This window comes from Enhydra lutris, unplaced genomic scaffold (genome assembly GCF_002288905.1).
Source record: "Enhydra lutris kenyoni isolate GAN:26980312 unplaced genomic scaffold, ASM228890v2 scaffoldscaffold71, whole genome shotgun sequence".
NCBI classification, from domain to species: Eukaryota; Metazoa; Chordata; class Mammalia; order Carnivora; family Mustelidae; genus Enhydra; species Enhydra lutris.
In genome coordinates this window covers 4,665,540-4,737,628 of record NW_019154155.1, presented here as the reverse complement: position 1 = coordinate 4,737,628, position 72,089 = coordinate 4,665,540, and the positions used below count along the sequence as shown (strand labels likewise).

Genomic DNA, 72,089 nt, shown 5'->3' with positions numbered 1-72,089 from the left:
CTCGTAAAATGTAATTTCACTAGAAGATGATACTTTATCCAGTTAGAATGAGGAGACAGTGCTGAGTTCAGCTCACAAGTGACCAATTTGACTTAACATTATTTGCGAATGAAAATAATTGCAGGTGCAAACAGGGAGGGAATCTTTTGAGCAACTGGCCTTAGGTGTGCTGGCATCATAATGCCTGGTCAAGTTGAGTCCTGTAATATTCGTTCTCTGCTTTGGCTTGAGTCATTCCAGTTACTTGTAGGGTTTTTTGTTTGTTTGTTTGTTTGTTTGTTTGTTTTTGGTGGAGGAGCACAAGGAAAAATCTCAGACTTCATCTAATTTAAAATAAGTTTCCTATTGACTGATTTTACTCTTCTCATTGCAGAATTTAGAGAAAGCAATAAGTTCACAAAGCACCTATTTCTGGTTTGCAAGGCAGGTTATGGTTTCCCACTCATGATACACTGGCTGTATTTTTGAGACACTTTGCCTAAGAGTTTTTTTTTTTTTAAAGACTTTATTTATTTGACAGACAGAGATCACAAGTAGGCAGGGAGGCAGGCAGAGGTGGGGCGGGGGGCAAAGCAGGCTCCCTGCTGAGCAGAGAGCTCCCCATGTGGGGCTTGATCGTAGGACCCTGAGATCATGATCTGAGCGGAAGGCAGAGGCTTAACCCACTGAGCCTCTCAGGTGCCCCTGCCTAAGAGTTGATAAAGTGCTTGTAAAGTCATGATTGTTTCCAACATCTGAAAAATCCTCCAGGAATGAAATTGTTGTTGTTTTTATTCTCCAACTAGAATGGGAGTTTGGCCAAGATGTCAGTGATTTCCTGCAGTGATTTCTGAATCAGAAGTAGATGTAAGGTATGAAGTCACTTTTTTGCGTGATCTCTGGGTTGGGAAGCAAATTCCTCACTTTGAGGGCTCAAACAGATGTTTATCTTTGGAGAAACAGGAAAAAGAAATCCAGTGGGCTTGGTAAACCTGTTTGTCCCATATTCATTCCATTGTAGAATGGAACTTGGCCCATAACGAAGTGGTATCAGCATGAGGTGGTGGAGTTAGGCCCCGTCCTTGGGCCACAGACACCTCAAGGGTGAGTGGAATGGTGATGGTCGGCAGCCATCAGGCCGTGAAAACAACATGCCAATTACCGGGGAAAACAAACAGCCAGATATTTCACCCATCTGGGAGATATGAATAACAGAATGCATGCATTTTTAAATTTAGTGCATTTCTGCTGTTCAATAAATGCATAATAATAATCATCATCACATTTTTATTAGACACTGCATTTATGAGCAAGCTTGGTGGTCTCTTTGGGCCTCTGCCAAGGTCTAATGGAGCCTTCATAGCTGTTCAGATTCCTCTTTTGGGGCTTCCCCTCCCTTCTGCATAATCTAGGGAACAATAGCAAACCTACCTGGAGTAAAGGGAAAGTGAAGGAAGTAACTTTTACTTTTTCTGAAAGTCAATCTACCCTGGTTTCTCCAAGCCAAAGATGTTCTTCTAGAAACCACTGTGCTCTGTAACAAAAGTTGAGCAGAAGATAATCATTCACAAAGGAAAAGAAAAATGTTAGCATTAGATTTTTGTTCAAAATTTGGTTTCTGATCCAAGTCTCAACATTCATTAACCTATAATGACAGATACTATGCTTACTTACCAATAATGGCAAAGGTGGGGCTTGGCACAAAGCCATCACCTTGCTTTTTTAGAAACCAGAAATGAAATACAGTTGAAGGCAAAGTTAATACTGTAACATCCTTTTTATCAGATATTATCTGACTTGGAACACAGAAAGATGAGACAGGGACATTCATTCAGTCAGTCAACAAATCTTTATTGAACACCTAAGATGGAATGACCCCTCTTTCTGGGACTGGGATATATTGCTGAATGGGGCAAAGACCCCTGACTTCGCAGAATTTACAGCTAGGTGATGTTGGAGCTCATGTGCTACTGAATAAAAAGTGCAGAGAAAATCCACACCTAAAGGAGAAGTTTGGAAGGGGAGGAAAATCATAGCAAAATGTTAGGCAGCTTGGGAAGATGCAGTTGAATTTAGACTTTTTAGTGTGATTCAAGTACATGAAGAATTGGTGTCTTGGAGAGGATGGGGGCCATCTCCATGGAGGGTGATACAGAAGGAGCCAAGCCAACTGCTAGGAAGGAAATCTAAACTAGAAGATATGGAAGAATGGCAATGAGAACCAGAGTGCAGTGACAATGAAAGGAAAAACAATGAGGTAAATTTTGTGTAGTCTTCCCAGAACTGGGCATGAATTATCTTTAAGCTTTATCTATTCTACATTTAAAACTTGAAATAGCTATAAATTTATTGAACATGAATAAGCAATAGATTGTCTAAAGGTGATAAACACAGATTAATGCACCATGCATAGACCCATATGTTTAGAGAACCAATGTATTTTGTGTCTAACTTGTAGGTAGAGGAGTGGGTTTACACAGAACAAACATTTTTCTTCCATCTGAGGTAACATCCATGGAGGAGGCTCGTTCACTACTTCTAGACACTACACCCCGACACAATACGTCTGTGTGAGATACATATTTATAGGCTTTTTTGTTGTTTGGATTGTGGTTTTTTTTTTTTCTTTCTAAGATATATAGTCAACATATCTCCCAGAGAAGAACTATTTGAGATGTGCTTGGAGTACGTTCATCTCTTGAATGTTAGAGAGGTACTAGGAGAGCAAGCAGGTAGGTTTGTCTAGGAGACATAATTAGTAAATGTTTAGAGCAGGTAAGAGCAGAGCCAATGCGGTCATTATACCCACTTCCATTCTTCCTTTGCCTTTTGTTGCTGTTACTAGATTGACACCTGACGCAGTGTATCGTGAGATCCTTGAGGGCGGGGACCATGTGTTGTGTGGCATTGAATTCCTAGCATCTAGCACAGGGCTGTGCACTTAGTAGGGGCTCAGTGCATGTTTACTGGCTAGAATTGAATATTATAAACAGGTAAGGAAAGCCTCATCAGGGAGACTGGAATACCAAGAACTAAGTTAAAGAAGAGCTTTGTGTAGGTCTTGTTGCCCAACACTAGGGCAAAGCGCTTAGCATCTTGAACACCACTCCTGCATTTGGGCAAGGAGGGGCATGGGCTTCAGGATGAACTGGGTCTAGTTTAAAGGATGGTCACCGTGGCATTGTGGGTGAGAAACTGTTCACAAGTGAAATATCCATTGACAGGAGAAAATCGTTGAATTGTGGTGTATTGATGCTATGGAAAGTGAAATGGCTTTTAAAAAGGAATGAGGTAAGTCTGCATGTTCTGACTGAGGAGGCTATCAATGGTAGAGTACTGGTTTTTGAAAAACAAAATATGTGTAATTTGTTCCCATTTAACGAAACACCCCTATACCTATGTAGGTACTTAGAAAAAGGTCTGGAAGGATGCACATCAAGTTCTAGTGAGTGCCTGTGAGAGAATGGGAGAGATTTTGAAATTTTACATCATGAGCTGTCTGGATGTTTTATAGTAAGCTTGTATTACTTATGCAATAACATATAAATATATTATATATATGTGTGTGTGTTCTTCATGAGAATTGTTTTTAGTAGCCTCAAATAAATACATAAATAAGGCTATATTAAATATTTGTTACTTACTAATTTACCATTTATTTATTGATTTAGTCTTGGCTAGAGAAAGCAGAAAAATTCTCATGAGGGAGAGAGACCATCCTTTACTTGTAAGAGAATCTTATTTTTCATGACTGAAAACCCTATCATTTGGTTGAGCTTGCATTTCTTTAAGTAAGGGACAGTGTCCCCAAAGGCCCTCTCTAGGATTGTGTCCAGGATGGGTAGGCTTTGGTTTAGGACTTCTTTCTACTTGGCATGGATGTTTAATTGCCATGACCTAGTCATCATCTGGATTTGGGGTCCTGGTCATGGGGCCTGGAACAGGCAGTTCCCTCAGATGCTCATAACTTGGTGATGAGACTGGATGGGTGGGCCAGTCGGTTTGAAGATCAGCGACCATATCCTCAAACTGGACCATCACCTGGGAGCTTTATAAAAATGTACCCAGGTTGACCAAACCACCCCCCCACCTCCTCCCACCCCCGACAAGGACCTGACTCTCAGCAGATTCCAGTGCTCCAGTTGAGCTGGAGAACCTCTGAATAAAATTAGATAAGGGAATGAGGATCATTAGCAAAACTCAAGGCGGGGGGGGCTTCAAAATAAGCCAAAGGCTACTCAGTATTACAGAGTTCCTCCAAGCGCAGGTTCCCTGGTCACCACCCAAACTCACTTGGGGTATGCATTAAAAATGTGAATGCTTTGGTACCATCCCAGACATACTGAATTGGAGTTTCTATGGGTTGATCATAGGGATGTGCAGTAGTTAAGGATCCCCAGGGATTTCCAGGAAAAGTTCTGGAACCCCTGGTGCATAGACTCGCTTCAGTAGCAGCATTTGCATTTGGCAGCCAGTGATAGGAAGCCTCTTCCTATGGGAAGGAGGGTCCTTTGACAAATTATTCAGTTATGTTTAAGAAAAATCAATTTATCGACTCTCCTGAGGTAATGCATCTCAGTAACTTGTTTTGCACAATGAAAGAGAAAATTTCTGATTATGTTGATTATGTTGCTATGCTACAATAATACTATAGCTTCAGAGTTTGTGTCTATGTGGCACTATTTATGTAAGGATCTTAATGTTTTTTATAGGCGTTCTTCTAATAATGGTTTTGGCAGAGTTTGTAAAGTTACTGTTCTCACTTTTCAGTTCAAGAACAACAGATTCATAATGAAAAGTCACAACTTGAAAATAAAAACCAGTGTTTCTCTAGACTTCCTTGCAGTTTACAGACATCAAATGGTACAAGAGGAATATTTTTGTCATTAATATCAGAGCATTAAACTCTAATGGGGTGGCATTCAGATGTTTAAATATTTTTAACAGATATATGTCTCATAAATTTATAACTGAATTCAGAAAAGCTGGCCCTAGATACTTACCATGTTAAATTCACCAATACTCTATATTTTTACTTTTTGTGTGTGTGATTAACTTCAGAAATGACTGTAGTAAGACTTTCTCTGATACAGAACTTTATTTTAGAGGTGGGAGAGTAGTAATGAAAATACTGTTTCTCAAATTGTGGGTTTTAAGGAAAAATAATAATTTGCATGCCTACGACTCCTTTCTGTTTTTTGCTCTGGGCATGTCTAAATATCGTAAGTCAAAAGTTTAAGTAAAACTCTAGATTAGCATTCTCACCAGAAGAGGAGGGGAATCCTGACAACAAGTCTGAGATGGGTTCCAAGCAACTGTATTTCTATATCACTCCACACATAATACTGAGCAGAGCCAGGACTGAGACCTACTCCTGCAGTTTCTTTTGATTGTAACCATTCTCTGTAGCATAAAAAGCAACCTGTCCAATGTAATCTTGACATGAACAAAAAATAGGAATAGTGACACATTACCTTGCCAACACAGGTTTGTACTTTTCCCATTTGTTTGCATGGTCAACAAATCCTAATCTGATATTTAAATGCTTATTATTTTAAAGTGTTCAAAATCAAGGCTCTGTCCGTAATTTAAGAAAAATCTAAATCACCATCTTGTTTTCTTTGTCACTATTGGGGGGACTTGGAGATTACCACAAAGTTTCCTTCATTATATGATTCCATTTAATGGCTCTTATAAGTGAGTACATGAGTGTATTAAATAGGTTTACATTTTTAGAGTTGGATGAGTTGTATTCTCAAGGCATTGTAAGAATTCATGTTTATAATGCCTGAGCCTGGTCAATGGTATTCAAGAAACTTTTCCATGACTCAAAACAGTTTTCTACCACACTAGAAAAATAATGGTTTTATTGGGGGACTGAATTCATCTATTTAACTGATTCAGTACTATTGAACATTAAGTTATTTCTAATTTAAAAAAATTTTGAGTATAGTTGACACACAGTGTTATGTTAGTTTCAGGCTTACAACAATGATTCAACATCTTAATCATTATGCTATGCCCACAAGTGGAGCTCCCATGTGTCGCCATACAACTCTATTACAATATCATTGACTTTATTGCTATGCTCTACCTTTTATTCTAGTGACTTATTCATTCCATAACTGGAAGCCTGTATATCCCACTCCCCATTCACACTCTTTGCCCATCCCTCTACTCTCTTCCCTCCGGCCACCATCAGTTTGTTCTCTGTATTTATAGGTCTGATTCTGCTTTTTATTTATTCACTTGTTTTGTTTTTTGGATTCCATACATGAGTGAAATAATACAGGATTTTTCTTTCTCTGACTTATTTCACTTGGCATAATAACTTCTAGTTCCATCCATACTGTTGCAAATAGCAAGGTCTCATCCTTTTTTATGGCAGAGTAATATTCCAGTGTGTATAGAGATATCTTGGCTATTGTAAGTCATTTCTAATTTTTCCTCTTTTACATATGTCTTTTTCTTTCTGAGTGGGTGTGATGATTAATTTTATGTGTCAATTTAGGCGCTAGATATTTGGTGAAACATTATTCCAGGTGTTTCTGTGAGGGTATTTTCGGATGTGGTTAACATTTATATCAGCAGACTGAATTGAAGACTGCCCTCCACATATTTGGGGGTGGGCCTCACCCACTCAGTTTATGGCCTGCATAGAACAAAAGGCTGACCCTTTTCTCTGAGTGAGAAACAATCTTTCTGCCTGATGGTCTTTGAACTAGGCATTGACTCTTCCACTTGGCAACTTCCAGCCTTCAGACTTGAACTGGGACATCAGCTCTGTAGATCTCAGACTTACCAGCCTCTGTAATCACATAAACCAGTTCCTTGTAATAAATCTCTTCATACAATCACTCCCTATATAATAATCTTTATACATATATAATCTTTATATATAAAGTCTAATAAATTTATCTGTAATAAATATGTATATATGCATATTTACACACATATATATATCAGATTGACTGTTTCTCTGGAGAACCCTAATACAATGGATGATGAAAATACATGATTTCAGTGTATTTTCAACCTTTTGTTTTTCCAGTGAGAAATACATTGGATTCTTGGCAGAAAAATATATGTTGTGCTACTTGTGTTGCACATTCATTGGGCGTGAGGGTGCTACAGTTATGATTTAAAAAACCTCCTCTTATTTTACTTTTAAGATGAAATCGATTTTGCAAAGTGCAAATAATGTTTAATATAATTTCAATGAAAGAATAAATGAAAATTGAATAAATCACTTGAGATATGTTATTTAAAAACTTAATAATGTAAATGATATCTCATGAGTTATGTTTCAGCAGTGTGGTTGACATGTCATATGTGCTATTATATTTAAAGTTTTAATAGTTTAGATATTTTTATTTTTAAGTAATCTCTACATCCAACGTGTAGCTCGAATCAAGAGTCACATGCTCCATTGACTGAGCCAGTAAGGTGCCCTGAACATTTTAATAGTCTAATTACAATGAATAGCTTTTGCTGATGCAGAACATTAGTATTTTCAGCCATTTAAAAAATGAACATATTTTCATTTTACCTTCCCAAATCACTGAACACTCTAACATAATTTTAAAGAATGATTTCAATGAAGTCTGAAAACTGAAGGTTAAGAAGATTTAACAAGCTTATTTTCTCCATAGATCTTGTTTTTGAGGAACTTAATCGGAATTTGTGGCGGAACTCATACTAATATGGTCTAGACAAGAGTTTCTCAACCTTGGCCCTATTGACATTTTGGGTTGGATAATTTGTTGTGGAATCCTGTCTTGTACATCGTAAAATGTTCAGCAGCACCCTGGCCTCTACCGTGTGCCCCCAACTGTAGCAACCTAAAATGTGACTGGACATTGCCTCAAAGTCACCCCAATTGAGGACCAAGGGTATAGATACATATGGCATGAGTAAGGCTAGTTGCATAAATAAGTAAGGGACCACAGCCTAAAATAAATTTAAATAAGAGATTGTCTAATAAAAATAAAGTTTAATAAAGAACAATAGTCAAAACACCTTTGGAACCTACAGTGTGAGATCATAGCTGTTTCTCCTATTCTCCACCTTTTGTCTCTTCACATTTGACACTCTGGTTAATAGGGAGTGGACTGAACCTTTTGCTGACTTTTATAATGCCTCTCTGCCTTGGTTTTTACCAAATTTAAAGCAACAGCCTACCCAGAATAAGAATACTGTCCTAATTTGTTAAGGCATTCTCTAGTGAGAGAGCTTTTAAACCTGACGATTTTGTGTTTGATTTAGTGATGGTTCAGTGAAATAATCAAGTTCCCAATCCAGCAAGCATTGTGTTAAGTTGGCCTTGGAGGGACAACAGGGGTGTAGCAAGGGCATTAATCCCTGAGAGTTCTGTTTTTGGTGAGGTCTGAAATGAGCTGAGAAACTAGTGGCTTTAACTAAATTAGGAAGTAGGAGAAAATAGGAGAAATGTTGGGTGACTATGAAGGTCAGTTTGATGTGTTTTGGCAAGGCTGAGTCCCCTGTTATTTAACCACTCATCCAGGGGTCACTCTGAGGTATTTCATACATGTGGGTGCCATGTACAGTCAACTGACTTTAAGTAAAGGAGATTACCCTGGATAATATGGGTGGGCCTGATCCAATCAGTTGAAAGAACTTCAGAGCTTAACTGAAGTTTTCTTGAGGTAAAAAAAAAAACATTTCTTGCTTGCCCCAGCAGCTTCAGGTTCTGCCCCAGAGTTTCTGGCTTGCAGACCTGCCCCAAAGATTTTGAATTTGCCTGGCCAGCCCTCACAATTCTTTGCAATAAATCTCTCCCTCCCCTCCCTCTCCTACTCTCCCCTTTTCTGTTTTGCCTCAAGCCTTAATGCTTAAGCTGGTTTACAACAGAACTACCAGCATTGTTATCATCAAGGGACAAAATGAGGACAGGCCCCTATCTCATTTATTATGTTTCCTTCTGGAGTCTGGAACATGGCTCTCAATAAATGATGAATTGAATGAAGCGTGTTATTAGCAATTACAGCAAACAGCTCTGGAGTATCTAAAACAATATTTTTAAACATCTCTGCTAGGAAGTTGGTGATTTCTATGGAAAAAGGCATCATATTCCTTTCAAAATTCAAAAAGAAAAGTATTTTCATTATATAAGCAACACTAAGCACACCATTGAAAATCTGGAAAATAGAGGGCAAAATGCCTTATTTCATGATCATAACATAACTAGTGTTAGTATTTTCGTACATTTCCTTGAGGCTTTCCTACTGAACCTCCACCCTGAGCAAATGTCATTTTTGATAGAGGCAGTCATGCTGTATTTGAAATTTCCCCTGCTTTCTCCTTTGTTATTACTTAATCCTCATAAATCACATTTTCCCCTTTATTTATCTAGTTTTCTATTGAAAATAGCTTTACCATTCAAGCAAAATTGATTTACACTCATTAATAAGGTGTACCTTCAGTAAGCCCTTTTTAGTTGTGCAGCATTTTACGTCAGCTGTATACCCTCCAAACAAGCATATGGCAAGTATTAGCTTCCCCATTGTACAGATGGGGAAACTGTTCAAGTCGCTGAAGAGCTTGTCTGCCAGGTGGCAGAGCTTCCTAAAAATACACTCTACACTAAAGTTTGCCATGTTGTCTTGTCTGCTTGTTTTACACCATCTTCTCTATTTGGAGAAAGGGAAATATGGATGGGAGAGCACCCCTTTTCACCCTGTTCTGTGAGAAAGTATATGTGCAAAGACTCAATATCTGGTTTGATCTTGTATCAGATAGTGTCGCTGTTTTTCTAAAATTTGAGAAAATGAAGCATGCCTTTTTTTTCTTTTAAGGGCATGACTATTCATGTTTTACTTCAATTTACATTTTCAAATTTAGTTCACGTTCCAATAAGTTTTACCGAGGAAAAGTTAACTACGGAAAACCATAGTTTTAGGCTTTGGGTTAGTTACTGGTAACCACCCCATTCGAAATCCACACAATCAGATACATGCTGAAGATTGACAGAGAAAAGTGCTGCATCATCATTCAACTCAATTGGAAGGATGTAAAGTAAAATGAATAAATAAATAAAAATAAGTAAAATTCAGCTATGATTAAAGAAATGTTCAAAGATTAAGAGTGAGCCCTGTCAGCTGAATCTCCTTTTCATGTGAAGGAGTAACTCAAAATACAATATTCTTCCCATATTGGGTATAGTTAGAAATACTAAGAAACTTTTGTTGTTTTATCATGTGTTCAACACACTGAAGTCAATAATGTCACATTAAAATGAACAATCACAAATATGGCTGACCAATTAAAATTAAGTGCACATAATCAAATTATAGCATGAAAACATGGCTTCACTTCCTTTGCCCTCAAGTAGCTCCTGTATATTGCAAATAAGAATGCCTCCCCAGCACTGTCTATAGTGATGTTGTATGATGAGTGTGGTTATATTTTTTACTTTTCTTTGAACCCATGTTATTTATTCTTGCATAAAATACACAAGTTGATATTAACAGTGTGTCTTTCAGGTCTGGCCAATTTTTACGAATAAGACTTGCTCTCCTCCCCACTCTGATTTCTAAAAAAAATTGCAGTAATGCTGGGGGAGAATTTCTGACTGTAGGGACTTTCTGGATCTCCTTCAGACAATACCAGTTAAGTATTTGCTGGCCATAATGCCAAACACCAGCTCAGCTGAGCAGCAACTACTCTGCTACAGTGAAAGGGACTGTGTTGAATTGCAAAAGCTATCTAGAAGGTACTTAAAGACGTTGCACATTCCATTTCTTTGAAAGGTCAGCTTGGTAAATCTATCTAGAGAGATACTAAGGATAAACATATCCTCCCAGCTCTACAATATTGAGAGGCAAGCATGGTTATCTAGAGGTAAGTTTACATACCAGCATAATTCATGAAATTTATGTGCCAGGAGGTTCATATAGGGTACAATTTTACTGCTATATATATCCTTAGAGGATTTTGGAATGTTATTTTTTATTTTGTATTTTCTCCAATCAGTAACTGAGTGGACAATGATGTCTGAAGTGATTGTTTCATAAATGCTATAAACCCGCATTTATGAACATTTACCCTGAATCTGTCTGCATTAAAGCATTCTTATAAATGAAGACTAATGAGTATGAGTCAGTTGTTGAAGACTATGCTTTTTTGCCTGGTCAAAATCTCCCATTTATTTTTATATCCTTAATTTGGAGAGACAATAGATAAGCTAGGTCTCAGAAGAACTGAGAAGAGCCCACCTCCCTTTTCCCTTGGGCAGTTGTGCCCATGTGGTATGGCTTCAGAGATTTCCTGCCAAGGCAGGTATCTTAGTTTACCTAAGCCACAGACTTGGTAAGAGTCTTGAACCAATTGAGGTAGTGGGTGTACAAGACCCTAACCTACCTAACCCTATCAAACACCATGACATATAAAGTAGAATCCTCGTAATAAACACCTGCTCATCTTCAAGAATAAAATGTGAACCTTCTACTTTTGGATAGAATATAGTTAGTTGAAGCACTAGGAAGAACAGAAGAAATTACAAAAATGAGATTTTGGAAGGCACCAGAGAGTCATGGAAGAAATGAGTACTGGATGAACTAAAATTACAGAGAGGGGAGGAGTGTTCCCAGGTGAGCTGAACAGGTGGGCCTAGTGGCCTTTGTTGATTTTGGGCACAAGGTGAGGATCAGATGTGGCTCAGGCAGATGGTCCTTGTGAAGGGAAGAGAGACCAGCAAAACTCTAAACAACACGGTGCCTACTGTGACAAATTGGAAACTTGGGAGGTTTCACATTCAGAGCTGGTTTTCACCACAAAATATTTGCTGAGTTCTCGGGATTCATAGGATGCTGGGGAATGGGGCTGAAAGTTTCTAAAGGGCAAATGAAGCCTTCCATGAGCTTATGTTCTTAAAAAAACAAGAAATCTTTGGAGAATAGGGCCTGCATATGGCTGTTTCCTCTTGGCCTTAAGACTTTTGCCAGACTTTGACACTTTGTGGGGTCGTGGGGTAATGAACTTGAAGAACTGGTTTGAAAATGTCTGAAATCTTCCAGAGCTGAGGAAACTGACACCCACCAGGCTCTCCATCAGAAGCAGGGGAGGGCTATGCCCAAGGAGCAGGGTGAACCAAAGGTCTATAGAATCTTCCTAAAACTTCAATCCAGCCCCAACCCAGTTCAATTCCTCATTGGATTCATGTGATCAAGCACTCATATCTAAGAAGAAAAAGCATACACTCTCCAGTGGAAAATAGCATCATCAGGAACCTCCCACTTTCCTATATGCAATATCTGGCATATAATCAACAATATCTAGACATGCATGGATATAAATGAATATAGGCTGTACAAAAATAAACATTTTCTAAATGTTTTGTCCCATTGTAAAGAGATTCTGATCGAATTGGAAAGGCAATTCTTTAATAAAAGTAGGAAGTTTATGTTGGCTGATAGGTAATAGGAATCAGATGCCTACTCTTCATTCATTCTTCAGCACATTTGAAATATGGCTTCTAAAAATGTAAGTCACACCTCTGGTATTATTTTATTCTTCCTAATATAATTTATGCTTTTATGTTTTTTTCTATTCTTCCCGTGTCTATGTTTTTAGGTACTTATTAAAAAATAGTAACTTGGTAATATCCATTGAATCGCTGAAAAACATTGAACTATAAGAAGTGAAGCAGATAGATGTTTTATTAAATTTAAATTAAATTTGTTAATGATAATTAAGGGCAGATTTAGAAAAAATGGAGAAGAGAATATAGACAGATAACTTATTGGGAGTCTGATAGCAAATTAAGCTTAAACTGGGAGGACGTAGGAGCAGAGAACCCAAGCTTTTGTGTTGGAAGGTCTGCGTTAGAATCCTGCTCCATTCATTGCTCCCTTGCTGTGTGACTCTGGTCAAGTGTCTTAACCCCGCTAAGCCTTAGTTTTCTCAACCTGAACAAGTAGAGGTAATAATGTCAATTTGTAGTGTAATCGGTTCAAATGGAATAGTATATGTGAAGTTCTTTGCATGTACTGAGTGATAAATATTATCGGTTTTGTTATTTATACACAATCTATATTCTAAAAGTAGGGAAATGGAAGAGAAAAAAAAGTTAAAATGGGTTATGCTGGAGTGACAAAAAGGAAAGTGGAAAGAAACAGGACTGGAGAGGCAAACAAGGAGGGGAAAGGTCATATTAGGAACTTGGGCTGCTTCACTGGCTATGAGAATGAACTTGGAGTGGAAGGTAGTGCATTTTTGAATCAGCAATGTGATCCAACATTAGAACAATTATAAGTGAAGAAAGTCCCAGGACTTTATCAGCCATGTTTTAAGCAGGAGAAACAAGGAGAGGCAGAAAGGTAAAAGGAACAGGAAAAATGCTGAACACTGCTAAGGAAACACAAGAAGAATGCTGAAAGAGAAGGAAAGGATTTGATTCAATTACAGAGATGTGTTAATTCATGCACCTAGATTGTGTGGAGGAAAGTGGTCCCTGATCACATTTTCTGCAGTTCCCTTCAAGACCTTTGCATTAGGCACTGCATGTCCATTCCTTACAAAGAAGAAGAGGTAATGCCTTTAAAAAGTTAAACTGTGCTTATGTTTTTGTAAATAAACACTATATTCATGTGGTTCGAAATGGTAAGAAAGTGTATATAGTGAAAATACTCCCTCCTATCCATTGTCCTCTAACTATACAATTCCTTTTCTTGAAGACATTCAAAGCTACTGTCCTTGTTTCTTGTATGTATTTCCAGAGATATTACTTACATTTATAAATACGAAAGTTTTCCCTTTAGGACATGAGTGATACCATAACATATAAACTGTTCTGGATTGTATTTTTTCTGCTTAACAATATCCTTTGAGATTAGTCCTTAGGAGTATACAAACAGCTGCCTAACTTACGAAGCTGCTTAAGATTCTATTTTGTGAATTTATTTAAATTCATGTAACCATGAGGGTTGCTAGAGTGGAGGATGGTGGGAGGATTGGGGTGTTGTGTGATGGACAGGGGAGAAGGTATGTGCTATAGTGAGTGCTGTGAATTGTGTAAAACTGATAAATCACAGACCTGTGTACCCCTGAAACAAATAATTCATTATATGTTAATAAAATAAAGATAAATAAAAATAAAAAAACATGAGGGAAAAATTTTACATAACCAGTCGTTCTTGATGGACACATGGGCTATTTCTACTCTTTTGGCTCTACAAAGAGTGCTACAGTAAGGAATCTTCTGCACACATGATTTTGTACATGGGTACATAGATAGTGAAGAAAAATTTCCAGAAGGGAGATGGTTGAATCAAAGGATCTGTGTATTTGTGATTTATAAGTAGGTATTACCAAAAGTGCCCTTCTTAAAGGCTGTGTCAGTTTCATCTCCACAGTAATGTATGAGAGCATCCGAATTCTCCAAACTCTAACAGTGTTTTATATTATTTTTTAAAATTTGTCAAATTCATAGGTAGAAAATGGTATATCTGCAGTTTTTTGCATTTCTTTTATTACAAATGGAGTTGAACATATTTATTAATATTTAAAAACCATTCATATTTTCTGTAAACGATTTTATTCTATTGTTAGTATTTTTGTTTTTTTCCCCCAGCACTTTAAATATCTTATTCCACTTTCTTCTTGCTTGCATGATTTCTGAAGAGAAGTCCAATGTAGTTCTTACCCTTGTTCCTCTACAGGAGAGATTTCCTCCCCCTCTGTAGGCTTTTTCAAGATTTTCTCTTTGTCTTTGTTTACACTGCAGACATGGAATATATATTGAATATGAGATACACTGTAGATTTTTTTGTATTTACCCTACTTGGTATTCTCTGACCTTCCCAGATCTGTGGCTTAGAGTCTGTCATTAATTTTGGAAAATTCTTCAATGTTATCAAGTATTTCTTCTGTTTTTTTTTTTTTTCTCTCTTTTCTTCTCCTTCTCTTATTCCCATAAGTGTATGCTACTTTTGTAATTTTCTCATAGTTCTTGGATATTCTGTCCCATTTTTTTCTTTCTTTTATTTATCTTTGCATTTTAATTTGAGAAATTTCTATTGACATATGTTCCAAGCTCACTGGTTCTTTCCTTGGCTATATTCCATCCACTGATGACCCATCAAAGGCCTTCTTCATTTCTTTTGTTGTGTTTTGGATTTATCATATTTCCTTTAGATTCTTTCCTTTAGTCTTTTTCTCTCTGCTTACATTACCTATCTGTTCTTGCATGTTATCCTCTTTGTTCACTAGAGCCCTTAACTTATTAATCATAGTTATTTCAAATTCCTGGTGTGATAATTCCAAAACCTTTAATTGTTTTTTCATACTCTGCTTTTTTTTTTTTTTTTAAACCTATGGTATGTCATGTAATTTTTTGTTGAAAGCTGGATATCGTGTACCCAGTAAAATTTACTTAGGTAGACAAGCCTTTAGAGGAGATTTTATATTTATCTGGTGTGGAGTTAGGGTGTTGTTATTGTTTGCAGTAGCTCTGGGTCAGAGGCTAAAATTTCTTTTGGTGTCCCTGTTTTGTTTCCCTTGTTGTCTTCGGGTTTCCCTAGAGATTTCTAAAATAGGGTCTGAGTCTTGCAGTTCTTTTAGCTCTAATCCCTCTTATTATACTGGAGCCTTTTGGATGTCCTGGTAAGATGCAGGGGTGGGGGAAGTGTTCTATACTCCAATGACTAGGTCTCTGTCTTTTAGAAAGCCCCAGCTGGGTATTTCCTTTTCCCCACAGTGAAGTCTGGAGGGGGTTGGAGTGGATATTTCCCTTCGTCAAGTTTTGTTAGGTGCTGGCAAAATATCTTCCTTTGAGAGCAGGATTTGTTAAGGAGAACAGAGAACTCCAGACATATTTTAAAATGGCTATTTTTTCCCTTCCCCTGAAAGAAGCAGGAAGGAATATTTTTCAGATCTGTGAGAATGTAGTAGAACTCCTGGAGGTACAACTCAGGAAAGCATAGGGGCCCTTCTAACATTAGGCCTTTTCTGAATTTTTAACTCTCATACTTGTCCAAACTGAGTCCCCAGGAATTAATTCATGAACTATAGTTTAGTGTTCCTACTGATACTGGTTCCAGATATGGGCTTCTGCTCCAGTAAGGGGTGATTCTCTATCTCTATCTGTCTCTTCAGTTTTCACAGCAGCAGCTTGTCCTGTGACCTGAATTCTTTGAGGGATTTAAGAATAGTTGTTAGCCTTAATTTGTCTAACTTTCTTCTTGTTGTGTGGAGTGACTTCCAAGTTTTTACATGTCAGACTGGAAAACAGAAGTCATAGTTTTCTTATTGATTTATATGAGCTCTTTATATATTATGGAAATGAGTTATTTATCTTGATACGAGATGCACACTTTTCCCATTTTGTCATTTATCTTATGAATTTGTGTTTTCCCTCCATGCAATTAAACAAGTGTTTTGTTTTGTATGTGGTAGAATTTGTCATTATTCTCTTTTAGGCATTTGGGTTCTGTGATACAATTAGTAAGAACTTCACAACTGAGATTATAAAGGAATTCTTCCTTGTTTCTTTTAGTACTTGTTATTTTTTTTAAAATATTGAAATATTTGCTTCATTTAGGTTTTATCCTCATGTAAAGTATGAGGAACAGATACCACTTATTTTTTTCCCAGTTGTCTATTCAGTTGTTGCAAAACCATTCACTTAGTAGTTCACTCCCTGCCCACTGCCCCCCCAACCCCCCATCCTCCCGCCCATGATCGCTTATCATGTATTAAATTATACTATGAATTTAGGTCTATTTCTGTGATTTCTAGTCTATGTTATTGCTTTATCTCCTTATTCATATGCTAATTTGAATAATTCATATGAAAACACTTCTTTGAGTATTATAGCTTAAAAATATTTAAAAATATTATGTGGCTAGTTACTCTCCAATTTTTCTTGTCAATTTCAAACATTTATCTGTCATTTTAAATTTAATTTTCTATATTAACTTTAACATCAGGGTTAAGTATTCAGATTAATTTAGGAATGATTACATATTTAGGAAATCGAGGTTTTTTTTTTTTTTAAATCTAAGAGCACTGTATGCCTTTGTTTGTTCAAGTCTACTTTTGTGTCCCTAGAGAACTTTAAATGTATTTCTTCATCTAGATCTTGCCCATTTTTGTTAATTATATTTCTAGGAATTTTTTTTTCTTTCCCTCACCCCTATTGTAACTAAGGTCTTTAGTCTTTCATTATGTCTTTTAACTGGTTGTTCATATATGTATATAAGCTATTTGCTTCTATATATTTATTTTATGGAAACATGCCATTTATAAAAATTTAAAAGTATATGTCTATTATAATAGAAGGCAGTGTGCATAATGGGGGTCTGAAGTATGTGAACTTGATTCCATCATTTATTGACACTGTAGCAAAAAGCATGCTACTTAATATATATATACATATTTTTTTTTAGAGCGGGAGGGAGAAAGAGAGAGCGAGTGAGTGTGAGTGTGGTGGGAAAGGGCAGAGGGAGAGGGAAAGAGAGAATCTCAAGCAGCCTCCACTCTCAGCATGGAACCGGACTCGGGCTTTAGTCTCATGACCCTGAGATCATGACAGGAGCTGAAATCAAGAGTTGGACACTTAACCAACTGAGCCACCCAGTCAGTTTTCTCATGCGTAAAATGGGATAATAGTACCAATTTCATAAGGCAGTTTTGAAAATTAAAAAGATAAGGCACAAAAACACTTAGTAGATTGTCTGGAACATAGCAAAGGAGTCAATAAATGTTGACTACAATAGTTCTGTCCTCTTACCAGAATTCTTAACCATTGAAGCTTAGATGTAGTCCATGGGATCAGATTAGGAGCAGACTTCAACCTTCCCAAACACTCCTCTTCACTCCACACTCACCACAGTTCCCAAACCAAAGGGCTGTAGAGTGGGGTGAGGAGAATGGGGAAATGGAGATGGAAGGGTGGAGGCCCAGTTATACCTTTATTGTTGTAGGAAAGGAATGAAAGTATTCCTTGGTGATGTGCATTTGGGGGGGTCCAAAGAAATCAAAGGAGGAGACACATGTTAATGAACAAAGCAGTAGAAGTGGACAGAGAACTTTTGTCCAGTGGTCACCTTAAATTTGTAGGTACTTCATAGCTTACCGGCCATTTTTACATACATGTATCATGAACCCATATTTACAGCCACTCACCCGGGGCCCGTGAAGGGGTATTGGTAATCATAGGGAGCAGACTGTGGTGATGTGGGGGAGGGTTGGAGAAGCTGGTTCCGGATGTGCTGACCCCTATTCTAGAGCTCATTCCTCTTCATATCTCTCTTCATTTACCTCATAATGATGCCTATTTGGGTCTAAGCACTAAATTATCAGCAGAAAAGACAGAAGACAAACTGGAAGAGGAGAAAGCCAGAGGGATTAAAATATTTTAAGGAGAGAGACTGAGAGAGCATAGGGATTGAAATGAGTATTAGTGTTTGCTGAATATCTCATGGGCAGAATTCTAGGGGGAACTACGTTAGGATCAGCGTAATAATAGCTACTATGTCTAAAGTGGCTATTGTGTGCTGCCTGTTTTATGTGCATTTTTCCTTTTATTCCTAACAACAATCTTCCAAGGCAGGTGTTATTAAGCCAATTACACCACGTGTCTAGAAAGCAAGGCCTCATTCCTCTTGGAGCTTAACATCTATGTACTAATTGGAGAAGACTTGTAAAACATACATACAGGCGTGGACATAGGAGCTCACGATCATGGCAGATCAGGAAGGGAATCTTGAGGAAATCAGCCAGACAGAGCCAGTGGAGAGAGTTCTGGAGAAAACGGGATGTGATCAATGAAAGGAGGGACATTGTTTGCATTTCTGTAATAGGAAAACAGGACCAAACAGAAGAAGGGAGAAACCTGCGGGGCAAGTTCAGGGGGCAAGGAAGCAGCAAAAGCTTCCTGCAGGTAGAGTTAGGGATGCGGATGAAATGTGGATTAAATTCACTGCAGTAGAAAAGAGATGCTTGAGTAGGCAGGCTGCTTCTAACTGGGAAAGTGCGGTATCAGCTACTTAACCCGCTCTCCCACTGCTGCATCCTTTTTAAAGTGACAGTCACGAGGCTGCGGGATTCGGAAGCGGAAATGGTCTTTGCTCATTGGCTCACAATCTAAATTCAGACCGAAAGAATGTGGTTGGAGACAGCTGGTGGAAATTGTCCCAGTCCTGTCTTCAGTGGAAATGTCCACGTGCTGCTCGTGTCTTCCCTTACCTAGCGTCTCCCTCTCTCCATCCCTCCAGGTCCGCCTGTTTCTCGTTATCAGGTTTTATAAAAAAGTAATCCACCCGGCACTCTGTACTGGAGTGGTCCAGGGACACCCATGCTTAACTCAGCGCTACTGGCTGCCTCCGTGATTAATGCCAGCTACTCGGGTGGTTTATGAGCAGTGACACTTCCTCCCGGGCTTCTTGTATCTGCCACTCAGCAGTTAACGTTAAAGCCCACCGTCGATGTGACTGCTGTAAATACCACAGGGCAGGGCTCTGGTGCTTCATAAACACGTAAGCACGACGCACGGAGTCAGCCCGCGGACACCCAATGACCTGGGACTGCGGCAAAGGGGTGTGGGAATGGCAAGAAGGGAGGACCACCTCGCCCCTCTCCTTCCTCTTTGCTGGGGTCCAAGCACGCCTTCCGCCCCGGGGGCAGCGGAAGGTCGTCGCTCCAGGTCGCCGGCACGTCCTGTGCCCGAGATATCTGCAAATTCATGACTCCCTTTCGTCTTCCGGCGAAACCCTTTCTTCCCTTGTGGGGCCAACCCCTGTTCTTCACCTCCAGCCTTTAGCCGACTACTGAGGCTCTCCCTCTCCCACTCCCCCAAAAGGCTGGTTCCCTTTCCCACCACAGGGGTCCTGTCTCTGCTTCCACTTTGCTTCCCACTCGCATGTCCTGCAGTCTGGAGATGTGCTCAAGTCTCGGCAACTTTCACCATTTTGACCCGAGAGTCGGGCCATTTCTAAGACAATGTGAACAAAGAGGAGCCAGGAAGAGAGGGGCCCGCGGGCGGGCTGCGGGGCTAATGTGTGCGCGCCTGGGTGTTGGGGACCCGGGGCGATGAGGGCGCCGCTCATGGGATCCCGGAGCCTGCGGGCTGTCCCGGACACAGAGCGCACAGCCTCCGGGCTTTTGCGCCGGCCTGGCCCGGTGGGGCGCCTGGAGGCCCGGGGTGGCGGATTTCTTTGTCCCGGCCTGTGGCTGGGCGCGAAGGCAGCCGGCCGCGAGGAGAAAGCCGAGCCTGGTCTTCTGAGCTCAGGCTTCCACTTGCGGCCCCGCGCGGCAGAGCAGGAAGGAGCGGCGGCGGGCCCCAGGGCGCCCCCCCGCCCCGCCCCGCGCCCACTCTCCTGCTCTGCGGCGGGCTTCAGACCATGGTGGGGGAGACACTGGAACTCCTCTTTCGCTTCCCCAACAGCGAAACAGGCTGAAACAGCGAGGAGTGGCACAGCTCTCCCTAATTAGCCTGGTTGGGGGAAAGAGAGAGCCCACTGGCGCACTCTTCTCCACCCCGACTCTCCAAAGATGCGCGCGCTAGTCGAACTCGGGGACAGTAGCGGTTCTCTGGCGCCCCCCCTGCAGACTGCACCGCGGCGGCCGGGACCCAGGCGGCGGGGCTGGACCTAAGCATAGCCCCAACGGATGCCATCAGGAAGCTCGGAACAAAACGGTGGCAACATCTGCCTCTGGGTTTGCGTGCGTGCGTGCGCGCGTGAGTGTGTGTGTGTGTGTGTGAGAGAGAGAGAGAGATGCAGAGAAAGAGAGAGAGATGCAGACACACACACACACACACACACACACACACACACACACACAGGACACACACACACGCACACACGCTGGTTCACATCCACCCGGCTTACCTGCAGTACAGTTTGCGCTTCTGTGTGTGTCTGGCAGAAGAATGAAAGAGAAACTGCCGTATCCATTCAAGCTCACTGAATCAAGCCCACTTCCCTCCAACTCTTTCAACTAAGTTTTATTTTATAATGCACTTCAAATTACAGAGTCCTTGTGAAAACTAGTTTGCCAATTGTAGTCTGAACCTCCATCAATGTATCGAGCAAGATTTTAGGTTACCAGATTCAGTTCCGCGGGACACTCAGGGCTTCTGCCTCCTGCCTCTCTCCATGCATCTTTGTAAAGCAAGTGTATCGCGGCTGTCCCCCAGAAGTCTCGTGCTCTGGCACGCTGCGCAGGGCCTGCGGCAGAGCGGCGCGGCTGGTGAAGGCGGGCGCTAGGACCGCGGGGAGCCCGGGCGGCCGCGGCGCTACCTTAAACCCAACCCAATGCCGCTGCCTGCGCCACTCTGCGCGCCGGCGGGGGCTGCGCAGGAGGAGCGCTCCGCCCGGCTACAACGCTCCGCGAGCCGGCGCGGCAACACCTGTTCGCGGCAGCCAGGGCGGCACGCGAGCTCCCGGTCGTGGCTCTCCTCGCTCGCCGCTCGCCACTCGTTCTAAGCCAATGGACATCTGCCGAGCCTCTGGAGAATTCTGGATACTAGCTTTGGACGCCTAAAGTTTTTTCTTCTTTTTGTTTTTTTAAAATAATTATTATTTTTGGAGGGGGAACCAGAAGGGGAGATTTTGTCGCCGCCGCCAACGTGAGATTTTTTTTTTTTTTTTTTTTTTTCTCCCCTTGAAGGATTCGTGCTGATGTCTGCAGAGTCGGTTAGAGTAAAAACAGCGCATGCCTTCCTGGAGTCGGGATCCGTAAATTCTGACGTAGCCCGTGCATCTTAAAAATCCCTATAATAACGCCTAGGCATTTAAGTTGCTATGGTCATTCTGATCTCAAACCAAATGGAGAAACTACGGATTTTTTTTCCTTATTACGGTCGGATGGGATGAAGACCTTCCTGCCTGCTAAGAGCTGGGGATCTATCTATAGAGATGCATAGATATGTTTATCAATATGTCAGTGTGTGAGTATAAAGTGGTGGTTTCTTAGACTATCAGTGGTTTGACCTTGAACCTGTGCCAGTGAAACAGCAGATTACTTTTATTTATGCATTTAATGGATTGAAGAAAAGAACCCCCCTTTTTTTTCTCTCTCTCTCTGCAACTGCAGTAAGGGAGGGGAGTTGGATATACCTCGCCTAATATCTTCTGGGTTGATACCGTCATTATTGTTTATTCCTGTGCTCCAAAAGCCGAGTCCTCTGATGGCTCCCTTAGGTGAAGTTGGGAACTATTTCGGTGTGCAGGACGCGGTACCGTTTGGGAATGTACCGGTGTTGCCGGTGGACAGTCCGGTTTTGTTAAGTGACCACCTGGGTCAGTCCGAAGCAGGGGGGCTTCCCAGGGGACCCGCAGTCACGGACTTGGATCATTTAAAGGGGATTCTCAGGCGGAGGCAGCTATACTGCAGGACTGGATTTCACTTAGAAATCTTCCCCAATGGTACTATCCAGGGAACCAGGAAAGACCACAGCCGATTTGGTAGGTATACCATTAACCCTTTAGTGTCCGTGCGATGACATGTTCGGGTTATAACTACCAAGAAGGTGGTGGCCGGGCGGGGGATGTGGGAAGGGAACCTGTCCCTCTGTCTCTGTCTTGCTAGCTAAAAAAAAAAAAAAAAGAAAAAAGAAAAAAAAGGAAAGAAAAGGAAAAGATTTAAAAAAAGAAAGAAAAAAGAAAAAGCCTCGGTAATTGCAGATCTGCCGCTGGCACTGATGCAAGTCTACATTGAAAGCCCCCCCCCCGCGACTTTTTTGAAAAGAGGGCATGATTTATAAATATAACAAAAGTCTCTAGTACTTTTGCATCAGATACTCGGGAAGATCGGGTTTAGGAAGTTTCTTTTGAATGGACTGATTCCACGAGTTTAAAGCTTTAATCATTAACTACTGAGAACTTGAAAATGCATTTTGCTGAAAGCAGTGGTTATCATCTTGTGCCCCAATGAAGTTTTTGCTCCTACTCTTTTTCTTCTAATAAGTATACTGCCTGAATTGTAAATTAAGCGTATTGTTTATTCCCACAGCGAGGGTCTGAAAACCCCGTAGGCGAAGGTGGCTGACTGATTGTTCTGTTGGGAGGACTAAAGTAAAATTTTAGACTCCTAGAGCAGCAGAGGCAGAGGCGCTGGGGGAAAATGACTTAGGAAAGGGCAGAACGCTCACCAGGGGCGTTTGTCCTTGCAGCTATCAAGTTATTACCGATGCTCCATATTTCTATATTGTGCAGCCCTGTGTGGGTTTCCTGGGTGGCTCTTTGGTGTGAGTGTGCACGCGCGTGCAAAAGCTGTGAGCTAATTTTAAAGAGCATCCCGAGGATTTCATTTCCCAAGGAGGGTACTTGTGACTCAGCATTGAGGACTGCAGACCCGAGTGCTGGTGACTCTGCTCACTTTAGTGCCTGCACACACGTGCCTGCGGGGGCCATCCTGAGCCCAGCAGCACAGTGTCAGCGAGCACAATACCGATCGAGGGACTTTCGGGGGTTTTCCTTACTTACCAAAAGGAAAGCGCCAGTTGGACAACCAGACTGTTGGAAGGAGTTAACTTCTCAGTGAACCCACCTGACAACACTTAAACTAGGTCGTAAAAAATAAAGTCCTGTGGTGATTTTTCTTCCTCATGCTTTAATGCCAGATGTTGAACACAGCCTAAACTATCTGTTTAGGCTCGTGGGGCTGTATATGATGCCAGAAGGTGAGGAAGATTCAGGCCTGGAATGGGGATGGTCCCAGATACACGAGGCCCAGGATTTTCTTCCTTTGCTTACCACGAGCCCAAGCCCCAGGCTGAACCTACTAGTGTAAATTTCTGGCAGTCTCCGCTCTGCTTAAAAAAAAAAAAAAAAAAAAAAAAAAAAAGAAAAGGCAAAGCTGTCAATTTGCTTTGCAATTATTGAGTTGAAATATAACGGCACTCCCCACCTCCCCGAAATAAACTCAGCTCTGGTTGTTGCAAAGCGAGGACTAAACTTTACTAGAAGTGCTGTTCTATCTGGCCGCTTTAAGGGCTGCTACAGTGCCTAGCGTTCAGTATCCGAACAACAGGCAGTGGGCGGCCGTGGGTGGGACAGCCGAGTGTGCACCGGGCCGCAGCGGGCACCCGCTGGACGTCTGCACCGCTCAGGCACCGAGGGTTAGTGGCGTGGGCTGGCGGCCTAGGTGCGCGTGGCAGCGGGAGCCCCAATCCTCCCGCGCTCCCAGCCGGCAGGTGCGGAGTCGGCAGCTCGGGCCCCCCGGCGCACTGCGCGGCCGCCGGGCCAGCTCCGCGCGGTCCTAAACACGCTCTGTTTGCGTCCCCCTTTCTAACCGGCTGGAGTGCGCCCTTTGGTGCTGCAGGGACTCCTTGTGTCCGGGGGCGACGGGCTGGGGCTGACACACTTCTGGCCGTGTTTAGGGAATGAGATTTTTTTTGCCCAAGTTTAGTCCCTTCGCTTCCTCTTTGTGTGAGTGTGGGTCCGGCGGGGCTGACAGCCGCCGCCCCAGGCAGCGCGGTTGTTTGTGGTGTGGGAACCGCCGGAGGCGCGCACAGCGGCGGGAGAGTTGGTGGCGGGGACGGAGGACAGGCTGGAGGTCGTACCCCTGACCTCCCCAGTGCTATCTCGGACCCATCTCCCTCTTCTGAAGCACGCAGCCAGGTCTCGGAGAGTCGATGGCTCCGCTGTGCCCGGGAGGTGGGTCGGGGGGCCCCCGCCGACAAGGCCGGAGCCACAGGGGAAGGGGTGGGGGGGGGGACAAAGGGCCGCGGAGGCGGGCGGAGGGGGCGGTGAGCTATTGTTAACGGCGTTCGGGGAGCAGAGCTCGCGGCCCGTGGGCCTGCGTTTCAGCGCCCGGGCTTGGGCCCCGGCCTCTGGGCCAGGGGGTGTGGAGGAGGGAGCGTAGCGGGGTAGACCGCTACAAGGCCGGGGCAGCTTCATTGTGTGCGTTTAGTCGAGCCCTGCCTTGGAGAGAGCGCCTCCGAACCCCGGCGCAGCCCGACTGGGCCCCGGCGTGGAGAGATTATGGGATGTTCCAGTTGGGGTTCCTACACGTTCCCCGCCCCCTACGGGCTTTTTTCCCCCTTTCCTTTTCTTCTTCTTCTTCTTCTTCTTCTTCTTCTTCTTCTTCTTCTTCTTCTTCTTTTTAAATGCAGTCACCTTTAGGGTAAGATGTTTGCTGAATGCAGTCATTAGAAATCCAGTAAGTGCCACTGGGGAGAGTGAGGATTCAAGGGTGGTATTATGGGAACCACGAGGGTGGAGAGAACCCAAGAGGCGAGTTCTGGGGTCAGCGGACAAGGACTGCTGGTCAGCAGCTGAATAGAGATCATAAAACAAAAACTAGACGTCGTCAACCCCTACCCCACCCCCAATCCTGGAGGTTGGAGAAAGGTGTCGCCAAGGAAGTGACATGTCTACTCCTTAGACTCGCTAGGCACTGTTGGCTGGGTTGGTAGGGGCAGTGCGGGTGGGAGGGGAGGAGAGCCCTGGCCCGGGTTGGGGGGAAGGGTCAACGAACAGGCGAGCTCGGGGGTCGGCCGGGAACTGGCTGCGGGGGGGATGGGCGCGCCTGGCGCTCCGCTGTGCCACTCACCCTCGTTTGGATGGAGCTGAGTGGGTGGCTGTGCGCAGTGGGGGTGGGGAAGGAGGGTGAGGCAGGAGGGTTATTTAAGTCTTTCATCCGGTTGCAGAGAGAAGCGGCCCCCGGGGTGACAGCAGTGCCGCGGTCTCCCGCTGCTACCGCTGCGGCAGGTCCCAATATTAGCAACCTCTGCAGCGAGGTGCGAGTGCTGGGAGCCTCCTACTCCTGCTTTCTCAGCCCCGCCCGGAAGGAGGGCTGGGCTCGTCGGCGCTAGGACCCGGCGGGGAGTGCGAGGGGAGGGCCGGGGAGCCAGCGGGCTCCGGGTGGGGGCCGTGGGGCTGCGGCAGCTCGCCACACCTGGCGCTCCAGCTAGCTCCCTGCAGCCTTTCCTTCTGCCCTCCTCCCTCCCTTGTCTGCAGCCTCCCTCTCTTCATCCCGGCTCCCTTCAGGGGACTTTGTTTTCACCTTTTTCTCTTAGATTCTCTAGAAAAGAGTAGCTGTAGGTAGGGAATGGGGGTAGGTTTGCACCTTGATTAAAATAGAAGGTGCATTTCTACGTGCAGTGACCCGGCAGAAGGAAACGTGCTGGAAAATGATTTTTGCCACCCCCATGCAGCCGCAGGTGACTGCAGCTGCTGGCAAGCTTGGCGGTGACACAGCAGCGGCAGTGCAGAGGACATGGGGGCTGGGGAAATATTACTGTTGTCCCAGCAGGAGCTGCGGCAGTGACAACTTAGGTGGGACCTTGAGAGAGCCCTTTGTTTTTTCCTTTGGGGGTGGTGGTGTGGCGATAAGGTTGAGCATGGAGAAAAGGAACGAGGAATTGTATGTCTGGGTAATAGTCTGGGGGAGTGAGAGGTTTCATTTCATATATATATATATATAATTTTTTTTCTCTTTAAAGAGAAACTTGTTAGAAACAAGTGAGCAGAAAATCAATGGAGGAAATGGTAATGCAGAATAATAAAAAAGTGAGCGTTGGTCCTGATCCGCTATTTTACTTGGCACAAGGAAACCTGAGTGGACTGACCACTTGACTTTGTGGAAAGATGGCTTGCTTCTCTGTTGCTATGCCTTTTGGCCTGGAGTGGTGGTGGCTCTGAAAGGCCAAACTCATCAGGACCCTAGATAAGTATGACCTGGGGTTTCCTCTTCAATATCTCACTAAGGGAAAGACTTCCTATGTAAGGTGTTATTTTCTGGATGGGTTTAGATTCTTGAAAAACTGGAGTTGTAAACTCCCCTTTAGTCAGTCATTTCCTAAGGAAACTCTGAGATCTGCTCAAGTTGCCACAGACTCAGACCTACTCTGTCCCTAGCTTTGAGATGATTGATTTGGCAGCCCTGGTGTGGGATTCTCTGGGTGAGCGGGGAGCTCTGTAGGGAGGGGGGTTAATCTATTTTCGAAAGCTTCATGTCATGCCTCTCTCCACAGCTTGCATACATTCTTGTCCTCTAAAGAATGCAGCTCTGTTAAGTGTTGGGGGCTTTTAGGCTAGAGGGTTGTTTAGCATGGGCCAGAGTGGAGCAGCTTCTGCCTGTCCTCCCATTTGCCATGGCTGGCCTTATTATGGAGGCTCACTTGGAGGTGAGGCTCAGTGCAGAGGGGCTTTTGGGAGCTGGCCAGCTTTGGGTTAATGGTCCATTTGAACAGAGCTCTGGGCTGACCACTAATACCTAGCAAGTCCGGAGCAAGGATGAAGTCTGGTGTGGTCATTTTCCTAAAGGGGTCCCAGAAACTGTCCTGGCCTCTTGTGGACCAGAGATGACCTCAGACCCCATCAGACCCCCTCGAGCCCAGTGAACACATCCTCAAAGGAACTCTTGGTTGCTATGAAAGAGAAGAGGCAAATGCCACTAGCCACTGACCCTGTGCTTCCCCTGTCACTTCGTCACTACCCATGACTATGGCCCTTTTGAACTGAGGATGTCTTGGTTATGTCTGCAGAAGAGGAGAGACAGCCCACCATGGCACGCATGTGAGGGTCACAGTTTTAACATTAGGCACAATTCCACCATTCTCTCCCTCCCTCTCTTCCAGTTGTCTTTCTTTTCTTCCTTGCTCTTCCCTTCTTAATATTCCTCTCCTGTTGCTCATTAAACATTGAAATGTTTCTACACAGATGCCTCCTCCTGGGTTGCTATGGCTCCATCAGGCCTCTGTACTGCACATTCACGCAAACAGATAACCTGGGGAGTGGGCTGTACTCAAGTGAGTATGGTTGGAAGCACTTGCTTGGCTTAGGCCCAGAGAGAGGTTGGTTGACTTGGTGGAGGTTATGGAGTTTCTTGTGGGCAAGATGGTACCAGGAATGTTAAGGATTCCAACCTGGGCGTTGGGGATCTTGTTGCCAGGCTTGCCAGGTCTTTCTGACCTTACAACATTGGTGTTCTCCCTGTGTGTGCGGGAATGCTGTGACTCACACATTCAAGTGTTCTGCTTGCCCTTGGATCACTGAGGTGACCTCAAAAAGGCTGGGCTGTTCTTTTGAGGTCTCTGATTTCCAAGGAGCTACAGAGATATGGATGGTGGTGAGAGATGATGAAATCTTTTCCACCTGGGGTCACTACATAGGTAGTTCCTTTTCATAGGGAGAGCCCCTCAGAAACTTGTTTCACTTTCAGGAGGCCCCCTCTGACTCCTCTTCCTAAGCCTATGTCACCGTACCCTAAGCATCTCTTCTCACTGCCTTTATCACATTGTTTTATTTATCTATTTGTCTTTCCTTCCACTAGATGGTAAGTACTTTGAGGATATAGGGCTTTGGCTATATCTTATTCATCTTTGTATATTTAACAAATGGCATGTTTCTTGGCTTATAATGGTCACGCAATAATAGTTTGTTGTTCAAATAAGTCAGTGCATATGAATTAACAGCTATCTTGTTGTTGCCAGAAAAAGAAACAAGACAGGTATTTAATACTTTCATTTCTGAAATATATAATAACAATTTCAGTACTTAGATGTTAACTCTGTGCACATAAACAATTTGGTAAATAGTCCACATACATAACAGATGCCCACCTTCCCAAACTCGGCATGATGAGAGAGCACAGTCCCAGGAACGTACCTGCTCTTTGTTTTCTCTGCCTGCTCACTGGGTCTGTGGAGTCTGATCTGGGTAACATCTAGTCACTAGTAAAGGAATGAACATATAAACATGGTACAGAAATCACAGACACAGTGAAAAAAAGGTAAAAACAATGATAAAAGTACATAATCAGTAAGGATCCAGGCTTTGGTGTCTCATTGCTTGGGGGCAAGTTGTTTAACGTTTTAAAACCTCAGTGTCCCCATTTGTGAGCTGGAGATGGACATATTGTAATGCTGAGCGTTGTTCTGAGGATTGAGTGAAAGAAGGCCTCTCGTTTGGCACAGACTAAATGCTCAAGTGTTCAAGCTATTAGGATTGTCATTGTTGTGGTTTATTGATAGTCTTCTTGCTGTTCTGAAGACAAGCTAGTCAGATGGTTTTGTAGGATCACAGGCCCCTGTTGTTTTGGGGCCTGATGGGCGATGATGATGATGAATATTCATGATTAGTTCTTCAAGCTGCCTTCTGGTTAGGGAAAACCAAGAGGTCATCAAAGACCGTGTCCGGAGATGCAAGTGTCTTTTAGTTTTGTGATTAAACTCTTCCCCCTTGACATGGGATATTAAAGTGGTCAGACCTCAATGGGGGCAAAATATGTCCTGTCATTCATTTTATAAGGAAAATTGGACATTGATGAATTCCTTACACTGATTTCAGGATCACTATGACTTATATTGTGGTGTGTTTTCAGGTAGCTAAGAAGAGGTTCATATGCATATGGCTCCTAATGGTAATAAAATGCCACAATGTAAGTTATTTTTTAATTGTAAGAATTGGAAATAGTACAGTGAAATGAAATAATTGCATCAATAAGGGAGGGCATCTCATGTGAAATGATTCTCATGGAGATATCTCCTTATCTATCTTTCCATTTGCTTTGTGAGGTAGGGAAGGCTAGTAATAAACTAGCTGCTTTTATTTTTTTTAATTTTTACTTTTTAAAAAGATTTTATTTATTTATTTAGAGAGGGAGAGCGTGCATGTGCAAGAGAGCATGAACAGAAGGGAGGGGCAGAGGGAGAGGGAGAAGCAGACTCCCCGCTGAGCTGGGATCCTAACCTGGGGCTGGATCCCAAGACCCTGGGATCATGCCCCAAGCCAAAGGCAGATGCTCAACCAACTGAGCCACCCAGGTGCCCCAAACTAGCTGCTTTTAGATACATCTTCCAATACAGAGTCACAGATTATCAGATCCAAAATGCAATTTGTAATTTCTCTTTATATTTTTTCCATATGCTATTTCCCATTTTATGAAAATAGTTTCACATGTGAATATATGTGATATTCTATAAAATGTAAACATAAGATATTTGTTACATTTTGTGCTTACCAAAGAATTAAGAATACCCCTTTATAAGAAATCTCTCTTTTTTTACGTCACCTTGAAACCCTTTGCTTCATCAGATTTATGTAGTGCATGTCTTCTTCCGATTGCTACAGAGTATTTTGTGAAAGTTGCAAAATTAATTGTTTAAAAATCCATGTAAGTGCTTTTTTATTAGTCACATGAGACTGCCTATAGCATACTGTTATCCTTAATTTTTTTTTTCTTTCTAAACTCTTAAATATAAGTGAATTTTTCAATATTTGAAAGTATTTTTAAAACAAGAAGTTAGTATTTGGTACATGTTAACTCAAGGTCTACGTAAAGTGTAGCACTTTACAACAAACTTGAGCAAATGGCTAAGTGCAAGAAATGCTAGCATCATCCCAAATATACAGTGGGGTAATCATCTTAAAATGACACTATGGTTAGGGAAATTTAAACTGCTGTTAAATGGCCATAAAATTCTGGATTTATACCCAGCTTAGGTGCTATTATTCTTAGTGAGGTAAGCAAGGGGAAAGAAGAGGGGGAAAAAGAAAATCATTGTGTTAGTTTGATTTTAAGATATAGTCTTCCATGCCTATTTTAAATCAAGAGCACTTTTGGTATCAGTATTCCCCGCCCCCCCCCCGAATATTATGTTATCTTAATTGCTTAACTAGCTCTTTGAGGTTAGATAAGTACAGCAAAAATCAATACTTTGTTCAAGCAGAAATATTTGGGATGTGTGTAAGCTATTTTCATTTTCCAGATGGAGCTTAATAAAGTTATATGATAAATTTATCTTGGTTTATTTTTCCATATAAACCAATCAGGTCTTTGGTTAATACCTGGCATTCTTGTTTTAAGGGACAGAAGACCATTCTCTCATTAGAATATTTTCCAATATATGCCCATACACAAATACTTGTTTTTTTTCCTTAAGTTGTACTCTTATTAGGTTAATTAGAAATGCATTTTAGTTTATCTGTCATATTGCTTCTTAGGGTATCTGTAAATCCTAGCTTTTTCATTTTTAAAATGTTTTGTTATATGTTGTGTTGGTAAGTACTTTTGTATCATTATTATAGAGTTTAGCTGAAAAATCAGTTCTTTTAGGAAGTGGTTTTAAGAGGAGAAACTTCTTTAATGAGTGTGAGATTATCCAAGTTGGGAATTGGGCTCAGTGTCCTCTCAAAAAGTCCTAGGGATGCTGAGACTAAAGAATTGCTCTGTGCTCTGACCTGTCTTTTGCCCTCTGCCATTTGTCTCACAGGCATTCTGGAATTTATCAGTATAGCAGTGGGCCTGGTCAGCATTCGAGGCGTGGACAGTGGACTCTACCTCGGGATGAATGAGAAGGGGGAGCTATATGGATCAGTAAGTACCGGGAGAGTCTTTGCCAATCTTTAGCCTCACATTTGATTTGAACTGCATTTTCTCTAGATTATAAATATCTAGAAATGAAACTGAGTTTGTTTGGAGAGAGTTTAAGTTTTTGCTTTTTGAGAAAAACCATTTTGTTTTTATTTATAGATATCAGCCCTGGATCTTCACTAGATCAGAGTTTCTGAAAAAATGCTTTATTTATGTGCCAAACAATTTTCATTATCAAGTAAATAAAAAACTCACAAGTGTGAAAAATCCCATCTTCTTGTATTAAATGGAAGTTATTTTTGAAATGAATTGAAATTATCTTCTAAGCTTTGTAAAGCAGTGTAATTAAAACTAGAAATAGACCACCATGCAGTGAGTATAAACCCTTTCTCTGAGCTACATAAGACCTTGATTATGTAGAGAGAAGAGGGAGATGGAAATTATTGTCAGATATTCTTGTATGTGAATAAGAATATAAAAATATTATAATTATTTGCAAGTATTGTGTCTTTCTTTCTTTCTTTTTCTTTTGCGTGTCTCACTTCCCATCTCTATTGGGTTGTAAGCAACTTGAAGGAGGCAGTGAAGAAGTGTTTATTATAGCCTAGCAGGTGCCAGGTGCTTTTCCATGTGCTCAGGGAGAGCAGTGAATGAGACAGAGTTCCTTCTTCTGCTTTGAGAGAAGGGTACTGACTTTACATCTTTGTTATCTCTACTTGTGCTGGGTTTCTAAAACACAGTGCATGTTAGACAGTAGGAACTTGATACATTTTTGCTAAATGTATGCCTATGAATCATAGATTATTAGTTACTATAGACTAACTTGAGTTTTCAACAAAAGGCTCCTAGTGAAATCAAACTTTAGTTTTTCCTTGCCAATATTGGTAGCCAAATGAGAATTTAATCCATGTTCTCTCTACATAGAGAACTTTGATAGAATCTATAAAAAATTGAATATTAAAAGAAAATGCAGACTTGGAGACAGAAATAAAGGGCATTTCATATATAGTTAGGAGAGACATTTTCTAGATCTACTCCTTTGCTATCCACATGTTAGTAAATATATATATGTGTGTACACACACACACACACAAGGGTTGGAATAGTATAAAATTTTTACTCAAACACTCCATATGACAAAAAATGGCCTATGTAATTTGAATATAAAACACACCATTTTTAATGGTGTAAGAATGGTTTTTCTGCCTTGGTAAAATTTGAATCTAGATTGGTTGATTTGTTAGTCTTTTTAGAAAAAGTGTTTCATTGAGATAATAGATTATTTTAAAATATGTTTTTAAGTGTAAGATTTGGTTTAGCATTTTAAACACAGTTTGTGGTTTATAAAAGTTATTTATTGCCTAAATTATCTTTGTCAGAACTTTTAAGTGCAAAGATAGAAGCTATATTATTATTATTATTAAAGAGGGAGGAGGAAGAGGTAGAGGGAGAGGGAGAGATCTTTTTTTTTTTTTTTTAAAGATTTTATTTATTTATTTGCCAGAGAGAGAGAGCACAAACAGAGGAAATGACAGGCAGAGGGAGAGAAAGAAGCAGGCTCCCGCCGAGCAGAGAGCCAGATGCGGGACTCAATCCCAGGACCCCGGGACCACGACCTTAGCCGAAGGCAGAGGCTCAACCCTCTGAGCCACCCAGGCTCCCTGAGAGGGAGAGATCTTAAGCAGGCTCCACACCTAGCACGGAGCCCAACCTCACGACCCTGAGATCATGACCTGAGCTGAAATCATGAGTCAGATGCTTAACTGTCAGTTAAGGGCACCCCCTAGGTGCCCTGGCTTTCACACTTTGAAAACATTAAATGTTCTCCTTTTGTCACCCCCTCAATTTTTTTCAGTTTTAGGTATATGGAGATTTAATTTATGGATTAAATTAAGTTGGTCACAGTTGAATTTGATAAACTGCTTCTAGTATGTAGGGTACAATCCAACCTTTAGTGGCTGGAAAGTTCCATGGTTTCTCATCATGGTCTGCAGACTCTTTTGATCACATGCCACCACCAAAACAATTTTTTTGAGTATGAATCTCAACACTGTATATTAAATTACTTAAAGATTCTACATATAAAATATAGTTCATAGAAATTATTTTACTTTATAAAACTCATATTAGGGTAAACATTTTAAAAGGTAACAAATGAGTAAACACAGAGGCCATTTTTATTCCCCACCCCATGGGCCACCTTGTATGTCCCTGCAGAGTACTCTCCCCCCAGAGAGAGAGGACCAGGCTTTCAGATAAAATTGCCAACATGACAGCCTCCCGCAGTTTATTGGTTGACAGGGAGAGCAGTGGAACTTTTATTCAGCACAGTGGCGTCTATGTTTGTTGTCCAGCCAAGCCTCATCTCCCTGTCTGGACTCTTCCCATGGCTTCTTGCTCATCTCTTCTCTCCTCTGGCTGCCCTCCTGCCTTTGTGTGCCCCCGTCTGCAGCACAGGCTGAGGAAAGAGTGCAGGCTCTAGAAGGTAACCTGAATGTAGACCCAGTGAATATCAGTGAGGGTACTGCCTGAAGTGATGGCCAGGTGGCAGAGTTGGGAGAACATCTTGGCATGTTTTCTGGGAAGCCCAACTGCCTCATGTAGGGCTTTTTGAGCACACACAGAGTGTGTGGCTGGGAGGACGTGTCCCTCCTCCACTGCTACATGTCTGCAAACCCACATGGCTCGCTGATGACCTGATCATGGAACCCCAGCTAGGCAAAGGGACGAGTCTAAGAAAAGTCCTCCATTTCTTCCTGTGCTTGAGAAATACTCTTTACTCATGTAAAGAGTATATTCAGGCTTGGAAACTGCTCGGAAGAAAGTGTAATAAGGAGGGCTTTTGCAAATTGTGATTTCCTTTGTGGAAGAGTTATCTCCGCATATGGCTTCTCTGCATCCAGCTTCTCCCTTCTCCAGTCCATTCTCCACACTCATGGGAGAATTACCTTTCCAAACTCACATATGAGTGTCACTTCTCAGTGCAGATCCCTTCAAGTGCTTGCCTTTGAGGGCGAATGCCTGAGAACTTTAGCCTAGCATTCAGTACTTTTCACCAGCCACTTTGCCTGCTTCTGCACATGATAGGTGCTCAATAAACACTTGTTGGATTAAAATGAGCTAAGCATTGTGACTTTTTCTGATGCTTCATGAAACACATGGATGTGGATCTCACTGGATCTGCTTGTGTCTTCAGGGGTACTGAGAACTCCGCTGGAAGGGAGAATCTGCCTCTTCCATTCCCATGCTGAGTTGGACTGTGATTATGCCATTGGTGGTGTGTCCCACCCAAGGGGGCTGGGGCTGGGTCTGGGGCTGGAAAGAGATAGTGTAGGGGCGGATGCATGACTACAGGTCAGGAGACTTGAGCTCTTGCTCTGTCTCTGCCACTAGTGAGGTGCTGGGCCCTGATTCTCCTCATCTCTGAGATGAGTAGCTTGACTTCGAGGTCTGGAGTGTCTTTTCCTACTCTGGATCTCAGGAATTCATGCTTTGGATTTTTTAGGCTTTCCTCCTGAGTCTTGTCTGCCTCATGCATGATATTTTCTATGTACACAAAATGTTTACGGAGGAAGATCTTTTTGCTTCTTGTGTACAGAGCTGGGAAGAAAGCTTTCCGGGCAGCCAGATGGTTTTCCTTTTGCATGTACCTAAGGCAGGAAAGGGGATTGAAGGTGAGATCTGTGCTCCCCTATGGCTAAAAATCACATTTTCCATCCGGTTTGTGGTTATCGTATTTGGTGTGGCAGTAGACATGAGGAGTGACCAAAACATTATATTTTCAATGTGATGAGACTGGGAGGAGGAAAGAAAAGAAACAGGTGACGATTCTGTTATTAATTACAACTGACCCTCTAACAACATGTATTTGAATTGTGTGGGCCCACTTCCAGGCAGGGTTTTTCTTTTTTTCCAATAAATACAGTACAGTACTGTAAGTGTATTTTCTATTCCTTGTGATTTTCTTAACATTGTTTTTTCTCTTAGCTAGCTTTATTGTTAAGACTATAGTATGTAACCCATATAGCATACACAATATGTGTTAATCATCTATGTTGTTGGGAAGGTTTCTAGGTAACAGTAGACTATTAATAGCTCAGTTTGGGGGCAGTCAAAAGTTCTATACAGATTTTTGACTGTGCAAGGGGTCAGTGCCCCTAATCCCTGTGCTGTTCAAGGGTCAACTGTACACTAAAAATTGTAGCTTAAAGAATTTTTATCTATATGAAGTTGCATAAAGCTCAATAAACTAAAGTGGAGAAGTTTCTAAACATTGGGAAAACCTTGAGAAAAACTTATCTTACTATGAAAGAAGGTAAATAGGAGATCTGGGGAAATAGCAAATTTCCCCTCAAAAGGTAAAGCAAAATATAGCAAATATTAATTTAAAATGTATTCTGGGATAAATTTTCTCTTTTCATGTACGTAATTTTTTGTTTACAAGTTTATGTTAGGAATGTATCTAAAAGGCCAGAGGTGAATGGGGTCATATTTCTTCAGAAAAATGCATGGAATTCTGGTACCCTGTTAGAATGCGGCAATAGGAAAAACATTATTGCTAACGCGTATCATGATACGGTTGAAGGACAACCTGAAAAATTGTGGCTCTGGATGGGGTTCAGTTCTCACATTCATGTGTTAATTCACCCATGCATCAATTCCTTCATTTGCTCATTCATTCACAAACATTTATACCCACTATGTGCCTAGCACTGTGCTGAGTGCTTAACAGTGCAACAAAGATCTCGAAATTTGGTAGGAGAAATATATTTATAAATAATTCAGTGCAATGTGAAGTGTACTACATTAGAGAAACACACAAATATCTTGGGGTCAAAACTGTGTTTAAATAACTGCTCGAGGAAATTGGGTGGTAATATTTAAGCTGGATCTTGAGGGATGAGTAGGAGTCTCAGAAAAGGTAGGGCAGACAAGTTCAGGCTCATGAGCTTTCAAATGTAAAGATTAGAATATCCTGCCTGAGTCATAGAGAGGGTATTAGACTGTACGCACACACACACACATACTTGGCCAGAGAACTCGAATTTATTAGAGTATTAGTTTACCTTTGTCACTTTTGTTCTTACCAAGGAGACTGGAAGTAAGGCTTGGATAGTTACTTTTAGCGTCTTCATCTAACTTACCTGAATGTTACCAAGATATTGTGTTTATTTTTTAAAAAAAGATTTTATTGATTTGTCAGAGAGAGAGAGCATACAAGCAGGGGGAGCAGCAGGCAGAGGGAGAAGCAGGCTCCCCACTGAGCTGGGAGCCCGATGCGGGACTCAACCCCAGGACCCTGGGATCTTGACCTGAGCTGAAGGCAGACACTTAACCAACTGAGCCACCCAGGTGCTCCTGTTATCAAGATACATTAAAGCATCAAGAGTAATTGACTATAATAAATATCTCTTTCAAAAAGAGTGTCATGAAAACAATCTCCTTCAAGAAGCTTGCCATTTAGTGAAAGCTATTTTACCTTTTCATTAAAAGAAGGTAGCATAATCATTAAAATCATAATGATACAGGAAAGCAGAGCATAGAATCTATAAAAGTGATACAAAAAGATGACGTGCAGATTTCGGGTTTGTATCCCTTTTATAGCACTTACTTTTTTTCTGTCTAGAATTTTAATTCCTGTTGGTCTTTTCCACTAGATTAAATTTCCAGGCATCAGATTTTCTGTCTTTATAATCTTTCTGTTTTTTAAAGGCCCAGCAATACACGTTCTGTGCAGTTGGCATATGGTCAGTGTTTGCCGAGCCAGCTCTCCGGCCTGTCACGACCCGCTTGGATGCAGAGCCTTGCTGTATCTGGGCACCGTGTGTCAACAGCACTACCTAGGATGTGGTTGCCTACTGACAGAGTCCTCTTCTTCCTTATTTAAAGACCCAGGCCTTGTAGATGGCAGAGTGTGACTCATGCCTGGTTCTTGTAGCCCTCAGACTAGTGCTTTGGAACTTGACCATCATTCTGGTGGAGATGCTTATAAAACATGTGTTTCCTAGTAGATTTGGTTATTATGTTTCCAGAGACACAACTGGGCCCTGGTTTATATGAATCCATGTAATAACAAGGTGTGATGGATTTTTGACCGTGTTTCCTATGCACATCAACTTTAAAAAAAAATACAGTGGTCTCAGCAGTTGTCTCTACTGGGTTAGAGGTATGCGAGTCAAAGAATTTCCCTTGCAAGGTGTCTCCATGTTGTGGGGTAGAGATGGGGAGATACCTGTCACAGAGTAAAGGAATGTATCAGTCTCTTTAAGAGGAAACAATGAAGTATCTAAGAGCCTTAGAAACTCATACTAATTTAAATGATTGTGACTATGTCATTTGAATAGGAATTGACACGAACTTCTTATACTTCTTTAGCAACTTCAATTCAAAACATATTAATGTTAAAATTTGCACTAAACTCTAAGACCAATAGAATCCAGATTGGCACAATTGATTTAGTATGACAGAAGATGTTGTCCGTCTGAGGCTAAGACACTGCTTCACTGTCAGTGTGGTCCTGAAGCTTTTTTGAGCTGAGCCCACCTGTTCCTTGGAGCACCTCGGGAGGATAGTTATACCCCTACCACCACCCCCACCTCCCAGCCCAGCCTTCCTATTCTAATTCTTGGGAAACTAGATGATGGGCTAGGTATGTTTTTTTCTTTTCCTATTAACTCTGATGGTGAAAGTAGCACAGGTTAGCACTACTCAGCACAATTGCATTCTTGGGCACCACTGTCTGGTTACAGGTGGTCATCTGGAGTGTCCAGAACAGCCTTAAAACAGTCCCTTTACTTTCTCATGAGGTGGAATGACCAAGTGAAAACATTTATATAGAAAACTTGCAGTTCTCCAAATTAAAGTCCTATGTCTTTCAGGGTCTGCAGATGCCAGTTTTGAAAATATCCCATCCCAGTAGGTGTGAAGTCCAGCAAGGAGGCTTAGTGGTATGCTGGAGAGGCAGCTTGAGGCCGACAGTGGAGTGGAGGCCTTCTTGTCTCCATTGGGCATTCTGCATCGGCACTTGTGAGAGCTTTTGAGCAAGCATGATAAACTAGTGTGTTTGTGGAATGGAATACTGTACCACATGGCAAGGCACCGCTAGACTTAGCAATTTGTCACTGGGGTTTGTCAGTTTCAGATTACTTTGGTTGTAGATGTTTAGGCATGTCCTGTAGATAGTCTCCAAAGCATGTAATTCATATAAAGGAAATGAAAAGGGACATTTGTTTAGTAATCCACTTGATAGCAGCATGTTCTAGAAATAGGTGGTTTTTAAACTGATGTTTTGGGAAATAGAGCATCATTTTCTACTGCATATGTACATTGCCAATTTTCAAAGGATTGAGTAATAACTCTTCAGTGATAAAGAGGGCAGCACCTCAGAGGAACATCTTCTATATTATTTGATTTAGTTCATACACTGTCCTTGTTTTAGAGATGGGAGAGTGACGGTTTAGTGGCTTAGTGGCTTTTTCAAGGTCACCTAGTGTAATTTGAATGTAGGTGAATTTGGATTTGAGCATAGGTGAATGAATAAACTTTGTCTGATGTATATGCATAAGAGTTGCCATCCATTTTTGTGAATACAAAATAATTTTACCAGAATTAACCATGTGTCAGAGAAGGATTTAGTATTTCCTTTACAGATACGATTTTTGGAACTTTTTTCCCCTTTCTAATAGCCTAGTTTTTATTTTGTGGTTGCCTTGTTTCCTTAACATCTGTACCAATGGCCATAAGTTCATGGAAAAATCATCTTTTAACAAATATATCTATTTGTTTATTTAATTTTAGTTAAGTATAAGTTTAATTTTAGTTGTTTCGTGGATTAGCTTTACTGATTTATTGAGACATGTTTAAGACTTCCCACCTCAGTAATGATCAAAGTCACAGAACACGGGTCTGGAGACTTTAAAGGCCTTGGAAAGGATTTGGTGTTAGTCATTAATAGCTCAGGAGATGGCTCTCCTTTCTTCTGGAGGAGGAGGTTCTGGGTACCAGGCAACATGCTCAGTCATGGTCTTTGTTCAGGCTCAGGAGTCTCGGAGTAGAATTTTCCTCATGACAGGTGTAGACTTCACACAAGATCTCTTCTGTCTTCCTGACCTTGGTTTTACTCTTATTCCTCGCTCTACACTGCTGTCTCAGGGTCTGCTGGAGGAGTCTGGCGAAGAAAGCTTCAGAGTGTGACTGTTTCTTGGGGCAGAGCCTCCACTGGCTCTGGTTCTTCCGTGTCCCTACTGGAATTTCATTTCCTAAAGGGTAGCTCTGTGGAGACAGGGATGTGGTTACCTTTGTTTCCTGTGGAACTGTCGGTACTTAAAACAGTGCCATGCATGCAGATGGCACTTACTACATGTTGAAAGTATGAATATATTGTCAGTGGGATCCCAGATCACCTGTTTCTTTCTCTCTCCATCTTTCTTTCTCTCTCTCCCTCTTTCCTCTCTCTCCTTCTTCCTTCCTTCCTTCCTTCCTTCCTTCCTTCCTTCCTTCCTTCATTCCTTCCTTCTTTCTTTCTTTTCCTGAGGATCCTGGCTCCTAAGCACCTAATTTCTGAAGGTTAGAGGACAGACCAGAGTGGTTCCTGATCATTTTGTGTGTAAGGTTCCCTTTTTGATAGAAAGTGTTAGGGAGTCACACAGGATGGTAATTGTGCTTGTGCCTTTTTTTCTTTTTTAAAGATTTTATTTATTTATTTGTCAGAGTATGAGAGAGAAGAAGCAGGGGGAGCAGCAGAGAGAGATGGAGAACCAGGCTCTCCACTTAGCAAAGAGCTGGATGCGGGACTCGATCCCAGAACCCTGAGATCATGACCTGAGCTGAAGGCAGACACTTAGCCAAAGGAGCCACCCAGGAATACCCCCCAACCATTTTTATTTTTTTTTAATAAATTTATTTATTTGAGAGAGAGAGAGGGCACATGAAATGGTGGGTGGTACTGGCAGAGGGAGAGGGAGAGAGAGAGATAATCTCAAGCAGGGAGGCCTAGGTGGGGCTCGATCTCATAATGCTGAGATCAAGACCTGAGCTGAAATCAGGAGTCAGAGGGCTTAACCAACTGAGCCACCCAGGGGCCCCTATGCTTGTGTCTTTTGATTGAAAAAAAAAAAATTATGACAAAACGTAGGTGAATTCATTAACATTGAAAAATGCATTTGTTACAGAGCAGTTCATATATACATTTGAAAAGAACAGCATATCTGTGCAATGGATATCTCACTTAAGTAGTTGACTGGCAATGCTGACTAATGGTTTTTTTGTCCTGAGCCTCCCTGCACACATGAAATCTGTTTAATTTGTAAACTGGGCAGTGTGAGGACCACCAAGAGAAAATAAACACTGGGGACGACAGGCACGAGCTGACCCCCTCCAGGCACCCCCTGCTTCTTCCACGCCTCACTAAGCTGCTACTTTCCCTCGCAGCATCCTCCATCTCACCTCTCCAACATCACCTCTCGCGTCAGAATGGATTGTTGGTCACGGGACCTGAGCTCCTCCTCACTGGAGCCTGTTGCACAGACAGGTTCTGAATCGTAGAGCCTCCTGCTTCTCTTTTAAGTGTATCAGTCTCCTCCGGTTCCTTGAATTAGTGATGCCAGACAGGCTGATCAGAGTTGGGTCAGTCTCACTCATTCACGTGTTCACTCCCACATTTTGCTTACTCACTCAGACACATACTCACACCCTCACTGGCTCACGCCCTCACACCTTCACTCACTCACATCCTTACTCACTTACACACTCAGACCCTCACACCTTCACCAGCTCATGCTTCACTCACTCACACACTCACTCATATCCTCACTTATAGACTCACTTATAGACTCACTCCCTCACACCTTCGCTGGCTCTGCCTTCACTCACACACTCACTTGCTCATACTTTTACTTGCTTACATCCTCACTTGCTCACATACTCAGTCACTTGCTTACACCTGTACTCACTCATCCTCACCCACTTGCCTATACAGTCACTTACTCACTCACACCCTCACTCTGCCACACCTTCACTGTCTCACACCTTCAGTCACATACGCACACACATCCGCACTCAGACTCACTTGTTCATACACTCACTTGCTCACAACTTCCTTTGCTCAAACCTTCACTCGCTTACACCCTTGCTCACATACTCACGTCTTCACTTACTTGTCCACATCTGTGCTCACTCACATCCTTACCGACTTGCCTACACACTCACTGACACACTCACCGACACCCTTACTCTGCCACATCTTCACTGGCTTACACCTTCACTCACACACTCACATATATTCTCACTCAGGCTCACTTGTTCACACACTCACTTGCTGACACCTTCCTTCACTCAAACCTCACTTATACCCTCACTCACATACTTGCTCACATCCTCATTCACATACTCACATACTCACACTCTCACTCGTTCATATCCTCACTTGTTCGCCACTGACTCACTCCTCCATTTACTTGCACATACCTTCACTCACTCACTCACACCCTCACTTGCTCACACCCTCACTTACTCCCTCAGTCTTCCCTGCTGGCTTTTGTAGAGCCAACAAACACCACTGGCACCACCCACTACTAATACATACTGGTCCTGAAATTCACTTGCTCCTCATTATTTGCAGATTGTATATTTGCAAATTCGTGTCCTTACAAATTTGCTTGTGACTCTAAGTCATTAATAGTGACACTTGCGCGGTCGGTCATCTGCAGACATTCAAGGGAAAGCAGAAGGGAATGGCCTGATGGGCACTTTCCAGCAGAGGTCTTGCCAGGTGATGCTCTCTGTTCTCTTTCTTCAGCTCACACTATAAACAAATGTCCTTTGGGGGATCTATTTAGTGCCACGTTTTCCCTTTTTGTGCTTTTTGTTTGTGCTTTTTGTTTAAAATGCCCCCCAGGCATAGCGCTGAAGTGCTATCTGGTGTTTCCAAACGCAAGATGGCTGTGATGGGTCTTATGGAGCACACTAGATTAGTGAGAGAGTCTTTTGTGAGCGTGAGCCACAGTGCTGTTGGCTATGAGTTCACTGTTAATGAATCTACAACATTAACTTAAATAGAAACCCACAAAAAACAAGCTTATTTCTTGATGGTTTGATGAAAGTGTTATGACTGACTTGCATGGAACCTGACCCGGTGTTTCTGTTATGAGCAGTGCATCCATATTCTCGACTTCAATGTTCATGGTGACTTTAGAGAACAGAACTATCGCAAATAATGAGATCAATTCTACATACAAATGCAAATGATGCTTCCTCTTCCCAGCTTAGAATTGGTCCCAGAACTTGCAATTTTATTGGGGGTGGCAGATATACAAACCAAGAATTATACTTTGGTATAATAGAATTATGTACAAAAAGGGTTCAGAGAAGTTAGAGGAGAGAGCTTAATTCCAAGGCAGGAGAGAACTCCAGGATTATTCACAGAGGAGATGGAGAAAAATAGGCAGGTGTCTTGAGGAGAGGAAGTCTTGCGTGAAGGCAGCTTTGCAGCTGGGCTCAGAAACATGGTGGCTGCTGGATATATCCTGATTTGTTATCTTTAATTCTGGTCCCCCTGCTGTGGTCCTGTCTCTGCTTCTGTTTCTCCCACCTGCTGCCCGAAGCTACACTGCTGACATTGGAAGGTCTTTTCTGGTCACTGTCTTCAGCCATGGCATGGGAGGTGCCCTTGAGCCCTACAAAGAAAGCTGGCCCTGCTGGAGGCAAGGAGGAGCCACTACCCTGAAGGCAGCTACAGTGGTGGCCGGGCCACCTCCTCCCTCTTGCCTCCCCCATGCCGGGGACTGACGTGTACTTATGCAGAGACATCATTTTTCAGTTTTGACCGGTACACCTCAGTGGTGTACAAACAGGTGGCCGAGAAAAATGTCTGTTTTCCTGACACCCTTTCTGCCGAGGCCTCCCCCTCAGGATTAAAAGGTTATGGCATTAAGTGGGAGAGACATACACAGAGCTGTCTTTGTCCTCTTTATAAATGCTTAAAATCCTGACATGAGTTGATCCCCTCTTTTCTTACTCCTTTTTTGGTGTGTACTAGAATTCATGGAAATCTCCATCATTTGCTTTTTCCCTTGTAATGAAGCTCTCAAAGCTCAATGCAGTATTCCAAGAACAAACTTGCCAAGGTCATACCAAAGGCATCCCTTTCCCTGGGGTGCATGATGTGATTGCTTTACATTGAATGATTTTTACCCGTTTAGCTGCCATGCTGCATTGTATGTTCTCAACATAATTCTGTCCACACTTGGCCCTAGATTTCATCCCTCCTTCCTTTTTTCCACACGAATTGCTGTGTTTCATATAGTTTTTCTCTTGGTTGTGTCAATGTGGCCTGTATTCTTTTTCATTATCTTTCAAGTTGATTTCCAGTTTGCAGTGTTTTGGTGAAATACCGAAGCCTATACTTGCACTTGGAAAGGTTTGAAGCTGGAGGCAAAGCACAGAGTAGTGGAAACACAAGGCTTATTTGCATCCCAGCTCTGTGGCTCACTCGCTGTGCGACCTTGGGCAGGCTACTCAGACTTGCTGAGCCGTAATTGTGAAACAGGGCTAATGACAGCCACATCACAGCATTGCTGCGAGGATTAGAGGAGACGAAGCCCATAAAACAGCCAGCGCACTGCTTGGCTCCCAGTGGCTCGTTAGCACAAGCTTGTCCCCTTAGCATTCCTCATGGATGAGTGTGAGGAACGCTGCCCCTGTGCAGCCTCTCAGACACCTGACTGGATGTGAGATGCACAGAAAACGTGTTTTTCGCAAGTTTGAATTCTGGAACGAAGATGTATGACGAAGTCTATGAAAATAGATATAAATCTCCTTCATTCCTGCATCCCTGGAATCATTCTTTGAAGTGTTAACCATAAAGCCTTGCTTATCAAGATAATTGATTAATCAAGATTAATCAAGATTAATTTTAGATACTTTATTTTTATATGTAGCTCACTGTTATTTTATCCACATAGTTAAAGAAGTTTCTTTCTTTGGGATTTCATTTACTTTTGTATTATTGTAATTCTTTTTTTTTTTTTTCCTATGTTCACATATTAGTGGATTCACCAGGCTATCACAGCACCTGAAATGTCTACCACTGGAACTGGTTTTTCAGGATTAAAGCACAGTTTTAAAAAAGGATCTATGTCAGCGTATGAATTTTGCTTTGGAGCAATGGAATTATTAGTTGATGGTATTAGCCCTGATTACTGTTGGAAGTTGGTTGTTCCACTCTAGCAGAGAGAAGGGCCCTGAGAGAGTTAGACACAGTCACCTTTGTATTGCAAAGAGGAAAAGACAGCAACACTGGTCACTTTTTAAGAGAGCAGGGCCATTTATATGTCACAAAGTCAGGGGTGGGAGGAAAAGTTTGGTTCTAGAGAAATCTGGGCTGGCATGAGTATGGTTGGAGCTAGGAGCTGGGGACCCAAGAAGTAAGGGGGATGCCAGAGGCAGGCTTTATCTCCCTTATGACTTTATTTTACGTAGGGTTTCTCTGTGGGTATTGGGTGGTGATGGGGCTATAGGGCCCCCAAGCATTGGCTGGAGGGGGGTGTTGAGAAGTTAAAGAGTTCGGTATTATTTATCTTTGAGGTTGCATTTTGTCTACCCTATGCATGTGTCAGCTTTCCCATTGGGTTTGAGTTTGTTTTCTTGCAAGACTTGGTTTTTCCTCTCAAGTAAATTCTCCAAGGGAGAACTTATGATGTATGGTTTGTGGGTCAGGCAAACATTCATTAATGAGCCATGTTTCTGGTGGCCAACATGGCAAAGAGGACAGTGGCAGGCTCCAAAGTGTAAGGACAAAGTAGGCAAGACCCCTTCCAGACAGGATCATTCTAATGGTCTCCCAGGGAGAAGAGAGAAGGGCGCCTTGTGCCAAAGGGATGTCTTCTTCCTTGTCCTCATTTCTTCCTTGAAATAGCAGTCTCATTCCCTTGGCTGCTTCTGGAAGCATTAATTCAGTCTGCATTTCTGATCAGCTGTCCCCACCCTCTCTGCAGTGGGCAACTGATGCAGCACATTTTATTTAGTTTCTTTCCCTATTTTCCTCCACAACAGTTTCTTTTTCCATTTCCTGTTCAATATGTCCTTCCAGAGTTCTTGTGGATAGCTCTGCTTTTCCCATTTTGAGGTTCCAACACTGAATCACTAGAATCTTAGACCCAAAGAGACCTTAGAAATGTCTTAGTCCAATTCTCTCATTTTACAGAAAGGAAATTGAGGCCCAGGATTATTAATCAACCCGCCCTCCCACCCCATTCCCAGAGTGTGTGTCTGTGTTTGTGGAAGTTCGGCATTCCTTTACATAAGGAAATTCTACAAATCTTTTAGTTCTTCAAAAATAATCTTTGGGCTTCTACTGTCATTGTATTGGTTCATTTTTTGATTTCTTTTAATTTTATTTCTACAAACCAAGTTCTTAATTTAACCCGTTTTGTCTATCATAGAAAACCTCTGGCACATTTTTCTTTTCCCACTCCCTAAGGTATATATTGTGATGGTTATCTTGGAAACAAAGTAGTTGGATTCAATTGCCTTTGTCTTTTTGGATCCCTTATTTCCTTAATTTCTCCTCCCAGCTGTTCAGCTTTAAGGGTTTCTGCTATTGTGTGTCAGTCAGATTCTTCCAGGGCCTTCCCTCTGCTCTGGGCTCTTCCCTCTGGAGCTAAGAGCGCTAGGAGCTATGCACCGGGAGTTTTCTTCAGCGTTTGCAGGTCTTTGATGTATTTTTTAAGTCGTCACTGAATGGCCTGCTACTCTTACCAGATCATCCTGTAGGGTAAGAAATGTTACATGTGATTTCTTTTTACAATGGTGTTCTGAGATCCTAAAAGAAGTTTCATGAATTTTTCCTGTCAGGGTCTCAGTGGAAGCATTAAATGTGCCACATTTAATTGTCCACATAGGGACACAAGCAACGATGTTTCTTAAAGCGAATACTGGACTTCTCGAATTTGAATCCTTGTGCACCAGGAGCATGGTTTTCTTTCCCATGTGGGACTACATCTCTGGAAATGAATTACAAATTGATGAGCTGATATAATTTGCTAAACAAATATCCATGTCTAGAGGCAGATTCTAAGGAAGGCATCTGAATTGAATAGACTGTCTGTGGGCAGGTTCAGCTTTGCTGGTGCCACAGGATGGGGAACGCACAGCATAGAAAGTGTCCGTGTGCCCCCGGATTCAGATGGTCCCCAATCTTTGAACCCCCAACTGCCCAAGTAAGCTGCTTCTGGAGAGAAGGTCATTCGTGTTTGTTTTGTTTCGTGTTTGGTGAGGGAAGGAGTGGAGAGAAATGTCAGAATTTTTAATATTCTCTACATTTTGATGAGACCGAAAGAAAAATTGCCTGCCTCCTTGCTTCATTTTGTTTACATTGGCCAGACACAACTGATTCAGTTGTTTCCACAATTCCAGGATCATGGATATGAAAGCAGGCCCATCTGGAATAGTGGGAATTTGAAAGAGGTTTTGAAAGAGGGGGGCTTACGGTGAGCCGTATCAAGGGCACAAGGGGGTTGGCTCTGAACTGGAGTCTAATAAAATAAGAAATAGTGCCTTCTTGCCTATTCTCCTCTGTGTTTGTTGCTTTCTGTCTATTTGGGGACCTCTCCCAGGAGAGAAGAGTTAAAAGACCTGGCTTCTTATTAATGGTCCTTTAGTCATTATATTTAATCACCCCGATCCTTGCAACAACTCCCATTAAGTCTTTACTGCTAGATTATTAATGAGGAAGAGTACATCTGTACGAGTAATTGTGGTTGAGGGAGGTTTAAATACCATGACTGTAATAAATGGGAGATATGAGAATGAGGGATTACATCAAATCATTAACTTGCAGAATGTTTGGAAACTCTACTATCAAGTTGGTTTCTGTAGAGTCGCTGACCTCGAATTTATGGGTTGGGCTAGTTTGCGCAACTAGTTTAAGTGACCCATTGAGTTGAATAAATGCAACCATTTTGGGTGGTGGTTAAAGCTACACCATATATATTTATAAATAGGTTTATAAATATGTAAACATAAATATATTTTTATATGCATATAAATATGGAAATCATGTTTTAAAATAATAGCATGACATAAGCCTATATGTTTTCCATGAGAACTGTTGAGCCTCACATTTTGAAAAATTCTGATTTCAGTTTTTAAGTGGGTATAGATATGAATTGGGCATAATAAGGCCTATGTGGATTACATATTTTCCAATTGTCTAATATTTTAAAGTGGTATCTATATGAGTTTATGTCTTATAACATTCCTAAGCATTCTCAAGGGTGTGCTGTAATTTTCACATTATTATCTCATTCTTTGGTTTTAATAGGATTCATAAAAGTTTTGAAGTTTTAATTTCAGTTTTTCCCACTGCTTAGAATTTGATGATATAAAATGAAAAGAGGTTTCCATAGTTGCTAACATTCACCAGATTTTGTTCCAAAGCATGGACTTTAGTAGACTTTTGAATTAAATCCACATTCTCCACCCAAGCCTAGTGATATAATCCAACAGTTCAAAGATAGGTATGCCATAAACAGCTATAGTTAAATAATCTAAAAAAAAATTAAAACATGGAAATACAATAAAACAAGAATTGATCACTTTATAGTGGAATACTCTATAAACTGTCTGCATTGGAAACATGTGGTGAGTTTTAAAACATCTGAGTTCTATAATTCTAAAGTGTAGAGTTGATTGGAAGGCAGGAGTTTTTTTTTCCTCCTCTGCATATATAGAAGAATACAGGCTAATATGTTTTTGCTGTCCCAATTTGCACTCGTTTGCTTATTTTTAATTTAGAAAAATCACTGCGAGGTACAAATATAAAGTATAGTCACCTCGACTAAGTATTTTGTCACTGAGTTCTAAAGTGCAATCATAAAGAAAGCAATTCTGTAAATCTTGCTATTTTATCTGTCTGTCCAAAAACAGAAGTCACACATGAATGTAATCCCCAATAAGAGGAAGAAATTATTTAAAAGCATATACATGGCATAAAAAAGGAACAGGGTCTTTAATTCTTAATGATCATTTTAATTTTTGAAGTACATCAGTTTATCTGAGTGGCATTATACTAATTGTATTATAATTACAGGAGCTGAAATGTACCAGCGCTTTTTCAATGTAATGTCTGCACAATCTCATTTAACTTGTTAACTGAAGTCAGACAACCCTTCTGTGTAGGAGGCAATTGAACTCTTAACCATCACAAAAAGTGCTGGCTATAGATAATACTGCTTTAAATGGAATAATTCACTTCATTTTTCTGGGTTGCCTAGAAAGTTCTATTATGTGTATGTAAAAAAATGCTGTAAGAGCCTGCTAGGGGAAATAGAACAGTGTTTTCTGAGCAGTGAGAAGGCTAGTTCAGTTCCTTCACTTACAACTTTTTTTTAAAAAGTTTTTTTTTTTAAATAAACTAAAAAAAAAAAAAACAACCTCTCAGAACATATACAATGAGAATCTTTTCATAAATTCTGAAACCAAATGTGTTCCCTTGCTAGATTGTGATGTCCCTACCACTGTAGAATTTTGTTTATAATTTCTACGTAGTCCTCCTGCAAAGCGAATATTGTTTTCTAAAAATTACATTTTGTTAAGGTAAAGAAGTAAGGAAGCATATATGAGTCTTAGAGTAACAGTTACTCCATGTAATTCACTAGCGTAGTCTGCGAGCCCTAGCCTTTCCCTTGCTCGGCCCTCTGTAGTGCCTGGCCCTTTGGAAATAGCACCAGGAGTCGGTCTGGAGGAGTCACAGTGCTTAGAGAAAAGCAAAAAATCCCAGAAGGAACTGGTCTCCAGAATGCAGGGCCTCCAGTAGGGCTCCTAGAAACTTCTTGCTCAAGTGGCTTTATTCCCATAATAAAGAGATCCTGTGGTACAGACCAGGGGTAAGGCATTTCACATCTGGGTCCTGCTGTCCCATGTATTTAACAGGAGAAGTTGTATTAGCTCTTTTCCAAAGTTCCTCCCTGTTGTGAGAGGTTATGATGTTAACATAATGTCAACAACCACCATTATTTATGGAGGGCTTCATCTGTGCCAAGCATGTTCATTGACTGCATATTTGTAATAGCCCTCTCTCAAGATACTAACCTGCTTTAAAGTTGAAGTTACTGAGGCTTGTATAGGTTAAGTATATAGTCGTAAATGTCCCATAGCTAGTGAAGGGCAAAGCTGGAATCTGCGTGGGCCTTCGATGCCGCAGCTGGGCTCTTCACTTGCGTGCAAACTACCTGTTTTCTGCTGAGGTGACATGTCTGTGTTTCTAATCCAACAAAGTCCATTTTACTATAGGTGTGATAGTTCTATGAAGCAACAGGACTAGTACATAACTCATGCTTCCAAAAGGAGACAGAAGTGTTCTATTTTTTAAGTGAAATGTCTGTCAGGTGATACGATTTCCTGCTGAGAAAAAGAAAGCTTCATTTGAGTTAGTTTTTCATGTTTTTTGAGGAACTAAAGGTTCAGCATGCAGTTCCGTATGCTGGTCCATTTTATTAGGTTAAAAAAAACAAAAACAAAAACATAATTTGTTTGGAAAATTTACTTAATCACAGCAAACCCAAACCAGACATTTTTAGCCAGGAATAATCTTGTCTGTGAGGAGAATATTTATTACACAGATGGAAGTAACGACTAAAATAGCTGGTAATGTCTTTAACACACTATTTTTATTTCGTCAGTCTTAATGGAGATGAAAGAGAAATCACATGCAGCCTCGTCCTTCCTCCAGCGCAGGGGAGGGTAGAGGTTGTGTTTTCTCAGAAGAATGAGCCTCTAGGTTTCCATGTGGAGTGAGGTGAGGGGCTGTCTGGCCACTGCTCACCCCCTCCTTCTGAGGGTGGAGCTTCTCCTGGCACCCCAATGGGTAATCCAGCTGAGGAGGGAGCCCCACATGACTTCTCACTCCCCACAATTCATTTTGTCCCTACAAACCCAACATCGGCATTCCAAAATTTCCCCATCGTTTCTGTCCTTGACAGACGCGTTGTTTTTCCTTTTGGCTTTGCCCTGTTTGATTTAAGAAAAACTTGTCCAGTGAGGTAAGAGGAGGTGCCGGTAAGCGCTGTGTGCTTTGGAGTGGGTGTTAAGCCTTTAGTTCATGAAAAAAGTAGGGGAGCCGGCCTCACATTGGACTGTTATTTTGTCAAATTCTCTCCCTTCCTCCCTTTGCTCTCCTGAATTACTCCATTGCAAGGACATGATGGATTCTGCCCAGCTGCCCTCTATGAACTCAGTGTACTAAATTGTGTCTCAGGTGTGTGCAGTGAAAAAGGACATCTGTATTTTGGTGATGTCTAGTTTGCTGTCTTCTGGGTCTGAATGTCAGAAAGGGAAAAACGTCAAATGCCCTTATCCGTTCTGCTGTTTTAAGTCTGTGCATGGACATGTGTTGTTTTTTGGTTTGTTTTCTTATTTATGTAAGGTGCCAGAGGGGCAAGAGCAAGGGGAATATTTTTAAAGGTCATTATATGTTCATTTTTTAAAAGTACCATCAAGGAAGGTATTGATTTGAAAAGTTACGGTCCAGTGGTAAGAAGAGCAGAGGCCATTCAATCCCGTTGCCTTGTTTCTTCTTCAGAGGATAGATAGCATTTGTGACTTGGGTGTGCTCTTGGTTCGGGGATATAAGGTGTCTGTTGATTCTGGTCATGACTACTGTCCATGAGACACATGACTGCAGGAGCCCTGGGCCGTGGGGTTAAATGGGACCTAGAGTTTTATAAAGCTCAGGTGGAGGGAGAGGTGTAATACATTTGTAAAAATGTGGAACCTTCTAACTTTGAGTGTAGGAATAAGTACAGCTTTTCTGTTGGTAGCTGTGTGCCCGAGAATGTGGCTTTTTAAGTTGGGGGGCTCTTTCTGTCTAAATTAAAGGAAGTAGGAGGGCAACAACAATTGTTTTTACTTCTTTGTATTCAGGAAGACTCAGTCACATAGAAAGCATTCTATCTTGAAATGTGGACCGTGGATTAACTGCAGAATTCCCCCAAGGGCCTGTTAAAAATGCATATTTCCAGACTTTCTGGATCAGAATTTTAAAGGGTTGGAGATTGCAAATTTGCATTTTAAAGAAGCATCCCAGGTGATTCTTCCTTAACCTGAAGTTTGAAAAGCACTCTTACGGAGTGGTAAGTAAACTCTCCTGCTTCAGAGGGCAGAAGATATCCAACCTCAGTGCTAATGCTGAGCATGTTGGTCTACACTGCAAGTACTTTATAAAGCATACATTAAAGATGAGGCAGTTGTCTGAACTTTTGGCTTCGGCTAAGGCTCTCCCCCGCAGGATGCTCGCCATCCTAATTGCTGCTGTAAAAATGAGAACAACTCATAGCATTGGTCGTCCCTTGTTTGGCTTGTTCAAATAATGGGCATATGAAAAAAAATCTAACTAGAAAATGTTTGGAATCTTTTGCACTTCAGTCAGCATGAAAAGCAATTAGCATGTAGTTAAGTTTATACAGTCAGGCACTTTTGCAAATACACCACAATGGTTAAAATGGTTAAAATCAGTGTTTTCTCACCAGAGTTATATTATGTCATGATTAAATATTGCTTTAAATACAGAAAGCAGGTATTTTTGCCAAAATACTTACTTGTTTGTTTGTCTGTTTTAACAGGAAAAACTAACCCAAGAGTGTGTATTCAGAGAACAGTTTGAAGAAAACTGGTATAACACGTACTCTTCAAATCTATATAAACACGTGGACACTGGAAGGCGATACTATGTTGCATTAAATAAAGACGGGACCCCAAGAGAAGGAACGAGGACTAAACGGCACCAGAAATTCACACATTTTTTACCTAGACCAGTGGACCCCGACAAAGTACCCGAACTATATAAGGATATTCTAAGCCAAAGTTGACAAAGACAATTTCTTCACTTGAGCCCTTAAAAGAGTAACCACTATAAAGGTTTCACGCGGTGGGTTCTTAATTGATTAGCTGTGTCATCACACCAGCTCCACTGTTGCCAAACTTTGCCGCATGCATAATGTACGATGGAGGCTTGGATGGGAACATGCTGATTTTGTTCTGCACTTAAACAGGCTTGTCCTCCTGGAGGACCGCCGCTGCCCACTTGCTTGATTTATTGTGAGAGGACGAAAGGGAGACTGAGCGGGGGTGTGAGTGTGTGCGTGGATGAGTAGCAGGGGAGTTGGAAGAGAGAAGCAGAAGCAGAGAGGACCGCGGCCTGATGCATGCTGGGATTTAGACGCGCTTTTACATTTTTGATCAGTTGTACTTCATCTTGTATCAGCACAGCTGCCATACTTCAACTCATCAGGATTTTGGCTGGTGGCCTGCGCAAGGGTACGCTGCATTTTCAAAGGCATGGAGGGTGCAGTCTTACTTAAAGGACTTTTTCAGTTCATGCTCACGGGCGCCATCCCGGTGAATTTAAAGCAAAGACCTCTTAGTTTAAAAAAAAAAAAAATTAAAAAAAAAAAAAAAGGAAAAAAAAAAGAAAAAAAAAGTTAAATTTATTTATAGAAATTCCAAAGGCAACATTTTATTTATTTTATATATTTATTTATTATATAGAGTTTATTTTTAATGAAATATGTACAGGCCAGATAGGCATTTTGGAAGCTTTAGGCTCTGTAAGCATTAAATGGCAAAGTCCGCTACGAACCTGTGGTAAATTCATGCAAGTAAATATAACGGTGCATGGATATGAGAAATTCTAATGACCCTAATGTACTAAAGGCGACAATCTCTTTTGTGCCCGTATTATTGTAAACTTATGCACATCATTCATGACACTGAGTATTCACTCTTCAGACTGCTTGTTTCATAGCTTATCCCAGAGGATTAAAGAAAAACTGGGTCTCAAACTTTTATTCTGTGTCTGTAATATTTCCTCTCTCATAAGTGACTTATTCCATCATTGTAACTTCACGGTTGGAAAATACAAGGGTTGGCATATATCCTACGTGTTTAAACCTATTGCAGAATATACCAAAGTTGAACAATTAACTATGCTTTTAGTTGGCCTCCAGGACAACAGGACTCACATCAAACATTATACTGATTTAGAATCCTCAAAGAAAAAAAAAGAAAAAAGAGCTTCTGTAGCACAGATTTAAAAAAAAAAATTTTTTTTAAGGGACAAGAGTCAGATTAAACAGGATCATTCTTGGAGACTTTTAATTTGTATACTTGGCTATCAAATATGACATTATACAAGCATCATAGGGGTCATTGTAATGTCTTTTATAGAAAATTGCTTTTGGTGTGAACCATCATAATACATGGGAATAAATAGCACCCTTCACGAAAAACTTGCAAAACGAGACTAATACATCTGCATCAGTAATGACAATGAGGGGGGAAAATATTATACCCGTTGACTGTGTTTTGTTTTTAAAAATGGTCCTCACAGCGCTCAATTTTTTTTAGAGGGGAGGTTACTATATAGAATATCTTTTACAAGGCTTTTATAACATTTTATGCTGAAAAGCATAAGAATACATATTTCTTTAGTAGCAATAATTTTGGAACTTGCCCTTGAGCAAGGAAGACTATTTCTTACTATATACTAAGGAGAAAAGAGCCAAATTCTTAAAGCAATATTTAAGAAAAAGGAATTTATAACAAATTCTCATACCACATATAACACTTTCTAGCCAGTTATGTTGGGAAATTGAAAGTGACAGTTAAAAAATGTGTTAGGATTTATGTAACTAATTTTAAAATTTAATATTCCAACTTTGTTTTGCTCTGATGCACATTCTTTATGAAAAATAAAAATATGTCACTGTTGAGTTAAAGCTGTTTTGAAGTAGAAGCGCATGACTTATTGCCATGAGCACATGTGGCCCTTCTATAGTCAAAGTTTGAATATGTAGCAAAGCCCTCCTGCTGATGTGCATTAAGGAAAAACTAAGTCTAATGTTTGGAATTAAGAAATATTTGGGGGGAGGGGACAGAAGCAATGTAAAATAGTTGACTTATGATAAACTCAGAATGTCCTCTTCATTTATTTTCTTGTTTTTTTCTCTTTCAAAACAGAAATTGCATTTAATTCCAAGATGTAGTATTTTTTATTTATTACTTAACCCTTTGCTGCTGCTGAAATGTGCACATAATCAGGCTTTAGTTTTTCCAAAAAGCATTTGCTATTTTTGGCTGAAAACATTAAACATCTGACCACAGGGAAGAAGCAAGGTTCTAGGATGTCATAGGTACAATACTTAGCACTGAAGTAATTGGTTTTAGGAGGTAGCCAAAAGTAATCTTAAAGTAGCATGAGATGCTAGATAATCGGCCTAGACGAAAGCAACTGGTTTGCAAAAAAGATTAAAATCTCCATGCATTCCTAGAAAATGCTACTTTAACGTCTACTTTTGGACTTATTTTGTTTGGGTACCCTTTTCTTTTTCTTTTCTTTTTTAATTTTTTTTAAAGAAAAACAAAATGTTATATGCTTTTGGCAATGGATACAATAAACTGTAATGGTCTGTAAATAAATAAATATTGACTTATGCAATTTATGTAAATAAGTGTTCTGGGAGAGTAGTTGGCTCAGGGTTTTGGCTGGGGATTGTCCTGTTGGGCATTAGAGCGAGTGGGTTTGCATCCAGTTCTTGTCATCAGACACCCAAAGCCCATTGGATGGCAGCTCCGAGCCACTGTGGAATGGGTGGTTCCAGTTTTCACAAACAGATGCTCAGATAGCCAAACCACTATCTTACTGGTGCCAGCACTTGCACCTTGGTCAGAGACTTAGCGGGCACGGACTGAACCACCCTCCCATCTGTCATGTGAATGTCCCCAGGCAGTGTGAAGGACATACTAGGTCAGTGTTGGGGAACCTGTCCTGCCAGGTCCTGTGTTGTAGATAAATGAATGGCTTTAGTTTATGGTGTTTTCCTTCTATTTCATCTCATTAACACTACAACATTGTGTTATTTACTTGATAATCTGTAATTGTATGTAAACACATACAGGATTATGTAATTTGTGTAAATACATAATTACAGACATTTGAAAACTGGTATTTTTTACTTGATGTCCATTTTGGAGCTGCTTCACATTATGTGCCTACATGAACCAATGGAATTTTAAAAACATGCTCTCCTTGCTCTTACAGCTGTTGCGTGTGTGTTGAGGGGATGGGGGGGGGGTGTGGGGGCTGGAGAGGGAGGAACAAACATATCCAGATGTCTTTTCTTTTCTGTAAGCATTAGATGAAGAAACGAGTAATCTGGGATAAAGATTTATGAACTCGCAGCAAGCAAAACTCTGTATGCACACATTTTTGGGGATGGGTGAAAGGACAAAGGCATATTGTTTGAGGTCAAATTCTGTTTGCTGCATCATTTGACCTTCACATGTGCTGAATTTAGATCTACTGTCTGTGGTCACTTGCACGGAAGAGCAATGAAGTCGCGGGGGTGGGGAAATAGGCCAGATGGATTCCAAAGATGTGTGACCGCCCGGCCCCCTCAGGTGTGTGCATGTATACGTGTGCTGTATATGTAACATAATGCCCTGGGGGTTCCTCCATAGACATTTCACATTTTAGAATTGATATTTTATTGGTAAAAGTGAAATGGGGAGGGATTATGAGAATAAACAGCGCCTACAGTGTGCTTTGGTGACTGCTTTCTCTTAGGTCTGTAGGGAACTGGATCCCAAGTTTTAGTAAGATAAAATGGATATGCATCCATTGTCTAAGTTTAAGGTGTACTGCGTAAGGATTTTACTTATATCACCACAATAACTTTAGTTAACATCCATCATCTACAAGAATTTTTTTTGATGTAACATTTTCTTCACCAGACAGACACATGTGGAAATAAGAAATAACCTCTTGTTTCATTTTCATTGGAAGGAAAGTGAAAATGAGTATTCTTCATGTGTATGCTCCCTCTTGCTTCTATGTTGACTTAGTCATCAGGCTGAGAGACACTTGGCTCTAAGGTTGGATGATTATTGTGACGGCTACCAGGGAGGCAAATGAAACACCAGAGTGAGGTCTCTTTGTTATTTTGGTTAATGGTCAAAGAAGATTCTTTGAGTTGTTATTACCCACCAATTACATTCCATCTGACATCTTGGAAACCATTTTTATTTATTTATTTATTTATTTATTTATTTTTTTAAGATTTTATTTTATTTTATTTGACAGATAGAGATCACAAGTAGGCAGAGAGGCAGGCAGAGAGAGAGAGAGGAGGAAGCAAGCTCCCCGCCGAGCAGAGAGCCCGATGTGGGGCTCGATCCCAGGACCCTGGGATCATGACCTGAGCCGAAGGCAGAGGCTTTAATCCACTGAGCCACCCAGGCGCCCCTTGGAAACCATTTTTAAAACTTAATTTTAGTTGAAAAAAGTTGTAGGCATACCAAATATCTCAATAACCTTTGGCAAACTGCACTTAGAACCAGCTCTTTTTTTTTTCTTTTTTTTTTTCTGTGCCTTCTGAAGATATATGCATTCTTGGTTATGATTCTCATTGTTATTAGTGGACTTAGCCAGGAACACCCGGTACTGGGAACTAAAGAGTTAAAAAGCGTGATGAGGACCTTCAAAGCTGAACACTTAGTCCTGCCGTCCTTATGCAGGGGAAGGACAAGCAATGTTGACGGTGTTCATGGGCCAGCTTGGAGACACTTATTTTTAAAAACATTCATGCAGGCTTTTTCCTAACCATTTTGTGGGCTATTGCGAAACATTCTGTAAGCTCCACCTGCCTGTTGCCTCTGACTTCTAGTGTATGCATATGGACAGGGTAAATGACAGCTTTGTGAAATTTTTGTTTCTGACTAATGAAAAGAGGGCTTTACCTAGTCTGTGCCAATATTAGAATTATAACTCTTCTCTCAGAAGGAATCCATACTCTAAACATCTCTTTATGGTTGACCACAGTCTCTTTCCCTCCCTCTCTATTTTTCTTTTCCTTCCTTGCTTCCCCTTCCTTCGTTTTATTGTCTGGAGCTGGCATCAGCAATAAATAGACCCAATTCCTTATGGCACCCACAGAATTTCAACAAACGCCTCCTTGTATATTGGATGAAGACGTGGTAAGGAAGGTAGCGGGGCTTTGGGGGCATAATGTGCTCAGTACAGACTTCCGGCTGGTGATGTCTAAGATGAAATGCGAGAGATGATAGGAGGTACAGAGAAGACAGTTGTAGTCGCTGGCATTCTAATTGGGTCGAAAAAGTGCTTTGTCCTTGGAGAATTTGGACTCATCGCATCTTTTACTGGTGTCTCCTGGATACCTGTGACTTACTCAGCCTGAGGATATTAAAAAGTGCTGGCTGATTGGCTGATTGGTCTTGGAGGGTCTCCAACCCCTTGTGAAGGGGCATTGGTTCATGGAGATGACCAGAATCAGTTTTTGATTGGATCAGCTCTGCGGCCCCGGTACTTTCTGAGGCCATGCTCTGAATGCTCTTTTGGTGGTTACTGTCGGTTTCTATCCAGAGGAAGGTGGCTCTTCGTTTTTGTTAATGTTACTCACTTCGGTTTTCCTCCTCACATTTGCCTTACATCCCAGGCAAAATCCATAACATAATAGCAATGAAAATAGAGGATAATAGGATATGTAGAATAGTATATAGGATATATAGGATAATAAAAGAGGTACCGTATATCATAATTTTTTTTAAAAAAGATTCATTTGAGAGAGAGAGAGAGAACAGGGTGGGGAGGGGCTGAGGGAAAGAGAGAGAGAATCTCAAGTAGACTCCCTGCTGAGTGTGGGGTCCCACCCAGGACTTGATTCCAGACCCTGACATCAGGACCTGAGCCAAAACTAAGAGTCCACCGCTTAACTGACTGTGCCACCCCAGTGTTCCTATAACATAATTTTTAAAATATGCACTTCATTCTTTCAATAAATATGTATTGAACAACTGCTCTATAACATGGAACAGTGTTGAGGATATAATAGGGGGGAAAACAGACATTCTAATCCTAAATACCAGGCTAGATTCTATGTCATTGATTATACAAACATATAGTATTTGTTTAAGATACTGTAGGACTGGAATGTCCACATTATAAGGTAATTAGGACAACACTGCCAATTTTCCATGAACTTCATTTTCTTCAGCTATGTCAGTTTACACTAATATATTAAAACTCAGAGGCAATCCCATTCAAATCCTATTGTTTTTTTTTTTTTAAAGATTTTATTTATTTATTTGACAGACAGAGATCACAAGTAGGCAGAGAGGCAGGCAGAGAGAGAGGAGGAAGCAGGCTCCCTGCTGAGCAGAGAGCCCGATGTGGGGCTCGATCCCAGGACCCTGAGATCATGACCTGAGCCAAAGGCAGAGGCTTAACCCACTGAGCCACCCAGGCACCCCTCAAATCCTATTGTTTTAAGCATTTTAAGAGTATTCTCAGATTTGATGATACAGATTCTCTCAGGAGATAAGCTCCTTCTTGACAATAAATAGATTTCATTTGAAAGAAAAGCCAAAACCAGAACACTGTTTCATTTTTTCCTTCTTTAGCAAAATCCAAAGGAACAGGCAATAGAATTCTAAAAGTTTATCAGTTGTAGATTTGTGAGGTCTTTTTTTTTTTTTAAGATTTCATTTATTTAATTGACAGAGAGAAGCAGTGAGAGATGGAACACAAGCAGGGGGAGCGGGAGAGGGAGAAGCAGGCTCCCCACTGAGCAGGGAGCCTGATGTGGGACTCAATCCCAGGACCCTGAGATCATGACCTGAGCCGAAGGCAGAGGCTTTAACCACTGAGCCACCCAGGCACCCAGATTTGTGAGGTCTTTTAAGGGTACCAGAATGCAGTGACGCTAAAAGAACTTACAGAGCTTTGTAAAATACTTTATTTCCCATAGAATTCACCTCACTGAAATATAAGTGGTCATATAACCATAGCTTTAATAGCAGAGAGATGAAATTATACATCTTTCATTGTTTGTCTTTATCAGAATTACAAATCTGTAGTTAATTGGCTTCTCATTTCCGTGTGGCTTGCTTTGATTTCCTTTTCTGTTATAGCGTGACTTCCCATGCTCTTGGCTCTCCTTCTCCCTATTCCACACTTAAAGAGTACACATGTTTAGGTACATGGTACGGAATAAGTAGAACTGACAGAATGTGATGGATGGTCTTTGGAATTTTCCCAGGAGAGGTTTGTGACCCCAAATTTGGCTTAGCAAATGAGGGCTAATTGAATTAGAGGAGTACCCAAAGCCGGCCATTATTGGCAAGGAGAGAAATTCCACCCTTCAGGAGATAACATCATAACTATCTCTGGTTGGATAAGATCTAAGAGCAGGGCATTTATAACTGATGCTGCCATTCACCTGATATCTGAAGTGAGATAGATTCAAGTTATAAATGACTCTTGGGTAAATGGGTGAAAACTTAGAAATCAGGCTATTTCTTTTGATGATCTGCATCAGAGAAGCAACTTTAAATTTTGTGGTGACTCGAATGTGCCTGTATATATGGTTCCTGTTTCTTCCTCCTGGAATATTTTTAAGCAAGAAGGCTGAATTCTACTATGCTCATCTCAGAGCTTTCATTTGGTTCCAGATGCAAAATGCTAATTTTTTAAAATATATCGATATCATGTGGGAGAGTTGCATTATTTTAACAATGCTCTGTGTTGAAGGAAGGGAATTAACCTGCCTGAAAATACAGTTTAGTCACATCTAGCTCATATCCATGAGCCATGGCCCTATTCTGTGTTCCATGTGGTCCTAAATGTGTTCTCAAATGCATCAGTACCTTGAAATGGCTGAACTGAATCTCAGATTAGTTGGGCTACATCCTAATTAGCTGGTTAGTATAGACACTTGGGTCATATATATTTTTTTTTTTTTTGAAGTAGGAGAAGCTCAGATTGTAGGAAAACTAAAAATAAAATGGAAATAATGAAAGCATTACTGTGATTTGAATAACTAAAAGTTATTTTTTGTAGTCATGGCTCTTTTATTTATGTCTTTTATTTATTTTTTTATTGTCTCTTATTTATTTTATTTATTTAAGTCATGGTGCTTTTATTTATTTATTCTATTTATTTATTTATTTTTTGTGTCATACCATCTTTGGTGCTTTTATTTTTAATAAACTTAAAAATTATTCAATGATTGAGTTTTATTCTTAGATAAACCCATGATTTTTCAGTATGTCTGTATAATATCCAATGGATGATTTAGAGCCTGACCAAAATTTGAAGGAAGGGAACTTTTCATTGAAACTCATTAATTTATGCAACAAGCAATTATTGATATATACTATATTCTAGGGATTATGAAAATAAAAACAGGCTTGTTAAAATTTGTTTTCATATACAATATGACTATTTGTTGACTCACTTGGCTTATGCCTACCCCTTGTAAAATTGTGTTAAACTAATTGTCATAAGTTTTTCTTCTTATATAAAATATCGTTTCTTCTTGGAGAAGAGGACTAGGATGTGGTTTGAAGCAGAATACCATCTCTTTAAAGCAGGTACTTTAAATAATGGACTGAAAGCCATTTGGAGATCTTCTTTTGGTTTTCATTCAACTGGGTGCTTAAAATTGTTTCCAAAGGAATTCCTTCTTGGTTTGACTTTGAATTAAAAAATGTCTCTGAAAAATAAAACAAGCATAAAGTTAATATGATGTCATTTAGCATACCTTGTTGGCATGTTTTATAATGATTAGTCTATATTTTTAGCTTAGAACAGCAGTTAAGTTTCCAAAATTCTTGTATGACTGTTTTTATCTCAGAAACATGTGATGGCTTGTCATGAGGCTATCTTATTTGGGAACCACACCCAATGGTTCTGAGCACACTCAAGGAACTATATTAAGGAGCATGTGACAAATGTATGACCAATTTATAAATACATTCGATTAGTTACTGCCCTGTAGAAAGGGGCTGTACACTGATCAGTACATGAGTATAGGGAAATAACCTGAGGATTGAGAAAGGACCACCCTCAAGAATGACAGGTAAGAGTATTTGGAGCTTACAAAGAATAGTGACTCTTCCTACCAGCCAAACTAGAAAACCTCAAGATTCATAGAGCACTGTGTAGTGTTCACTGAAGGGTCTTGCCTCAGTTGTGAAGAATGATGAGCTGCAGACTAAATACTGTTGCAGTCCCACCTAAAGTATTTTATTTATTTTCACTTAATGTATTTTTTAAAAAAGATTCCATTTATTTGAGAGAGTGAGGGAGAGAGAGAAAGACAGAGAGAGCGTGAGTAGGGGGAGGAGCAGAAGAGAGGGAGTGGGGAGCCTAATGCAAGGCTGGATCCCAGGACCTGGACATCAAGACCTGAGCCAAAAGCACCCAGGGACCCCACATCTAACATACATAAAGACCAAAAAGGATCAGACTATTTTAAGCCTACTTTATCCCAGAACAAGGCTCAATAAAATTTATAGACTTAAAAGTATCTGGCATCCAGCAAGATAAAGTACACAGTGTTTGTCATCCAATTAAAATTACCAGACATCCAAACGAACAGGAAAATACAACCCATAATGAAAAGGAAAAAAAAAAAACCAAACCAAACCCATTCAATTCAACCTGATGTGGAACTAACAAATATTTTAGAATAAGAGAAAAATAAATTGAAATAGCTATTATAACTATATTCTGTATTTTAAAAGAATTTTGGGACAGGGTTGGTGCAACACAGGATTAAAACGTGACTTCTAGAGATAAAAATTTCAATGTGTGATATGAAAAATACATCAGATGGGATTAATGGCAGGCTAGACATTGCAAAATAAAAGATGTGTGTACTCAAAATTAGAGCAATAGAAACTATCTAAAAGGAGGATGGAGAAGGGAATTAAAAAATATTGAATAGAGCATCAGTGAGCTGTGGGATAACTTAAAGCAGCTTAATATACATATAATTGGAGTCCTCAAAAGAAAGGGGGGAGAGGACAAAAATATACCTGAATAATTATGGCCAGAAAGTTTCTAAGTGTGATAAAAACTACAAGCACAAAGATCCAAGATATTTTATGAACCTAAAGCAAAATAAATGTGAAAACAAAAACGAAAACACTGCACCAAGGCACATAATAACCAAATTGCAAACAACTAGTGGCAAGAGAAAAATCTTAAAGACAACCAATTTAAAAAAAAATCATATTACATACAGAGGAACAAAGTTAAGGATCACAGATTTCTTTTCAGAGAAAATGTAAGCAGTAAGACAGTGGAGTAACATCTTTAAAGTAGAGAAAGAACAAATCTATTGAACAAGAATTATATACCCAGCAGCAATGTATTTCAAAAAACAAAGGTGAAGTTAAGATTTTTTCTGACATGCAAAAGCTGAAAGAATTTATCATCTGCTGATCCATACTATAAGAAATACTAAATTGTTAATATGGCTTGTTAATGTTAAAAATTTTAAAATCTTAAAATCCTTCAGGCAGAAGAAAAAAGATATCACAGGGAAATATAGATCTATACCATGGCATGAAAAGCACTAGAAATAACTACATGGGCAAATATGTGAGATTTTTCATATTTAAATCTCTTTAAAAGATAATTGGCTGCTTAAACAAAAATAATAATGATGTACTATAGGGTTTATCACATATGTAAAAGTGAGATACGTGACATAAACCTGGAAGGATATAAATTGAAATATATTATTGTAAGGTTCTTATATTGTATATCCATGAAGTGGTATAATACCACAATAAGTTAAAGATACATGGTATAAAAGTCTAAATTAATCACTAAAATAATAAAAAAGAGTTATAACCAGATGATAGGTTTGAACCCATCCATACTAATAATCACATTAAACATAAATGATGTAAACATCTCCAGAGATAGACTGGATTTTAAAAAACAAAATTCAGCTGTATACTACTTATAAGAAACGAACTTTAAAGACACAGATGGATTAAAAGTAAGAAGATGGAAAAATAAGAAGTAACAGATGGAAAAATATACCATGCTGACATCCTACAGAAGAAAACAGGAGAAGGCATCTTAATGTCAAACAAGCCTGATTTCACAGCAAAGAATGATAGCAAGGGTAAAGAAGTTAATCTCATGAAGATAAACTAGTCTCTTCATCAAGGGAACGTAAAAATCCAAAATTTTCGTGTACCTAACAAGACTTCAACATACATGAAATGAAATGCAACAAAACTGCAAGGAGAAATAGCCAAATTCACAATTGTAATTTGAGATTTCCATAACTTTCTTAAATAATTGATAGAACAAGTAGACAGAAAATCATTAAGGATACAGAATATTTAAGCAAAACTATCAATCAGTTTGACCTAATTGACATTTATAGAACACTCCCCCCGACCCCCAAAGCAGAGTATATATTCTTTTGAAGTGCACAAGGAATATTTATGAAGATAATTTGAGCCATAAAAATAATTCCAATAAATTTTAAAAAAGATTTTATTTATTTATTTGACAGAGAGAGACACACAGAGAGAGGGAACACAAGCAGGGGGAGTGGGAGAGGGAGAAGCAGCCTTCCCACTGAGCAGGGAGCCCAATGCAGGTCTTGAACCCAGAATGCTGGGATCATGACCTGAGCCAAAGGCAGACCCTTACAACTGAGCCACCCAGGTGCCCCTAATCTCAATAAATTTAAGTCATACAAAGTATGTTCTCTAATCACAATAGATTTCAACTAGTTGAAAAATCTCTGGATGATCCCCAGTGATTGAAAACTAAATAACATGCAACTAAATAACCCTATTTTGTTTGTTTGTTCTAGATTTTATTTATTTATTTGACAGAGAAAGAGAGAGAGAGTGAGCACAGCAGGGGGAGCAGCAGGCAGAGGGAGAGGGAGAAGCAGGCTTGGTGAGCAGAGAGACTGACGTGGGGCTCAATCCCAGGACCCTGGGATCATAACCTGAGCCGAAGGCAGACTCTTAACTGACTGAGCCACCCACTCACCCTAATAACTCTGTTTTGAAGAAGAAATTAGAAGTGAAACTGTAAAGTGGTTTGAAATGAATACAAATTAAAATACAACATATCAAAAAGAGAGGAATACTGCTAAATTAATACTTAGGGGGAAATTTATAGCATTAACTTCCTATATTAGAAAAGAAGAAAGTTCTCAAATCAATGATCTCAACTTCCATCCTTAAGAAACTAGAACAATAAGAGGAAATAAACCTAAAGTACGTAGAGGAAAGGAAAGATGAAGATTGGAACAGAAACTGATGAAATAGAAAATATAAAAAACAATAGGAAAAAAATCAATAAAACCTGAAGCTGTTTTTTTCACAAGATTAATAAAATCAATATGTCTGTAGCCAAATTGATGGTGGGGGGGAAGAAAACACAAATTTATAGATATCAAAAGGAAGAGGTGACATTGCCACAGATTCTACAGATGTTAAAGTAAGATAAGGGAATATTAGAAATAATTGATGCTGATGTTTGATGTTGAATAAATTAAACAATTTAGATTTAATGGACAAATTCCTTGGAAAATGTAAACTCCCAAATAACAAAGCTGACTCAAGAAGCAGTGGATAACATGAGTAACCCTACTTATATTAATATTTAATATAATATTTAAAATTTAATAATATAATAAATCAATATTAAATATAACTATGGTAATATATTAATATTCATTATTTGATTAATAATTAAATTTATGTTAGTAGTTAAAAACCTTCCCACAAATAAAAGTCTGGGCTCAGAGGCATCACTGGTAAATTCTACCAAACTTAAGGAAAAAGAAATACAATTTTAAGGTAAGCTCAGAAAATTGAAGTAAAGCAATTAGTTTAAAATTTGTTTTATTATTAATCCAGAAAAGTCATGACAAGAGGAGAAAATGACAGAAAATATTCCGTATGAACATAGACATACACATTCTAAACATAATTTTAGCAAACTGAATTCAACAATATATAAAATGGGTCATAAATCATGTCCAAGTGGAACTTATCCCAAGAATATACAGTTGATTTACCAATTAAAAATCAATTTAATTCATCTTATTACCAAACTAAAAAAGACAACATCATCATCTTAATAAACACCAGAAAAAGCATTTGGCAAAAATAAAATCATTCCTGATAAAATCCTCAGCAAATTAGGAATAGAAATAAACTTCCTCAATTTAATAAAAGGTGTACAAGGAAACTACATAAACATCATACTTATGAAAGATTGACTGCTTTACTTCAAAATTCAGGAAGAAGACAAGGATGTCCAGTCCAACCACTTCTATCCAACACTGTGTTAGAGATCCTAGCCAGAGTCATAAGGCAAGAAAAAGAAATAAAAGTTATCCAGATTGGAAAGTAAGAAGAAAAACTATCTTTTTTCAGTATGACATGATTATCTATGTAGAAATTTTTTTTTAAGATTTTACTTATTTATTTGAGAGGCAGAGATCACAAGCAGGCAGAGAGGCAGATGGGGCGGGGGGAAGCAGGGTCCCCTCTGAGCAGAGAGCCCTATGTGGGGCTCAACCCCATGACTCCGGGACCACAACCCAAGCCAAGGCAGAGGCCCCAACCCACTGAGCCACCCAGGCACCCCTATCTATGTAGAAATTTTGATGACATCCACAGAAAAGCTACTAGACTTAAAAAAATTAATTTAACCAGGGTGTAGAATGCAGAATCAATATACAAAAAATCAATTGCATTTCTATAAATTCCTAATGGATAATCAGATATTGAAATAAGATAACATTTAACAGGATAAAAAAATTTAGGGGCAAATATGATAAAAGATAGTTAAGATCAATTCACTGCAAATTATAAAACAGGATTGAGATAAATGAAAGAAGGTCTAGATAAATGGAAAGATATACCATATTTATGAATTGTTAAGATGTAAATTTTTTGCATATTGATATCTTGATCTAAGGCAATCCCAATCAAAATATCTCAGGCTTTTTTTTTAATTAAAAAAAATTTTTAGAAATAAACAAATTGAATCTAAAATTTGTATGGAAATGCAGAGGATCTGGAATAGCCAAAACAGCTCTGAAAAGGAACAAAGTTGGAGGACTGACACTATTTGAACTCAAGTCTTATAAAGCTATAGTAGTTAGGACTGGAATTGGCAAAAAGATAAATAGAACAATAGAATAGAATACAGAGTCTATAAATAGACAATACATAAGTAGACACCTAATTTTAAAAAGTTATATTTATTACTCTCTATTTTATCTCAGAAAACGAATACCCATAAAGAAAATGTACGTTAGCAACAAGATCACTGAAAAAGAGATTTGGCATGCTATATTCATTATTTTTAACTATATTCTCTTTAAAAAATTAAGCCTTTTTAAGAGCAATTTTAGGTTTACAATGAAACTAAGGGGAAGTTTCAGAAATTTCCCATGTATTTCTTGTCTGCACATATGTGTAGCCTTCCTCATTATAAACATCTCTCGTAAGAGTTGTACATTTGTTACAACTGATGAACCTTCATAATCAAAGTCCAAATATTACATTACAATTCATTCTTGTTGTTGTACATTTAATGGGTTTGGACAAATGTATAATGGCATGTATTTATCATTATGTTACCACACAGAGCATTTTCACTGCCCCCTAATCCATCCGTGCTTTTCTAATTTATCCCTCCTCCTCTCAAACCCCTGGCAACCATTGATGTTTTTACTGTCTCCATACTTTTACTTTTTCCAGAATGTTGTAAGTTGAATCATACAACCTATAGCGCTTTCGGATGAGCTGCTTTCACTAAACACTGTGCACTGAAGTTTCCATGTCTTTCCATGGCTTGATAGTCACTTCTTTTTAGCACTGAATGTTATTCCTTTGCTTAGATGTACCACAGTTTATCCATTTAGCTACTGAAGGACATCTCGATTGCTTCCAAGTTTTGGCAAAAACTGAAAAAATGAAAAAGCTGCTATAAATATCCAGGTGCACGTTTTTGGTTGGATGTAAGTTTTCAACTCTTTTGGGAAAATACCAAGGATTGCAATAGCTGGGCCATATGGTAAAAGTATGTTTAATTTTGTAAGAAACTGTCAAACTGTCTTCCAAAGTGTGTACTATTTTGCATTCCCACCAGTGATGAATGAGAGTTCCTGTTGCTCTACATCTTGTCAGCATGGACAGTTAATTTTTGACAAAGATGCAAGGGAAATTCAGTGGAGAAAGACAGCTTTTCAACAAATGGTGTGGAAAAATAGGATATCCATACGCAAAAAATTGAATTCACATCTTGCATACAGACATTAATTCAAAATGGATCATAGACCTAAAACATCAAAAAAAAAAAAACCCTATAAAACTCCTAGAATTAAATAAGGGAAAAGATATTTGTGATATTAGGTAAAGATTTCTCAGATACAACACAGTAAGAGCACAATTTCTTTCAAAGATACTATTAAGAGAATGAAAAAAGTCATTCTGGCAGAAGTATTTGCAAAGTATGTCTCGACTTGTATGTCCAGGGACTTATATCCAGAATATAACTATCAAAACTCAAGAAAATGGGCAAAATATTTGAGTAGACACTTGACCAAACAATTTATGAATGGCAAATAAATACATGAAAATACTTGACATATTTGCTTACTAGGGAAATGAAAAATAAAACAAGAATGAGATAGACACCATTACATACCTATTAAAATGGCTAAAATTAAAAATAAAATGACCATTCTAAGTGTTGGTGAGGATTTGGAGGAACTGGAACTCTCATTCACAGTGGGTGTATATAAAATTTTACAATCTCTTTGGAAAACATTTTGTCATTTTCTTAAAATATTAAACATATATTTACTGTATGAGGCAGCTATTCCATTCCAACATATGCATCCAATAGAAATAGAAGCATTTGTTCATAAAGATATGCAGATTTTTAAATAATAGCCAAAAAACTGGAAAAAAAACCCAAATGGACACTGCAGGTGAGTGACTAAACTGTTGAATATCTATACATTGGAATACTGCCCAACAATAAAAACAAATGAATTACTGAAATATGCTGCAGCATTGATGACTTTCAAAATAGTTGTGCTGAATGAAAGAAGCTAGACAAAAAGGAGCATCTATGTACTGTAGGATTCCATTTAAGTAAAATTCTACAAAACTCAATCTGAGGTAGAGTTATAGAGAGTAGATCGGTGGTTTCCTGGAGAGGAGTAGACAGAGGTGGGAGGAAGAACTTCCAAGGGACATGGGAAGACTTTTGGAATGATGGATGTGTTAATGATCTTGATTTACTGGGTGTGTAAATATGCCAAACTTATCAAGTTATATACTTTTGTGAAGTTTATTGTGTGTCGACTCCACCACAATAAAAATATAAACAATGTGAAATGATTACAAATAATATCGACCTTCCAGAGCCATTACAAAGATAAGAGGATATAATCGATACTAGTGTGATCCTGTCACATCAGGGAATCCAAATACAAGTCAGCTCCCTTTACTTACAACTATAGTCTGATGTTTTCCCATCAAGGAAGATCTCCTAAAATTTGCTGTATATCAGGCAAAAGGAGAATTCAGAGAAAGAGAAAGAGAGTTAGGATATTTGTCCTTGATGACCATTTTGGACTGGAGTGATCTGCCAGAGAGGGGCAGATGAATCTGGAGATGAGCATTTCCTGATGAGTGAAGGCTAAAAGCATCCCCCATCCTAGTTTTAAATGAAGCCTTCACGTGGAGACAGCACACTGTTCTTTAAGAGAGAGTGACTTGACTTAAAACATGCAACAAAGGAGATGTGGAAGCAAAAAAAAACAACAAAAAACCAACAAGAAAATCAAGGCGTATATGTAATATCATATACAATACATTTTTGGGGATGCTCTGTAATCATTAATTCTATATTTTTAGTTCAGAACAGGAGTTAAGTTTCAAAATTCCTGTTTAGCTGTTTTTAATCTCAGAAACACGTGACAGCTTGTCACGAGGCTAAATTGGGAACCACACCCTATGGTTCTGAGCACACTCAAAGAACTATATTAAGGGCTTTGTGACAAATGTATGAACAAATTATAAACGCATTTGATTAGCTACTTCTGTCTAGAAAGGGCTGAGCATTTGAAGCAAATGCCAGAATTCACTGTGAAGTTTGTGAGAGATTAAAGGAAAGAATTAATATGTGTAATCCAATGACAGAATTATCCTTTCTACTTATATTTAAGATATTTTATATCTTATATCTTTATATTTTTTTAAATATTTTATTTATTTATTTGAAACAGAGAGAGAGATCACAAGTAGGCAGAGAGGCAGGCATAGAGAGAGAGAGGAGAAAGCAGGCTCCCCTCTGAGCAGAGAGCCCGATGCGGGCCTCGATCCCAGGACCCTGAGATCATGACCTGAGCCGAAGCCAGAGGCTTAACCCACTGAGCCACCCAGGCGCCCATTATATCTTTATATCTTATATCTTATGAAGGTCAAGACCTTTGGGTTATGGATTAATGGTTTTCAAACATGTTATATATAAAGGAGAAGAGACCCAAGCAGGGCTTCAATTTTGTTTTCTACAACTAGAATGAGAACTTTTCATTTGGTGAACAGTAAATAAATCAGCAATGGTTTGTCTTAGAAACTGGGCAACTTTGTGCCTTCAAGTACAAATATGCCTACACAAAATGGGAATCTACTGGACTTAAGAATCACATGTGCTACTTATTTGCTTACTTTGTGCTACTTATTTACTTACTTTGTGCTTACTTATTTGTAAAAAGAGGTTGAGGGCCCAAGGAAATATTAACCATACTGGTGTCAATTCACATTTGAGTATTATCAGTTTAAAGAATACTTATTTGCAATTTCTCAGGAGATGGAAGATTAATGAGACTGATAGATATTTTAAGAATAGTGGAATTGCCATTAGTATCATTTTCAACATTTATTAAATACCTATTTTCCACCAAGCCACTTAGCATGGTGTTTGAAAGTATCAACTTTGTGATACGGTTGCCTGGATTTGAATCCCCATCTCCATTACTTCTTCCAACTTTACGACCTGGGATAAGATTGCACACTTCTTTGTGCTTTAGTCTGGTCTTCTCTCCCTATGGGTGTAGGGTTCTTGTCAGGATTAAGGACATGAGGATTTGTAAAGTATTTTCAATAGTGCCTGGCACACCAACATTAGTTTCTTCTCCTCCTTCTCCTTCCTTTTTTCCTCCTCCTCCTCCTTATTCTAGTTTGAAACAAATGTAAGCTAGAGAAGTGAAGTGACTTGATTTGGTTTTGTTTCCACTGGGAGTGAGAGACAGTCCACCTTAGAAGACAGTGATCTAGTTTTCCCTTTATGTACCCCAATCACATGCCCACTTCTTTCTGTTTAATTTTCTGAATGCATTTACTTCATCTCCGTGCAGAGGAGATCTGGCCTATGGGTAGTCCAGGAATCCTGACACAATGCCTGCCTGGGCTTACCTTGTCACTGGGCTTGGTGTGGGAACCACAGATAAGTGGGGACCACTGTCGATTCTGGTTCATTCTTCCCTTCTCCCAACTAGTGGGTAGCTGAGTTCATCACTACACAGCTAGAGAACAAAATTCCCAGGCTCCCTTGCAGCTAGGTTTGACCCACCTAATTAATTTCTAGCCATGAAGCAAGCAGAAGAGATTTATGGCATTTTTGGACCTGGGCTGCAAACATGCTACACTCATTCTCCCACCTTTCTTCTTCCCATGATTTGAAACACATAGGACCTTGAGACTCAACTTTAACCATGGAATGTCCTGGGGGCTGGTGGGATAGCAGAGTTTGACAGGAAGAAAACTTAGTTCCTCAAATACTTTCATGGAATAGAGCATCCAGCCCACATACTCTGGGCTGTTAAAAGAGAAATCAAGAGATATTATTGACACTATATTTCTAAATGCCTTTATTTCATCTTGTCTTTTTTTCTATCTAAGACCAGGTTCTTCATTTTTAGCAGCTTCATGGTGGGTGTTCCACAACAGAATTCTGACCATTTGAAATGAGTAACAAATTCTAATGACAAAAACAGAAAATTGCTGTGCTACCATCTATGTTTATTAAATGAAAAGGACTTGTGTCATAGAAAATGACTTTGCAGTCAGTTGGCAATTCCATTGTTTATCTTCTGCTCCAGAACTACATTTTTGAATAAAACCACCTTGTTGGTGACTGTTTGATGGGTACACTGTTATACATTCTCTCTGGTTTGGAATTCAGTGGTTTATTACTAAGGGACACACTTGTGTTTTACAAACAATTTTTGAAATCATTTCAGTGTTTATCTAGAGGAGACTAAAAATATGAATACAAGTAATCCAACACTAGGAAAAGTGTGGTGGTGGAAGAATATATGATTGTCTTATTATTTTATCTATCTATCTATCTATCTATCTATCCTTAATGAAAAGTTAGCTCAGAAGATTCTGTAACTGTTTATTGCACCAATTTCAGAAGAGGCACAAACCCACATTCTTCTACCTCTATAACAATAGAAGAGAAACTCAACAATGTGTTTCTATTTTTTTGCCATGTAATGGTACTTGAATTGCTTGCTACCATGTTGTTTGCGTGATAACTCGTCTCCCTGGAATTAACAAAAGAGGATGTGGATAGTGACCACCATTGGAGAGTAGGGGAGGTTGTATAGGGAGAGGTGTTTTGGTGCTAATGGGGCCCAGTGGGAGCAAGAAGCTTTGTACGTGACCAAGCCAACACAAGGAAGGCAGGAGGAATAGACAATTAGGGCAACTTGAGAGCCTTTTCTCTGCTTTCTTGCACCTGCCTCAACTGTACCTGACAACTGTACCTCAACTGTACCTTTCTTTAGGGAGTTTCTGGAGAGACTGGACAGAAGCTCTCTGCCTTCCTCTGCTTGCCAGGTGGAAAATAATTTTGCTTGGGATCACTCTATCAAATTTTAATTTACCACCAT

General features: G+C 40.2%; 1 protein-coding gene across 1 annotated transcript; it reads left to right on the top strand.

Moving 5' to 3' along the window:
- Positions 1-22,129: 22,129 nt before the first annotated feature.
- On the top strand, positions 22,130-52,691 carry LOC111159933 (fibroblast growth factor 9). Its single transcript, XM_022522620.1, has 3 exons — positions 22,130-22,406; positions 31,163-31,266; positions 51,879-52,691. Exons 1-3 carry the CDS (start codon positions 22,130-22,132, stop codon positions 52,122-52,124), a joined length of 627 nt encoding a protein of 208 aa, XP_022378328.1. The 3' UTR covers positions 52,125-52,691.
- The last annotated feature ends 19,398 nt before the right edge of the window (positions 52,692-72,089 follow it).

Coding starts and splice junctions, on each gene's coding strand:
- LOC111159933 (XM_022522620.1), top strand. CDS start 22,130: ATGGCTCCCTTAGGTGAAGTTGGGAACTATTTCGGTGTGCAGGACGCG. Junction 22,407..31,162: donor GAAAGACCACAGCCGATTTG/GTAGGTATACCA, acceptor TTTGTCTCACAG/GCATTCTGGAATTTATCAGT. Junction 31,267..51,878: donor AGGGGGAGCTATATGGATCA/GTAAGTACCGGG, acceptor CTGTTTTAACAG/GAAAAACTAACCCAAGAGTG.